This window comes from Camellia sinensis, chromosome 9, assembly GCF_055761805.1.
Source record: "Camellia sinensis isolate YWXY chromosome 9, ASM5576180v1, whole genome shotgun sequence".
Lineage (NCBI taxonomy): Eukaryota > Viridiplantae > Streptophyta > Magnoliopsida > Ericales > Theaceae > Camellia > Camellia sinensis.
The window spans coordinates 56160498-56232586 of NC_138969.1; the positions used below are offsets into that span (position 1 = coordinate 56160498).

General features: G+C 37.0%; 1 protein-coding gene and 2 long non-coding RNA genes across 3 annotated transcripts; all 3 read right to left on the reverse strand.

The window, feature by feature from the left end:
- Positions 1-15442: 15442 nt before the first annotated feature.
- LOC114301878 (uncharacterized) lies at positions 15443-19343 on the reverse strand. Its single transcript, XM_082886831.1, has 6 exons — positions 18774-19343; positions 18537-18629; positions 18335-18436; positions 17682-18232; positions 17453-17541; positions 15443-15886 (listed from the first exon to the last, which is right to left on the reverse strand). The coding sequence occupies exons 2-5, from the start codon at positions 18594-18596 to the stop codon at positions 17535-17537; spliced, it is 720 nt and encodes a 239-aa protein (XP_082742957.1). The 5' UTR covers positions 18597-18629; positions 18774-19343; the 3' UTR covers positions 15443-15886; positions 17453-17534.
- A 473-nt stretch (positions 19344-19816) lies between these two features.
- On the reverse strand, positions 19817-24903 carry LOC114312913 (uncharacterized). The gene is made up of 3 exons (XR_014339697.1): positions 22848-24903; positions 20414-20482; positions 19817-19993 (listed from the first exon to the last, which is right to left on the reverse strand). It is a non-coding gene; the product is annotated as an uncharacterized LOC114312913 (long non-coding RNA).
- An 11114-nt stretch (positions 24904-36017) lies between these two features.
- LOC145799092 (uncharacterized) lies at positions 36018-36844 on the reverse strand. The gene is made up of 3 exons (XR_014341094.1): positions 36784-36844; positions 36370-36431; positions 36018-36241 (listed from the first exon to the last, which is right to left on the reverse strand). It is a non-coding gene; the product is annotated as an uncharacterized LOC145799092 (long non-coding RNA).
- Between the last annotated feature and the right edge of the window lie 35245 nt (positions 36845-72089).

Sequence of the window (72089 nt, forward strand, 5' to 3'; positions counted from 1 at the left end):
TGTGAGAGAGAGAGAGAGAGAGAGAGCGAGCGCGAGAGAGCTTGGTCTTGTTCTGATGGCCACTGATTTCTTCGTCTTCTTTTACTTCTTTGGCGTACACCTCCCTCTGAAATAGATAATATTTGTTGAAACTATATTATCTGTTCTTAATTTTGTCCAAATGCTCTTTATCGTCTTCTTCAGCTGATGAGTTTTTTAACACTAATTTCTCACAAAAATGGAGCAAATTCACATAGATGAGTTGTTTAACACTGGTTTCCCACAAGTGAAGAAAATTCACACAGATAAAAGAATATTTTAACAAATAATTTCAATAGATAGATTTTTTTTTTAAAAAAAAAGATAATTTTGACAAATAAGAATTTTAACAGAAATATTTTTTAAACAAATAATGAGAATTTTGAATAGATAATTTCAATAGATAGATTTTTTTTTGAACAATTTGAACATATAAGTTAAAAAAATTTCAACATAAAATGATATTATTGAAAAGTAAATGTCCTTGAAAGCAAGAAAGGGACTTGTCATCCCACCATTTCACATAACATGTCATTCTCACTAAACACAATTATCTTACACCTTACATAATCTTTAGATTAGATTTATCAACAATTTTCTCTTCATATTATAAGTCATTCCTATTTATCGAATATGATCGTCAATTAATTTTTAATAATTATCAAACAAACAATAATTGTTGTTTAATGACATAGTTCATTTGTCAAATATATATATATATATATATATATAAATACTTCATTCATCTCAAAAGGAAGATGCTAGAGACTCCAAAATTTCTACTAAATGTCTTATCAAATGTCCCACACTTATGTAGGACCCACCCATGTGAGACATTTTGTAAAAAATTTGGTAGAAATTTTGGTATCCCTAGCATTACTCGTCTCAAAATATTAGTCTCTTATTCTATTTTTCATTATTCCAAAATATTAGTCTCTTTTCAAAAATTAAGGACTAAAATAAAATGAATTTCTTATTTTGCCCTTCTTTTAAATTTATTAATATTACTTTTTAAGTGTAATAATTATACTGCTAAATGATAGTTTTGGAAAGTTATATGGTTGAAGTGTAATAATTTTACTATAAAAAAAATTATAAAAAAAAAAATGGATCTCCTAAAAGGAATTAATATTTTGAGACGGGAACAGTATTTTTTTTCTTCAAACAATATGATGGCCCCGTTTGGTAGAGTTGTGGGAAAGTGATTATAACTTATAGCCTAACAGCTTATAGCTTATAGCTGTGAAAGCTGTGAATATAAGCTGATTTTTTACTTATAAATTAAGCTTCTCCTTCCCCACTTAAAGAATAAGTTGATTTTTTACTTACAAAAAGGTATAAGCTGTATTGTTAAGCTGAACTAAACACATCAAAATAGCTTAAATTAAGCTAAAAGTTGAAATAAGCTGAAAATAAACCTTACCAAATAGGGCCAATAACTTACAAGAAACTTAAATCAAAGACATTCAAGGGAGAAAATATATATATATATATATATATATAAATATATATATAAGTTTAAAAAGGCTCGTGTAAAGCACGTGCTATTATTATAGTATGTTTCAAATTCATATTTTGATAATTTTTTAAAAATTAAAATATTGTTCTATGAAATTGAATAGAATAAATCATTAAATACATGATAGAATTATGTAGTATGATATTTATTATTTTTTGATTTATTATACACTTAATGATGTATACTTCAATTCTATTACCATATCATTTTGGATGAATTTATGAGTCTTTAACATTTCTTCCGAATTTATAAAAATAAAATAAAATAAAATTATGGTGTGCAATTTTTCTCAATAGATAAATATAAAACAAATACTAAGATAATTCTCACATCTAAAAAAAACTACTAAGATAATTTACTGAACTAATAAAGAAGTACAAGAAAATACATATATAATATGTATACAAATAACTAATTTTATTAATACATAAATCATACTCGCATAACAAATAGCCAATTTTATTAATAAATAAATCATCTAACAATTTTTAATGATATGAAAAATATTTTTTTGTTAATGTGACAACCCTCACCTCTAATTACTGCTAAACTGTGACTGAACATGATAAGTAATTGATTAGGATGAAATCATAAACTGATTGCATGAATGTGTTATGTTAAATGCATTTCTATCTGTTTGCCATTGATTTATCTGTTCATGTTTTAATTTCGAACTACAAATTGAAGGCCTTATCGACGGTCGAATCAGAAATTGATTGGTGTTATATGTTAATTAGAATTTATGTGATTTTATGGTAGATTTAATTAAAATTTGATTTAGTATGATCAAATTAGATAAAATAATGTTAAATTAATTGAACCTAAGTAATTACATTTGTGCCATTGAAGTGGGCCACTTTGCTAAACCTTGTTTGGAGCTTATTTCTACCTCATTTGCTTATCTTCTTGAGACCAAGCCGAGAATGAGAGGGAGATTGGGAGAAAATTGAATTCATTTAGAATTCTTGCTTGAACTTAGAAGGAGTTGTAGAAGTTTTACAAAATTAGGCTCCTACACCTTAAAATTCAAGACCTAAGGTAAGAATTCAACCTCCTAATTGTGAATTCACGTTAGTTCTTGCATGGTTTTATGGGAATATTGAAGATTAGAGTCAAGAATTGGTTTAAATTGTTGAATGGAAGCTTAAATCATGCATGCATGTGCATATCATGAAGTTTAAGGTTGTTTCCCATGAGATTCTTGCATGCAAGTCCACATTGTGGTTTTAGTCCATGAATTCACATGATTTTGAGCCTAAACTTGCATTTGAGCTTGTGTTTGAAGCTTTGATCTCAATTGAACACATGCATGTTACATTTGCATCATGCTCTTAAGTTATTGCTAGTTTTGTGTTCAACTGACCTACCTTTGGGCTTTGATTTTGCAAATTGATCTTTGAAACATGTTATATTATGGGTTTTAAAGTGTTTTCTAGAAAATGAGCCCAAAAGGTTGAGTTTTGAGGTGTTGAATGCTTGGTTTGAGCTTTGAAGGCAAATCTGGAAATTCCAGAATTTGGCTTCCTCGCTCGAGCGAAGGATTCCACGCTCAAGCGACCATCGTTTGTTCAGAGCTCCGCTTGAGCGAAGGAATGATGGCTTGAGTGTAAATTGCAAGCTCTCAGGTTTTGGGTGCACACAGACGCACGCTCGAGCGGAGAGACCTACGCTCGAGCGAAGAGCTGTGTCTCACGCTCGAGCGAGCATCGAGCGGGCATCGAGCGTAAATTTTCAACATCCAGCACTTTTGCATTTTTACAGACCGCTCGAGCGAAGTAGTTCATGCTCGAGCGACCCCACTGTTTTGGCAAGCTCACTCGAGCGAATAAAGCTACGCTCGAGCGAGACCCCTGTTTCAGCAAAAATTTGAAAAGTGTTTTAAAGTGCATTATTGCATCCTCATTTCATCCTAGGCATTCCTAGGCCTAGTTTAAGACATCTTAATGAGGATATTGATGTAGAACCACACCGAGTCAAGATAGGGACTAAGTTATTGTTTCCCAAGTGTGTAACTTAGTGTGTGTTCATTCTGTAACTGTGTAGGGTTGGCATCCGAGGACGCTCTCTAGCCTATCTGTAGCCCAGCACTCTGTGAGTAACAATGTTGTAAAGATACATTCAAATATGATTATTTCTGAACGATTGACTGTACCGTTTTCTGAAATGATATTTCTTACGAAATGAATGATTGTCCTATTGTGAACTGTATTTGTGGCATCCTTAGCAAATTACTGTTACTGTACTGTTACTGTTACAAAGATCTCTGTCGGTTCCCATGTTTGGAACCACTACTGTTTACTGATAGGATGGCCATCAATTGACTGTTCGGTCTGTTAAGACCTACTGTACTGTGTTGCTATTGGATGTACCACATATGACCATTATGGTTTCTAAATGATTGATATGGCATGAAATATGAGCCACTAATTGAATGACTGCTTTACTGATATAAGTGACTGTTTTAAATACTGAAAGGACATTCATTCTTAACCTCTTTACGCATATGTTATTCACTGGGCTTTAGCTCACTGTTTATATTTATATGTAGGTGTCCAGACACCGGATCAGAGCTAGGAGCGTTGGATTAAACTCCCTTTTTGTCAAGCCAACCATCATGCCTCATTTCGAGGTTCCAAGTGTGTTCAAGCATAGGCTTTTGGGGTGTCTCAGTTCACCCTTCTATCTCTGTTTTGTAATACTGAATAAGACTTGTACTGTATAGTTATGCGAAGGGATTAGGTCCCTAGCCTGGATGCATATGTATATGTTTTGCCCATCAATGTGAATATGCTCAGGAAAAGTCTTTTTGCATATAGATTGTCACAGCTCATTGGACATTTTTTATTTACTGTTTTGGCTTCCGCCAGCCCCTATACTCTGTATTACTGTTATTACTATTAAGTAGGCTTCGGTAATCATGGATTACTGGCCAGTTACGGTGCTAAACCCATAGGGGCGGGTTTGGGTCGTGACAGTTAACCATTTTGTTAATAAATAAATTATTAAGTTAATTAACAGTTTTTAATAATTTTGATAATTTATTATTGCATAGGATAATAGTTTTTTTTCCCTAAGTATTGTGTTAAATTAAAATTAATAACAAATTTTTTTTTTTATCAGCAAAAAAACATAACTATATTGATAGTAAAACGAAATTACATCAATAAAAGGTTGTTATGCAAAAGCATCATAGCAATGCAAAATGATCCAAACTAGGTTGGCACTAATAAGTAAGCCCAATCATTTGCTAGCATGACAACAAGTTGGTGAGAAACCAACCAAACAAGACCACACAAAGCAAAGAAAACACCACATGGGCAACACAGAATCAAGTACAAAATCAAGCATAACAAGCGCAAATTAAGCACAGAGCCAAGCACCACCAACAACAGCAGCAAACAAAGAATCATTCTACACCACCAGCAGCAGCAAGAACAGAATCACGAAAACACCAGCTCTGCTAGCATAGAGACAAGAAAACACCATCACCACCAGCAGCAAACACATAATCATTTAACACCACCAGCAACAGCAAGCACTGAGTCAACCTACTCCTCTACTACAGAACTTAATTTGTTGCAAGTTAAACAAGAAGTCATTGATAGAGAAAGGTAGACTAGGAGTTGAGGCTCTAGCCCACAAGGCCACCCTAGTTTTAATTTGATCACACAAACCAGAAAGATCTGGTTGAAAGCCTGAAAACACCACTTCATTTCTATGCTTCCAAATGGACCAAAAAGTAGCAAATGGTACTACTTTCCAAACTTTTCTCTCAAATATGTTACCAGTATAACCAGCCCACAACTGTAACATTTCTTCCACTGATGCAGGCATAACCCATTGTGCCCCCCCCAATTAAAGCAAAATATTAGCCCAAACCCTCCAGACAAAAGGGCACCACAGCAGAACATGATTAATCGACTCTGCTTCAGCTTTGCAAAACACACATTGGATGTTAGCAAGACCAAGGATGACACCAATCCAATACAAGAAAGTAGAAGTTTTTAACCTTTGCCTCCAAGCTAGCCACACAAAAGATTTAACTCTAGGAGTGGATACATTCTGCCAAATCATCTTAGAGATAACACCGTAGCCATTAGGGTGCAAACTATTTTCACACCACCTATAAGCTGATGCAGTACTGAAACACCCATAATTTTCAACCCTCTAACTAAAAATTTATAACAAATGATAGTTGTAATTTTTAATATTACAAGACTGATTCATATTATGGGTATATTTATAATTTGTTAAAAAATAAAAAAAATGTATCTTTCATAGTTGATTAAAAATGTTTGCGTAATTGCAAAAAAACCTGTTTTATAATTGACCAAAAATGTTTGCGTAATTTTGGAAAAACCTGTTTCATAATTGATTAAGAATATTTGCATAATTATGGAAAAAAAAAACTTGTTGCATAATTGACCAAGAATGTTTGCGTAATTACCAAAAAAAAAAAAAAAAAAAAAATCTTTACTCGACATATAGGCCACCATTAGTACATTATTCAAAATGAAAGGGGAAAATCGAAAAAAAAAAAAAAGATGGATCTCAAGCAGTTAAGCGGTTCTTATATATATAGATATATTTGTTTTCAATCCATGTCAGATGACTGACAAGAGACTTAAATCAAACTTGAAATTCAAGTAATTTTACATGATTTTATTATTCATAATATAATTTTTTTTTTTTTTTTTTTTTTGTATCAAGTTCAACCATACATCTCATTTTAATTATGTAATTTTTCAACATAATCTTCACTTTAATACAAAACATTACATCCAAATCATAATCATTTCATTTTTTCTCTCATAAAAATTAAAAATGCCAAAAAGCTATCTTAAACAAGACTTTTGAGTTTCAGGCTAGAATAGTTAAAAAGTCAAAAAGTTAACTCACATCCCAAATGAAGGGTCAATGGGTTTGTTCAGAGATTAGATGTGAATTATCTATTTGTCTCTCAAAAATGATCATGTGACTTGCACATGATTATTTTCCATCTAAACTTTAACCACTGTTATTGATACAAATTATAAAATATAGGATTAAATATGTTACAATTAAAATGACAAAGACCAAACTGGCACAAGAATCAAACTTGAGGAATCACTGGTATAATTTGTCCTATATATACTTCATATATCTAGTGATGTTAGGCAACCTGTTTCTGTTCCAAAACTCTTGCAAATTGATAAGAGAAAAAGAAAGAAGAAGGTTCAGCTACAGGGGTTCACTAACTTTGCTAGACTTCATGGGAAGAAAGTTGTAGCAGTCAGCAAGCACACTTCTAGGTCTGTCATCTTTAGACCAGCAGTAGTTGCGATAGCACCTTTAGATCTGTCTGAGGGTATCACTAGTCCGAACAATTTTCTCCTCAATGAAGCTAAAGCCACTTTACAATTAGGTAAATCTCTTGGCATTAATTTCAACGGGAAAGAAGAAGATATGCTGAACAAGATTATTGAGCTTGAGCTAAAGGACAAAAAGATATCCAAATAGGAGGGTTTGGTCTAAGAAGGATGTTGGATGGCAACAAGCAAACATAGCTAGAGCATTCAGTGGGTTATAAGCTTTTGTTAGCTAGTTTTTGGGTGGTGGCATCAAGTGTTAGTTATAGCGATCCCGGGTTTACCCTTGTTGTACAGTGATCCGAACATGTGTCCGTGGATGTTGGTAGTTGTTTATTATCTTGTTTGCATCCTTTTTACTTTGTATTTGAGTTATAGGATGTGTTGGGCAGGTTTGTTACAGGTTGGTTGAGTTTAGAAACCAAAACTAGTTGCCCAGATTTTGACCTGTCCGCTCGAGCGGGGGTGTTGGCGCTCGAGCGGGAATTGCACCCATCTAGTATTTTCTGTGCAGTGTTGGACGCTCGAGCGTGGTATTGGCTGCTCGAGCGGGGTTGTGTGAGTGCCGCTCGAGCGGGGAGTTGGAAGCTCGAGCGGAGACCTGGTTCTGTAAAAGTTCTGGGAGTGTGTATCCGCCGCTCGAGCGGGATTGTTGGCGCTCGAGCGGGAGTCTGTGAGTGACGCTCGAGCGGGGTGTTTGACGCTCGAGCGGGTCGACTGGGTTTAAGTTCCGTGTTTTGACTTTTCAAATCACTTTTTCACTTTCTCTTCTCTCTCCTACTTTTCCAAAAACACCATTGTTGAGCCTCTCACTCTAGAACTCTACCTTCTCTCTAGGTTTTGATCTAGTAGGAGTGATTTGCTCACCTTTGGCCTTTACAAAAAAGTTGTTGATCGTCGAGGGTTACTTTTTAATCTGAAAATTTCGAGATTTGGAGCACGTTGGGTTTTGTCTTCTTCTCCCTTGGAGCTCCGAATTTGAGGTAGGGATATCCTACTCCTCTCTATGGATTTTGTCTTTAAATTTTGGTATTTTGAGATGTTGGGGTTGGTTTGGTAATCTTGTGAAAATTTGGGGCTTTTGTGTTATTTTACAAATGTTGGGGTTTTATTTATAATAAACCTAGATGTATTTGTGGTATAGAGAAATGGAATAAATGTTGAATCATTGATGAAAATGGGACCTATGGGTTGAAATGGTAATTATGGAAAATGACCTAATTACATTGTTGATTAATTGAGATAATTAATTGTGAGAAATGAGGAAATGAAATGGAATTGTTGAGATTGGAAATGTATGGGGTTACAGGGTGTAGTTGAATTGTTATCACACACCGAATTGAAATGTTGATTGAATATCCATTTGTGCATTTATTTTCTGTTTAGAAATAATTGCTTTGGGCTATCGGTGGAGGATAGTCGTGATTGTTGTAGACAATGCATGATGATTAGGCAAACGGAAACTAATCAATGGAATGTGTCATGGAATTTGACGGTTGATAGAATACATTAACTGTATGTATTGAGTGATTGTATATAGAACCAATGTGTTTGTATACGTTATGTGTAGAGGAGGAGATGAGGGATGTACTCCGCGGTTTAGGGAAAGATGGGGGATGTACCTCTAAACCGGATAGTGTTGGGAGAAGATAGGGGATGAACTCCGTGGATACAGCTCATATAGAGAAGTGAAGATAGAGCTCATATGCTTATCTTTGTGAAGTGTGGATACAGCTTATATGCTTATCTGTGAATATGGGATATTGTTGTTATACATATCTGTTGAAATGATGATAGAGCTAACATGCTTATCTGTTGAAAAAGAGAAAATAAAAGGTAACTTGGACTCATAAGTCCTATGACATAAATATGTGATTTATGTGAATGTATCAGTGTTGGCCATCTATCAATTGCCAATCTTTTAGTCATTGTTCATGGTTGGTTTAGTATATTTCTACTGGGCTGTGGCTCACCCTATATGAGAATATCATTTTCAGGTACAGGTAGCATGCCACCTCCAAGGACATAGCTTGGGAGGCTAGAGGCGGACATACTTTTGTCGTTTTGTTTATTTTGATGTATTACATGTAAATTCAAGCCAAGGGCTTAATGTGTAAATGAGTTAGCACTCTTTTGTTGTAACCAAGTGTTAACTTGGAAAGCTGTAAGCCCATAGAGCATTTGCTTTTGTTGTTAACATGTAATACTTTTATAATGAAACTCTGATATATGGAAGAATGTGGTTATTTCTTATGTCAATGAATGTCTCATTTGATGGGTTTAATGTTATTATTTTGAGGGCGTTACATTAGTGGTCTTATGAGCTAGTGTTGGTTTCTCACCAATACTATGCTTGGTTTCCTTTCTTTTCTGTTTTTCTTTCTCATCCTTATTGATGTAATCTCATATGTTTTGTATGATTTCTTCATCAATAAAGATTTTCTTTATTAATCAAAAAATAAAATAAAAATAAATAAAGTGATGTCTAACGAAACTAATTTTTTTACACAATTGATCTTTATTGTTGGGCATACTAAATGAGTCAGAGATGTGATTCACAAAATAAAATATAAATAATAGTAATATAGAGTGGAGTCATTTTTTCGAATTTTCTATTATTCCATAATTTTTTTGACGTCATAACAATTCCTAACATGGTTTTGGGCCATTTGTAATATTCTTTTCTTTTTAGGTTATTTTCCCGGAAAGTGTCTGGATATATCTGAAGGAAACCCACTGATAAGTACCCATCACATGTGGGGATTGTACTTCTTTTGCGGTATCAATCAAGTTGAAATTGTTTGAGGTTAGTTATGATATTTTTTATATTTTTCTTTTTTATTGATGTAATTTATGCATGTATTGTACCTTTTTTCATCAATAATGTTTTTATTTTTGTTGATAAAAAAAAAAAAAAAAAAAAAAAAAAAAAAAAAAAAAAGAACCCATCACATGTATATCTTGTTGTAAGGGAAACCTTGTACCAAACGTGAAAGACACTTACAATAATGGCCCCGCCCTAAGAAACGATCGAAAAAATGACCACCACATGTATATCTTGTTGCAAGGGAATCCTTGTACCAAACATGAAAAACACTTACAATAATGCTACCAACCGTAAGAAACGATCGAACAAACATTTGATGTTGATCGGCTGGAGCCTACCATGAAAGACTAAACAAATATAGTGAGAAAATAACGACTCTCATGTGAGTCTCTTCTAATAAAAATTACAAAATAAGCCAAAACAACGTTAATCGTTTGAAAATGTTAATTTAAATATATATATATATATATAATTTGATCAAATAAATAAAAATAAAAGTTACTTATTATTTTTATATAATATTTTATTTTTTAAAACAAAAATAATTTTTACAATTTTAAAATAATTTTAATGTTTATTTTAAGGGTGTATACAATGCAATTGGTACGATTTAAAAGTAAAATAATAAATTAAATCATGAACGACAGATTGACAAATAATGAAACCGCAGTTTGAATGGTTTAAACAGTTTCAATTTGTTAGTTGATTGAAGAATAATCTTAAACAATTATGAAACATTTGCATAATATTTTTCACATATATATATATAATACTAACTAATTTTACATAATATTTTTCATAAATCACTAATTTATAATAAATTTCACATTTTAAATCTCCCTCACATTGATTTTATTTTGATACTTTATTACAAGTAAAAAAATGTATTACTATAGTGAAGCAGAGTGATTTCAAAGGTGCATTTTAAATTTCAAACCACGGATCAAATTAATTTGCGGCTAGCTGGTGGATCGATGCGGGTTGAACACTATCTTAATTTATTTTCATCAAAATAATATCTATTTTTTTAATAAAAAAATAAAAAAATATATATATATGTTGAAAACTTAACTAAATATACTATTAATTTTAATTATGAACCTTACTACAAGACCAACCTATCTAGATAAATGAATCAATATTCCAATCCAATCTAGCTAGATAAATTCTGCCCGTTTAAACTTTTTCAAAAACCCACTTGTTCAATGAAATTGGCTTTATATTTTAATTTTAAATCCTCATCTCGACCATGCTAAATTAGAGGTTTTTTGTGATTTGGTATCCTAATTAACAAATTTTATTTTTTATTTTTTCAATAATGAGTTTGATTTAGCATGGTCTTATATAGGATTCTCTTTTTATTTTGATTTGGCAAATTCATCTTGACAAACTGAGTCTTTAATTTATTTATTTTTAATTTTAATCTTGACAAATTGTTTTTTGATTTATTTTAATTTGGCATGATTAATCTTTAAAAGGTTTATAATCAAAACTAATGGTTACAAATCGTATTCAGTTGAGTTTTATTTTTGATACAAATCATATTTGATTGAGTTTTTATTTTTGTTTTTCAAAAATAGATATTACTTTAATCAAAATAAATACTAAAAAGATTTAATTTTGTGTTAAAAATAAAAATATATAGAATGATGAGTATTTTTATTTTTATTTGTTTTACCAAACTCACTTTATTTTTAAATATAATTTATAGGCCAGTTTGGCTTATTTTATAATTTTTATCAAAAGTACGTAGCGAATGTGAGAATAGTTGTTCCTCTCACTATTGTTTAGTTTTAGGGGCAGTTTGGGAAGATTGATTTTTTAGCTCTTTTTAGTTTTTTGGGTTTTTTAGGTTATATCACCTCTTTACTTTTTTACACCTAAACTTTTTAAAAAAATAAAAAAAAATTAATATTTTACTATCTTTCCAAAGCATTACTTAGTAGGTCCTAACTAATCAACGTGTCAAGCCAAATAGCCATTCGTTCATTTCTTCGATTGTTGCTTAGGAGTCCGTATCATTATTAGTCCTGTTTGGTAGAGTTTATTTCTAACTTATTTCAGCTTTTAGTTTAATTTAAACTATTTTGATGTGTTTGGTTCAGCTTAACAATACAGCTTATAACTTTTTGTTAATCAAAAATCAACTTATTCTTTGAGCGGGGGAGGAGAAACTTAATTTATAAGTCAAAAATCAACTTATTTTCATAGCTATAAGCTATAAGCTGTTAACTTATAAACTATAATCACTTTCTCATAACTCTACTAAACGGGACTATTGTACGATTTATAAGTTGCTTTGACTTATTTTTATCAAAAGTGGTTGGCGTGAGAATAGCTGTCCTTCTCACTATTTATTTGTTTTTATGATGGGCCGCAGCTAATCAACATGTCAAATCAAATAGGCATTCGGTCAGTTCTTCGATCGTTTTTTAGAGGTCGGTGACATTATTGAAACACTAGGGATTGTTTAGGGTGTCATAAATAAGTGTACTTTTTATCTTTTTGAACTAAAAAATTGAGAAAAAAAATATTGATATTTGGGTTAACTTTTTATCTTTTTACAAAAAAAAGTGTAATAAAAAACTGTACAAATAAAGTGTATAGTGGAAGAAAATTAATTGATTGTAGGGCTCTCCTGCAGCTGCGCAGCATGTCTCCATAGAAATAATTGCCTCCTTCAGGGCAAATAACTTTTGGATAGTGATGGTCTGTTCGTGGGGCCATCATGGGTCCCATTTTAATAATTTGAACCGTTTGATATATACAACTCGTCGAGTATTATATATCTGTAAAAGATCACATTAATCAGATATCGATAGTTATATGATCGATTTAGTTTTGTTCAACAATTAACTATCACACCATCCGTTTTGTTTATACAAAACTGATTTGATCATATAGTTAACGATATCCGATCAACGTGATTTTTTACAAACGTATATTACTCGACGAGTTCTACATATTGAACGGTTCAGATTATTAAAATGGAACCCATGGTGGCCCCTATAGACCGACCATCACTGTCCAAAAGTTATTTATCCCAAAGGAGGCAATTTTTTTTTTTGCCCCAAGAGAAGTGTATGATGGCCTGCTTAACGGCTGTGAGTTGTCAGTGGATTTATATTATAAAAACATGTAAAATATATTTTTAATATTTTTTATTTGTGAATAATAATATCTTTTATGGTGAGCCGCAGCTAATCAACATGTCAAATCAAATAGGCATTCGGTCATTTCTTCGATCGTTTTTTAGAGGTCGGTGGCATTATTGAAACACTAGGGATTGTTTAGGGTGTCCTAAATAAGTGTGTTTTTTTATCTTTTTGAACTAAAAAATTGAGGAAAAAAATATTGATATTTGGATTAACTTTTTATCTTTTTACAAAAAAATATGTAATAAAAAATTATATAAATAAAGTGTATAGTGGAAGAAAATTAATTGATTGTACGGCTCTCCTGCAGCTGCCTACATGTTTCCATAGAAATAATTACCTCCTTCGTGGCAAATAACTTTTGGATAGTGATGGTCGGTTCGTGGGGGCCATCATGAGTCCCATTTTAATAATCTGAACCGTACAATATGTACAACTTGTCGAGTATTATATGCTTGTAAAAAATCACATTAATCAGATATCGATAGTTATATGATCGGATTAGTTTTGTTCAACAGTTAACTATCACACCATCCGTTTTTTTTATACAAAGTTGATTTGATCATATAGTTAACGATATCCGATCAACGTGATTTTTTACAAACATATATTACTCGACGAGTTCTACATATTAAACGGTTCAGATTATTAAAATGGAACCCATGGTAGCCCCTATAGGCCGACCATCACTATCCAAAAGTTATTTGTCCCAAAGGAGGCAATTTTTTTTTTTGCCCCAAGAGAAGTGTACGATGGCCTGCTTAACAGCTGTGAGTTGTCAGTGAATTTATATTATAAAAATATATAAAATATATTTTTAATATTTTTTATTTGTGAATAATAATACATTTTTATATATTTTTTGACTTTTTGAATTATATTTGACTTGTCAAATTTGACCTTATTATTTATATTAGGAGGAATTGGGGTTTTTTATATTTATCAAAAAATAATATACATACATAATTTAAGACAAAAATAATATGATAATAGTATTATTGTAGTTATGATTTAAAGTGATAGGTATGTTGATTTTCAACGAGTGACTACAAATAAAACATATCATTCTATATCAATTTGTTTATACAAATTATATTTATATAGTATTATTCATAAATGTCTACCTTATCGAAAAGATTAGGATTGATTGAGATTTAAAAGGGAATCCTTCTGCCACAGCACCAAAACGTGCGAAACATTCGTATTAAAAATCTTGCTGACTCCATCTTCGTTTGGAATAACTTGAATTTTTGGTTAATTTAGTTTGATTTAAAAAATAAAAAATAAAAAATGTTGAAGATAAATTTTTGACTTTTTTTATTTGGATCTCATGATTGTCAGAGAAAAAATAAAATAATTATGATTTAGATGTCACATTTTATCTTATTGGCTAAATTAGCCTATTTTATCTTTTGGATGTTCTAAATAAGTGCACTTTTTAACTTTTTATAAAAAAAAATTCGTAAAAAAGTAGAGAAAGTAGATAGAAAAGTAAATAGAAGATATTGATAGATATTGATTGATGTGACCTAAATAAGTGTATGTATGCCAAAAAAAATGCACTTTTTTAGTGCATGCCAAACAAGCAATAATTTAACCTTAACTTTCTTGTCAAATAACCCCTCAATAAGATTATAACTAGTATTGACTCATATGATGCATGAGAGTTATAAAATTCAATTACTATGCTAAAAATTATTTTTAATTCGTAAAATTCGTAAGTTAAGCATTTTTTCTGAAAGCAATTTATCATATCATCACATTGTTGCTTATATTTATATGTACACTACAAGAAAATACACTTTTGGCGACTAAAACATTCGTCGCCAAAAGTGCATATTTTAGTCGCCGAAAGTATTTCCCGACTAAATAATTTGGTCGTTGGATTTGTCGGCCATACATAGTCGCCGAAAGAATTAGCGACTAAAATTCATTTAGTCGCTATAAGTATCACAAAATACCGACTAACATGTTAGTAGCCAAAAAGACAGGTATTGGCGACGAAATAATTCTTAGTCGCCGATAGAATACATTGCCGACTAAAACTTTAGTCGCCGAAACCTTTCATTAAATATTTTAACTCAACTATTAGCTACTAATGTTTTTGTCGCTAAAAAATGAAATATCTACGGCGGCAATATTATTAGTCGCTAATAGTGAAGCTTCAGCTACTAATGTTTAGTCGCCCATGATTTTTTTTATGTTTTCGCGACTAAAATTTAGTCGCCTAAACTTTCTTGGGGTTTTAGCTACTAAAATAAGTTGTCGCCATAGCTGTTTTGGAGTTGTTTTGGCTACCAAAAATTTTGTCGCCAAAAGTCTTTTCAGCTTTAGCCACTATACATTTAGTCACCATAACTATTTTATTCGTTTTAGCTACTAAAATTTTAGTCGCCAAAAGATTTTTCTTTTTAACTACAAATTGATTTCTCACCAAATGCATCATTTTATATTTTTGTTTTGTTTGTTTAATTTTACTAAATTTTGTCCAAACCTGTATGTATCCATCGCAACCTGTATGTATCACCTACATGGTTCACTTAGAACCATAAAACAAAAATGAACACCTGCTATATATATTCCAATTACAAATAATAATGTAAACTTATATACGAACGAACTATATATATTCCAATTACAAATAATAACATCATACATTCCAAATACGTTACCAAAATTATGTCCTCTATACACAACATTTTTACTATACTATGCATTGTAATGACCATTTGACAAGGTACAAATTACTATGGTAATATGTACCACGACAAAAGGTAATACAAGCTCCAAAAATATTATGTACCCCACCATAAATTATATGTACGATGCATCCAAATTCCACGGTTCATTAATTAATACAAGCTCCAAAAATACTTTGTACCCTGTCAAAAATTATATGTTCGATGCATCCATAGTCCACAGCAAAAAGTATAGGACGACAAAAAACTTCCCAACTTTCCCAGCTTGTGTATCTTCCGAGAAAAAATTAGAAGATCCACATGTCAATGCCAAAAGCCATCTACACAACAAAAATTACATCCATTAGTTCCATTGTAAACAAAAAGTTATATTGATCTACAAAACACAAATTGCAAGGATGTCAATTGTAATTGAAATTGTATGTAAATATAATTTGAATTTAGGTATTTCAATATACTTTTTGTACACGTTAACTTTTATTTAAAGTGCAAACAAATTTGTAAGTCAACCCCAACTCAAGTTTACTCTAATGTGTAAACATACATATATTTTATTCATAACTGTACGTATATAGAGATTGTTATAGAACATATATATATATTGCTAAGCTTTAATATATTTGTATAAGCTTTAGGCATTTTTCACGCCAACTCCCAACGTACACGTGCTAATTACGTCCCGTCCGTCCCCACACGTCCTATTTGACACGAGGAAACTACCCGTACCATCCCCGCAGTGCTTCGGGGGCTGCTCTCAAGTTTTGGCCCTCGAACGCCTTTTTTCGGCTAAGTTTATTGCTTTTTTCACGCCAACTCCCAACCTACGCGTGCTAATTACGTCCCGTCTGTCCCCACAGGTCCTACTTGACACGAGGAAGCTACCCGTGCCATCCCCGTAGTGCTTTGGGGGCTGCTCTCAAATTTCGGCCCTCGAACCCCTTTTTTCGACTAAGTTTATGGCGTTTCTCACTCTAACTCCCAACGTACACGTGCTAATTACGTTCCGTCTGTCCCCACAGGTCCTATTTGACACGAGGAAGCTACCCGTGCCATCCCCGTACTGCTTTGGGGGCTGCTCTCAAATTTCGGCCCTCGAAGCCCTTTTTTCGACTCAGTTTATGGCGTTTTTCACGCTAACTCCCAACGTACACGTGCTAATTACGTCCCGTCTGTCCCCACAGGTCCTATTTGACATGAGGAAGCTACCCGTGCCATCCCCATAGTGCTTTCGGGGCTGCTCTCAAATTTCGGCCCTTTAAGCCCTTTTTTCGGCTAAGTTTATGGCATTTTTCACGCTAACTCCCAATGTACACGTGCTAATTACGTCCCGTCTGTCCTCACAAGTTCTATTTGACATGAGGAAGCTACTCGTGCCATCCCCGCAGTGCGTCGGGGGCTGCTCTCAATTTTCGGCCCTCGAAGCCCTTTTCTTGGCTAAGTTTATGGCGTTTTTCGGGTATGCTCCCAACGTACACGTGCTAATTACGTCCCGTCTGTCTCGTCTGTCCCCACTGCCATCCCCGGAGTGTGTTTGGTGTACATAAAGATGCACTATGGAGAAGAATTATTTGCAACAAATATATATTGGATGTGACTAGGTGGCATTGTGTCCATTGGAAACCAGAGTAATATCCTAAGAACTGCTTTTCAAAAATCCAAACAAATTTTAATTTTGTTTTACACATTATTCAGTTCAAATTAGTGTTGGTTTTATTTTTACAAATTTATTATTAAGAATCACATATTCATTCTTCACAGTTAGCGTTTTGAAATCAAAGCTCCTTTGCAGTATTTATATGGCACTCATTATATTGTAGTAAATCAAAATTCATTCTAATTTCTCTTTAGTCTTAAATCTCAAATCACATTCAATTGGAGTTGGTTACCTTATAGAAATCAGCGTACGGTCGTTTCTGTAATGTATCAAAACACCAGGTCCGCTGCTGCAATGTCTACTCACATGATGCCTCATAACCTATTCGAAGCACATCACAAAGAAAATATTTGCATACCAACTTTAGAAGACAATTCTATGAAAATATGATCCATATTTTTTGTACAACTTGCAGTGCCAAGAAAATTATGTTTACGAAATAGTAAGAAAATTATGTTTACCGAATAGTAGGATGACCGTTTGAACCTGGCAAGAGGGTTGTGAGCCGTGACACCACGTCGTTTAGATGATTGAGTTGTAGTTGTTGTGCCTCCCGTGCTTTTTTTTCTTCATCAACTTGTTTGATTAGCTGCTCTCTTTCCCTCGTAATTTCCTCCCGATCTCTTTCGCGCGCCTCTTTCTCCTTCAATAGCTCCTCCCTATCTCTTTGTCGCTCCTCTTTCTCCTTCAATAGCTCCTCCCGATCTCTTTGCCGCTCCTCTTTCTCCTTCAATAGCTCCTCCCGATCCCTTTGCCGCTCCTCTTTCTCCTTCAGCAACTCCTCGTGATCACTTTGACGCTGCTCACGAAGAACCTCCAGTTCCGCTCTCATTAACTCCATATGTTTATCACGTGCTCGTGCCGCACTAGAAGTTGTGGAAGAGGGTTGTGGGCCTACCCCACATCCACGCAAGTAATTTTTTTTTTCCCCGAGCACTTGCCTTGATATTTCTTCGTGGGTCAATTGCAACCCCGCATCGGTGGCTGTCGCTTGTAGATTCACCATATCATCCTGTAATGCCAACAAAACAATAAAGTGAAGATGGGAGAAGGAATTTAAAAAAACTTTATTAATTGATATGCATCACACTTTGTTTCAACATTCAATACTCACATGTAGCTCACCACATTTGGGGTCAATCCAATCTCCCGTCTTCTTAGACTTGTGTGCTTTCTTATAAAATTCGGGGAAATCTATATCCCCATCCTCATTTGCCTGTTATGTTCGGGAAAAATCCATTGACGAATTAGTACATGGTAATATTCACAATCAAGAAGAATTAATCATCCATTACATGTCTAAATTAACTTCTCACCATTAGCGACATTGCTATAGGAAATGATCGCGATCCACTTGTATGATTATAGGGGAGCATACCCCTATTTGCTTTACCAGCCGTAGACCGTTTCTACAAAAATATTAAAAGAAAAAAAAAGAAAAGAACATGCTTTACTAAGTTTCAGTGAAGAAGTTGTACATCTATTAGTGAAGAAGTTTTACATATTAACACATAAATTAATTTCAATAATGGCCTTTCTAATTTATTTGTTACCAGGTGAGATTCGTCTTTCCAAGCAACATCAATCAAATATTTCCAGTCCTCCAAGCTCACTCCACTAGGCGGACGACTATAGGGGTCATCAACACCCTTTTCCTCAAGTTCGAGGAACTCTTGCTTTAGATTGTACCTCCAATCCTTGTATAGCAAATATGCCTTCCTATCGAGGATCTGTTGAGCTTGTTCATCGTTATCAAAATCATCGCCGATAACAAACTTGTCCTACAAACATAGATACAGAATTAGTTGAACAATTAATTTAACGAAGTACAAATTATATAATAAAGACATTATGGCAAGATGAATGTCATACTAGCACCGCTTGGATGACCGCATCTTTCGTACTTTGATCAATTTTTATCCATGACTTCACGCTCTGAAGAGGGCACAATCGTCTAATTTGAAGCCCCAACTCATTCGTCGCTGGGGTTGCATTCCCTCCTGTGATTGCGTTCAACACCCGATTGACGTAGACATGTAATTTCTCCCCCTTTTTCCTAGCAATTTTTTTCTGCACGCCTTTGCCTAATGTAGGTCCTCGAACACGAGTTGACCTCGTTTGCCCTACTACAAAAGGGGAACGTTGTCAACATTACAAACATTGCTAATGGAGTACAAAAAGAAAATGCTGCACGTAAAGTCCTGTCACTTTTTTTGCTGCCTACTGTTGCTGCCAGCTACTGTTTGTGGATATAAAATCGGACGTTAATTATGACTACTGTTGCTGGCAGCTACTGTTTGGCTGCATACAATCTTGGAAAATTATGCGACAACTTGGATAAAGTGTTGGTAAATTATGCATAAAGTCTTCGTAAATTGTTATGCCGACCGTTGCTACCAACTTGGAAGGTTGTGTACCTAATATTTTATTTCTTGTGTAAGTGTCCTTGTTATGTGTATATTAATGTTTAGTTTTTTTTTCCTTTGTTTTTATTTGCCTTTATGGGGTTTTCATTGCCTTACTTGATGACTTATGCACCCCCCCCCCCAAAAAAAAAACCAAATTATTTTTAAACAACTAAATAGTATGCTCTTACCCACTCCACCTGGTTGCGTCTCCTCCACCACAGTTTGTGTATCATCTGGTGGTTGCGTCTCATCAGAGAACATCATCGGGGTGCCACTCTCCTGTGGACATGCTTCAGATGTTGATAGTACGTTGCCACTTGTTGCTCTCTTCCGTCGGCCTGTCTTGACTCCCGGAACCATTGTACCTACATTACGTAACAAACATACATGAGTAATAAACATCGCATAAATTAGTAGTGTAATTGCTGCAATAATGACACAAGACTGTCTACTCAATAATAAAATGCTCGTTAAGCAATGGTAAACTAAGAGAACATGATGGTGATACACATTAATCTAGCAATGTCCTTCCTACTCAAACCCATTTATTCTGAAATTTTTAAAAATAGATTTGTAATTTTTTTTATTAGGTTCCCATAGCTATACATGTAATTTTGTTTTTTTGTATATTTGCTTATTGTTTAAAAATAATTTTATTAACCCAGCAATTACATAAGTTAATAAATATATATTTTTTACTATCTTATAATTTCATATTAGTGGAAATCTGAAGGAACAAAATAATATCAACTCAATCGGAGAGAAAGGATATTATGTCAAGTTACCCGAGGAAGCTGCCCGGCAAGAACACCGAAAAAGCCTGTTGTCCCTACCACCGTAAAGAGAAAAGATGCCTGCATGACTGAATGAAATCAAATTCATGGAGAATATAATATTTACGAATTACGATGGTTTACATCTTGCAAAAATAAGAAAAGAAAATCAAATGGAAGGCACAGGTGTCATCACATTCTACTCTTGATTCCCCAAAAGTACAGAATGAAATTTATGCAATGGAATGTATGCTCTTTTATTGTTATAGGTTAAACAAAACATTTAGTGTAGGGCAACTTACATCATTTCTAACACTTGGGATTGCAAGGTTCTCCGCGTTTTAAAATGGGAGTGGTTTTAGATAAGGGGAAAAAAATCAAATTGTAGATTCAGAACATGAGAAAATAATTCAATTTTTTTTTTTTAAAAAAAAATGCAATCTTCAAATATATTGTCATCCTAATCCAGTGAAATGCCCTAATTTTGAATTCAAGAAAAGAAGGGTTTCAGAAATTTTTTTTTTTTTGGGGGGGGGGGGATCATATTGTAGCTTCAAAATATGAGAAAAAAATTCGGAGAAAACATAAAATAAAAATATATATATATATATATATATATATATATATATATATATAAACTAACTATAGAACATTACAAAACCAGATTTTTCCTCAACCAACAATGTTGGTTTTGAAACCAAAACTCTTTGTTTTGGAAGCCCATTAAGGAAATTGATAGCCTTAGTCAATTGGTATTGCACTAAACATTTAACATGTATCGCATGTTGATGCAAAAATATGGATGTGGTTGATTTGAGATTGGATGCAAATATCTATGAAGACAAATTATGGATCAATTAAATTTTGTTATTATGACATGGATGTGGGTGTGTTTGATTTGAGATTGGATGTTAAAGCTAAATTTAGCTTAACATGTACGCAATATAATGTGCTGATTTGGGAGGGTGGTCGGTTATAATTAAGATTAGATTTGGGAGGGTGGTCGGTTATACTTTGGTGTTTGCTTAGAGTTTAAACATGGATTCTTCAAGTTTCCATAGCACTTGGCATTTTCAATGCATAGAAACATATCTATATTACATTTCCCAAATAGATCATGGAAATTCACTCAAAGCGACGTATTAAAGAAGATACAATGAAGTGAAATTCTACTTGACATAGGTTTAATGGTCGAAAGTTTTCAAGTATTCTTGGTTTCTATGGAATTATCATGATGGAGTGATAGGTTATATATATTTAACAATTAATCATTAGCTTGTATTTAGCTACTTGTTTTTAATGCAGTATTTTGTTCATAATTATAGTCTTATTTCTATGGCAAACGAAAAAAAAAAAAGGCATTCGCAGTTATAAACTCTAGCTAATTAAGTAATAAGAAACAATCTTGAGGGCAGAATGGATAACAGAGGCTGGAAACCAGTTGTACGAAGAAAAGGACCGGTAAGGTATTCAGGGGATCGTAGGGGAGGGGGTCTATTTACAATTTTTGTAGACAACATCCGTGAGTCCATGAACCCCAAAGGTCTATTTGGCTTATTCTCCAAGTTTGGTGTTGTTAAGGACATGTTTATACCAGTGAAAATGAGGAAGCTAACAGGTTTGAGATTCGGTTTTGTTCGGTACGATTGTCCAGTAGCTGCTGAGGTAGCAGTGCAAAGAGCAGATGGGTTATGGTGTGATGACAAAGAGATAAAGGTCAAACGAGTAAAGTTTACCAAAGAGGAGAGAAGTATTACAAGGGGGGATAAAGTGAGCCATCAACCAGGAGGAAATCCTCAAGGAATGCTGAAGGACAGTGAGACTGTCAATATAGGCGTCCAAAAGGTTGGCATACTGAGATGGCGAGATTATGGAGGGAGTAAGTCCTATGTCGAGGTCGTTACAAATGGCAGCAGCTATGGGAAGGAGGAAGCAATTGTTCAGGTTAGAGAAGTAGGAAATAGGTGGCTGTATAAAAGCCTAGTTGTCAAACTCCACAAATTTTTCTCATTCCCAGCTTTGAAGGAGGAATGCAAGAAGAGAGGCTTGATGAAGGTGCAAGTCAGAGCAAAGGAATGAAGGATAGCAGTGTTATCATTTGAATCAGTTCAGGAATTGAAGAGTAGTAAGGAGAAGTGAAGAGGTGCACAGTGAAGAGATAAGTAATATATAGACCTAAACCTTCAACTGATGGTTTTGAAGTGCACATTTTGTTCATATAATGAAATTAAAATGAACCAAGCAATACATACCAAAACAAATGTACATTATTTATGTACATTTACGCACAGCAGTAAACAAATGAACATTATTTATGAAGAATGGATCACAGAAAAGTAACAGCAGTGCCAGATTTGCTGCACAGCCCCTAGTAACAGTTGAGTAAAATTAATCATGAATTCATGGCAACTTACTTCTTTTACTTTTGAAAAGACACGAAACTCACATTTTGCCAGTTCTTCTTCAACAATGAAACCAGAAAATTAACACTGAATTGCACAGTTGGAAAACAGCAACTCCCATGCAGAGAACCTTCTTCAGTTGGAATTTGACTGTCACTTTTGTCTCATTAACTTTAGACGCGACAGGTTCTTGATGCGTGACAAGGGTAGGAAACTTCCCTGTATTGGAAGAAATGGAACTCGTCAGATACGATCAATGGTAACTAACAAACTGAGACATAATAAGGAAGAACAAACATGAGCAACATACTCCCCAAAATACAACATTCCATAAATGACATCCCAAAACATGCAACTATACAATCACAATACACCCCAAAATCAGGTCATACACCTTTCATTGAGCCTAAATCTGCTCCAGCAGCATTCATGGAGTGTTGTCTTCCTAGTTTTTTTAATGGTTTGTGATCATGTCAAATATGAACAAAAGCAAGAACAAACATGAGCAACATACTCCCCTTACAAATGATCTCATCCACCATATTGGTTTAAAGTGGGTAACGGGCAGAACACTTTTCTTTGTCTTCATAATTGGCATCCTCTTGGTCCTTTGAAGGAAAGATTTGCAGATTGAGTTATTTATGATGTAGGCTCTCTAGCTTAGGCTAAGGTTGCTTCCATTATAGATGATGGGAGATGGAGATGGCCTGTGTGCCAGACCTGGGAATTAGATGACATTAAGGCTAATGTTCAGGGAAACCCAACTAATATGGAGGATAAAGCTATTTGGCTGGCATCCTCTGATGGGTGCTTCTCTATTCAATCTGCTTCGAATTTGTGGAGAACCCAGCACCCTAAGGTGCAGTGGGCTAAACTTCTTTGGCTCAAGCAATCACTTTCCCAGCCAGCATAGCAGATCCTCAAACATGGAGAGTTCAACTACAATCAAAGCAAAAGTGGGTATGCTCCCACGCTATCAATAAGGGTTCGATTCCCCTCCTGTTTACCTGGTTCAAACTTGGCGGTGGCCTACACCTAGCACAAATTCTCAGTCATTAGCCTTGACATTTATATGAAGTTGTGACTGCAGCCCCGCGCAATTTTGGGACACATAAATCTAATTATCATCCTGGAGAGAAGCATCTGCTGCTAGAGATGCTAGAGCAGAGACTACTACTCAAAATAAACAGAGGGCTGCAGTAGGACCTTCCACAACTTAAAGCATAGGTCAAATGCATATTTTAACATAACCTACCATAAAAATCTTGCCAGACAAAGCTGGCAGACACAATAATGCAGCTGAATAGGGGATCCATAAAGACCACAGAAATACCATCCCAGTTAATACAACTTGACACACAGATCGTGATAAGGCAACAGTAAGTAACTCGACAAACCGCTGCAACATGAAGACGACGACATGACTGACTTTCAGACACCCACACTGAGCAATTGCTGGACTGGACGACAACTCTGGACCTTCCCGACTGAGAGTAATAGCTGCAGCCGTGAGAGTTTGTGTGCATGTGATGTTCTGAACTGTATTAGAGCACCACACATAATTATGCAGCACCATTGACAGACCACTGGTTCTTCACATGAAGGCTGCATTTTCAGCTTTATGTACAGTTCTGGTTTCCTAAGCTATCCTTTGAAGGCTTGTTGACTAGAGCACCACACAGAATTTTACATAATAGTAATTATTAGTATAATTATTATTATACTAATATCAAAGGGAAAACCTCTCTCTCACTATTTGCATATGATGTCAGTAGATCCTCACACTTAAACCAATTCATTAGAAAATTCATAGATGGGAACAAATGTGATGTTTGCAAAAACACATTTACTACTTGGTGGGCAACTTAAAAGAAATGGAAGTTTGTAACCCTGCAAACGCAATTATCACAGATTAAACAAGCATGAAGCAATTAGTCTTAAGAACACATGATTTACTATAACTTGTGATTTACCATTGAGATAGTATATGGTTCGTAATTTCCATTATGGCTAGTATGTAGTAACAATATAAAGAACTTACATTCTATATAAGGGACCTAGCACCTAAGCATATCAGTGAAGCATGAAGCAGCCAAAGTGGACAAAGACAGCGGCGAACTGTCAAACTCAGCAAACAGAGACAGAGCAGATGTGCAAACCAGCACAAATTGTGGGAAAAGCAGCCAAACAGCACAGGTGTCCGACTGGAAAAACTGAACTGAGTATGAATTTGATCCTCAATTTGCTCTAACAGTTCATACAAAGTGTAGAGGAAATTAAAATTAGAAGGTTCAAATTACATGAAATTCAAGAGTAGGCATGAAATTCAAATTACAATTTCTTCAATATTCTTAATTGCCCTCATGACATCAACAAAACAAGCCAAACAAAGAAACAAACTGAGTTAAAATTCTAGGTCCGTATCTGCATCAAAATCACTTTCCATCTCATGTTCTTCGTCATCACCCGAGATTGTTAGGTCATCGTCGTCATCGCAGATGAAATCATTGTCCATAACACCCTCCGGTTGTACACGCTTATTGGACTGAGAAACTTCCATTGAAATAATTTGCGGTTCAATGTCATCCCGACGTAAAACAACAACATCATCAATAGGCTCAGTTGGTACAACAGTACTATTTTCATCATCTTGCAACACTTCATCAAATTCTGGCACATCCAACTCTGGCACATCCCAAATTCGTCGATGTTGAAACTTTTCTACGACTCGCCAATTCGGCCCTAACTTCGTATCAGGAACGTAGAAAACTTGTTGAACTTGGCCTGGGAACACAAAGGAGTCATCTTTATACCATCGACTTCTTACATCAACAGTTGTCACATGTGGTTCGACACGCAAAGTTCGAGTACTACCAGTGTTATACCATTCACATTGGAACAAAACAACCCGGTGTCCAAACAAATATGTCAGTTCCCACACTTTACAAAGGTAGCCGTAGAACTTGATCAACTGGCCTTCGTGGTCGCCTTCCACTACCAACCCACTATTTTGACATTTACGACGGTTATCACGGTCGATAGTATGGAATCGGACGCCATTACAAATGCATCCCGAATATGTATTGACTAATGCATTAGGTCCATTGGCTAATGCCCACATCTCATCGGTTGCTTCGGGTGAGTTTTCATTTCGTAACTGGTTCATCTACAGAAGAAAGTATGTCATGTCAATTCAAAGTTAGAATAATTCAACGTTAGGTCCACACTTTAGAGTAACACGTTACATAATCTTACGCGAGCTTTGAACCATTTAGGAAATTCTTTGCATTGTCGCGTTGCAATGTTGCATGAACTTCCATATTTTTGTTGCAACACGAGCTTGTGTTCCCTAGTTAATACGAAGTACATGATAAGTAATTACAATAATGAAGACTTTAAAAAATAAAAACCATGAAGGAAAGGTATGTTGCATATATGATGAAGAAGCATACTCTAGATATTCATCCACTTCCAAACTATTGTGTAGGACAAACCAATGAGCCAATTCACGGTCAGCTACGGACACATCAACAGCCCTGGGGAGTTGACCAAAAGGACGAAGAATTTGAGTGAAGATCGCCAACCCCGGGCCATTGGCACCCCCATCGTAGTTCCTTTCTTCCCGGTTGAACACCGTTTCAACTCCATGCAAATACATTGAACAAAACATCGTACACTCTTTGGATATGTAGGCCTCCGCAATGGATCCTTCTGGACGAGCTTTATTGCCCACAAATCCTTTAAGAAGTCCAAGCATCCTACACATAAACATCGGCGTGATCGTCAGTATGTTCATATTGAACTATAATTACAAGAAAAAATTACTGACTCGTTGTTATACCTCTCAATAGGATACATCCATCGAAATTGGACAGGCCCTCCAAGCCTAGCCTCGTAAGGCAAATGAATTGCCAAGTGGACCATCACATCAAAAAAAGCTGGAGGAAAAATCTTTTCAAGCTTACAAAGTATAAGTACGATTTGTTCTTGCAATTTCTCCAAATCAGTCACCCTCAAAGTCTTCGAGCACAACTGTTTAAAAAAAGTTCCAAACTCGAACAATGTGGTCCCAATCTCGGTAGGAAGGTATCCTCGCATCCCAGTGGGAAGAAGTCGTTGTAGAAGGACATGACAGTCATGACTCTTGAGGCCAACTAACTTACAACCATTCGCGGTGACACAATTGGATACATTTGCCGTATAGCCATCAGGAAACTTAATTGATTTCAAGAAATCATAAAACCCTAATCGTTCTGCCGGGGACAATGTGTACGATGCCGGAGGCTTTAGGAAAGAGCCATTCGCATGCCTTATCAAGTGTAAGTCCTTTCGTATTCGCATGTCCTCTAGATCCAAACGTGCTTTGTCGGTGTCCTTGTTCTTGCCATCAATGCTCAATAGTGTCCCAAGCAGATTGTCACATATATTCTTCTCTATGTGCATGACATCAAGGTTATGTCGAAGCTTAAGTGTTTTCCAATAGGGTAGGTCGAAAAGAATGCTTTTTTTTGTCCAGTTCGGAGTTGGATTTTCAGTCCTTTGTCTTTTTTGGTTGGTTGGATGCTTTCCATATGGCCTGTACGTACCCAAATTAACTTGCTCCAGTATTTGTTCTCCCGATAACTCGACAGGTTTGGACCGATTCTCAATGTCACCGTTGAATAGCTTACTTCTACGCCAATTATGGTTCTCAGGTAAGTACCGCCGAGCACCCATAAACCCTATCTTATTGCGCAAACGCTGAGATGATGCATCCACGTTACAATTAGGGCAGGCCAAGTAACCTTTTGTACTCCAACCAGACAACGAACCATATGCAGGGAAATCATTGATGGTCCACATGACTGCTGCATGCATTGTAAATATTTGGCCGGTAGAGGCATCATATGTGTCCACACCATGCTGCCACAGATTAGTTAACTCTTCTACTAATGGTTGCAAGTAAACATCGATGTCCCTGCCGGGTGCGGATCGTCCGGGAATAAGCAATGACATCATGAGAAATGGATCTTTCATACACTTCCATGGGGGTAGATTGTAAGGCATTAAGATTACGGGCCACATGCTGTACGATGTACTCATATGTCCGAATGGATTGAAACCATCCGTCGCAAGCCCTAGCCGTACATTCCGAGGATCCGCAGAGAACGTAGGATGCAACCTATCAAAGTCCTTCCATGCCTCACCATCAGCTGGATGTCGCAGTACTCCATCATCCACACGCTTATCTTTGTGCCATCTCATATCTACAGCTGTTTTTTTCGACATGTAAAATCTCTTCAACCTCGGTGTCAAAGGAAAGTACCTCAGTATTTTCTGTGGAATTTTTGTACCCGTCTTGTCGTTCAACTTGTATCTAGACTCCGTACATGTAGAACAATTCTCCAATGTGGCGTTGTCCTTCCAAAATAAAGTACAATCATTCTTGCATGCATGAATGGGCTCATATCCCAAACCCAACTCACGTAAGAACTTTTTCGCTTCATAAAGGGTCCATGGAACATTTTCATGACACTTTGGGAGAATGTCTTTGAAAACTTGCATAACCATATCGAAAGATTTGTTGCTCCATTTATTGTACACCTTCACGTGAAGCATCTTAATTACGAAGGACAAGATGGAAAACTTTTCACACTCTGGATATACTTTACGTTGAGCATCATCGAACAACTTCATGAACTTAAACAAATTGTGCCTCTCCGAACTAGTACGTTCTCCGTCGATAGGATCATCCATGAGACCACTCATGTAAATCTCTTGTAACATGGTTGGAAGTTCATCCACATTTTCGTGATTGGTTGTCATTCCAGCTCGGTCGGTTTGAGTGTCATCGTTTCGCATAGTAGGATGACCACGAAATAGGGGGACACGTTCCCCGTGGTGGACCCAAGTGCGATAAGAACATGCGATTCCTCTTCGAAGCAAGTGCAACCGTACAACATGTCGAGGTAATTTCGTGCCGTTCAAGCAATCAACACAAGGACAACGGATTTCATCCTGCGGCCCTAAATTCTTCGTAGCGAACTCCAAAAATGACTGAACACCTTGTACATACTCTTTGCTTTTTAGCCTATCTGTTATCATCATCCAACTGTTGTCCATTCTTGGAACAGTACACATCAAGCGAAGATGAACCTGGGAATCGACAGGGAATTGGAAAAATACTCTGTAATGGAAGAGAGCTTAAGTAAGTTTAGCAAATTGATTAGCATTGCTTTTTGAAGTGAAGAAAATAGTAATAACAGATCGGTCTCATGGATGATCATAAGAAATCATTAATCTTTTTCAAATTTTCTGCTCACTTTAGCTTTTTAAAATCTGTGGCTCCTTTTCTCTGGAAGCTTGTCAAATGTAACCTTTTATCCCTTTCAGACAAACCAAATGTACACAACTTTAATCTGAACCATCAAGATTTTTCTTTAAAGAAACAATAATGCACTAATGTCAAGTACGTTTGAGGTGTATCTTGCAAAAAGAAGGCTTGAACCCTTGATACATTTAGATAGGAACACCAACAATGGCCACTGTCACTCTCTTCTCATTATAAAATGGGTTTATTTATTATGGCATAGCTCATATTCTCAATTTAGATTGCCACAAAAAAATTACAAAAAGAGAAAAAACAACATATTTCATCAATCTCATAAACACTTTGTCTTTAACTTTGAAAACTCTTTGTCACATTTTTTCAAAACATTTTGACTTTGATTTTGATATGAAACAATATGTCAACAACTAGAGTTTAGCATTTTTCACTCTAATTTTGACATTAAACAATATCACAAGAGCACTCAAGAAGTAGAGATGGCCCAAGCCTATTGAGGGCCTAGACAAATGAAATGTAGTTAGAATATGGTTTGGTGCCTTACATTGGCCATTGCCATTCTATTATTGTTCCCATTCTATAGTAAGATAGTGCAACTTCTTGTGCAACTTAGATTGTGAAGTTAGGTGCTTCCAGAATCAACGGTATGGTTGAAAGGGTACAGATATCTCGGGAGATCCGAGAGATTTTTTGTCATCTGTTTTCAACAAATTATGAGTGAAAGGACGACCATGTTCTGTAATCGTCATATTGACCAGATTATCGTCGATTGTTTCTATGGAGTTCCAAAGGTTTGTAGTGCAAAAATGTGAGAGTAATTAGGATATTGAGTAATCACACTTTGTAATCCTAATTTCTTATGTGACGGCCACATATTTCTAAACTAAAATTGACTTTTAAAGAAATAATTTTCAACTATAGAAATGGACGACAGTGTAAACCTCAAGTTTTTCGTAGTGTGTTTCTTGATTGGTCATCAACACGCCGTGATGGGGTATGTGTTCATAATGTATATGTTTCTCCGTTGCGGTCATCAAAGGTAGTTCCATATTTTTTGAACTATCTTTGTCTTACTCTTCTTGAAATGTGTAGAGAGAAGTACTGAAATATCTGAGTTTTAAGTCAGACAATAATCTAAGGGTCATGAAGAGTATAGACTACAAAAACAAACGAATGTGGATGTGTCTAATTGTTTGAAGAGGAGAATGCAAATAGTTTATAATGTTAAACTTGCAATTCTTTAAGGTCCAAGAAATATATATCGAATTGAGGTGTTCCAAATAACAACTACCTAACCCATTGAGATGCGGAGCTGGAGTATATCACTTGTCTTTCGTCTGTTGAATAAAGTGGTCAGGGGCTTATTCTGAAGTGTTTTGGTGGATAGGAATTGGGATAGATGATCTCATACTATGATCATCAGGCTTATTCTCAACTGATTTGGAGGTTACGATTCGAGTTAGGGGAGAGCAAGGTTGAATTTGGTTTGGTTTTGAAGTAAACTAACATCGAATAATTAGCTATGGTTTTATGAAATTTGGAATGAAACTGAATCTTGAAAATATTGAAAGTTTTCAACCAAACTATGAAAATGAGATTAAATTCTGTAATTTGGAACTACGATTTCTATAAATATATTTACATAAATGGAACTAAAATTCAAATAAAAATCATAACTATAAAGTCATGGACCTAACTGTCAATAATTAGGATTGAATCGAACCGATTTGTGGTTTTTAAAAAAAAAACAATTTCTTTTACTTAATTCGAATTTGAGTCACACCATCGGAACGTTTGAAACATGTTTGATACAAAAAACAGAGGCACATTTATAATGATAAGACTAACTCAGGAAAAGCATCCAAAATCAACAAGTGTTCAAAAAACAGATGCACATTTCGAACATTTTCGATACAAAAAAAAGAGGCACATTTCGAACATTTTCGATACAAAAAACAGAGGCACAGTTATAATGATAAGAGTAAATCAGGAAAAGCATCCAAAATCAACAAGTGTGTTAAAAAAACAGAGGCACATTTCGAACCGATTTGGAACATTTCTCCAAAACGGAGGCACATTTAAACAATACAAAAAGAATCCAAATCCAAAATCAAAATGGACAATCTGCAATGTCAACCACACCCATTCACGAAGTCAGAAAAGCCCTAAAAATTTGTGTACGAAATAAATGGAAAATGAAAGGACAAAAACATGTCAAACCCTAAAAGTAATCGTCAGAGAAGGGGATGGGAGAGACATCGACAACCAGATAGAACCAGCTCGACAGAGAGGGAGAGAGACGACAGAAACATACCTGCGATGGTGATGATCGCCGATTTGCAGTGGTGCTGGTGGCGAGCGCCGGTGGCCTGCGATGGTGATGCTCGCAGGTGGTGAGCGACGGGTTTGGTAGGGACGGGTTTGGTATGTTGATGTCGGTGTGTGAGAGGGAGACAAAAGAGAACAAAACACTGTGTGCAATATATATGTACTGGGCGCGAAAATTATTTATTTTCCCTCTAAAAAAAAATTCGAACTTTTAGCGACTAAACGACAATTTGTCGCCAAAATGCATGTTTGGCGACAAGAAATTGGTCGGCTAAAGATTACTTTTTGGCTACTAAATTCAAATATTCGTCGCCAATACTGAATATACAACGACTAATACAGATTTGGTCGTCAAAAAGTGATAACAAAAATACCCTTTTTTTGGCGACAAAAATGCTTAGTCGCCAAATTAAACCATACGGCGACAAAATAAAATATTGGTAGCCTAAGTGGGTAACAACAGCGACTAAATGGAAAGTTGGTCGCCAATGATACTATATGGCGACGAAAATACGTTAGTCGGCAAAAGATTTCAATGAATGCCGACCGAAGCCGATATTTGGTCGATGAATGTGGTATTTTTGGCGACTAAAATTGGTTTGGTCGCCAATTTTAGTCGCCAAACATGCATTTTGTTGTAGTGGTAGAAGGTTTTTATTGAAATCTTCAAAATAATATTCAAATATTCAATTGCCCTTCTCATAGTCATTTTCAATTATTTGCATAAAATTTGTTATAATTTTTTTTATTTACTCCTTTAATTATATAATTTAAAACCTCGCACTTCTTGCCATTTTGTATTTTCTTACTCATTGTACTTATATATTGGTAGTGTTATTGAATTTGTAGACCTAGTTCATGGCTGTGCAAAAACAAAAAAAGGGATAAACCATGATTTCATTACAATATATATATATATATATATATATTTAACGGCAAAAAACAGGACCTTTATTGATGATAATTAACATAAATACATACAGCATTACACCAAAGAAAGGAGAAGGAAGTGTAAAAAATATCAAAACATAACCACACGATCTCAACTGGGTTGGCACCGCAAGAAATGCTCAATCATTTCTTAGCACACCTCAAGATTGATGAAAAACGAATCATAAACAACAGAACAAGACACCAAACTACCCAACAAGAACATGATAGTAGCAGGAATAATAAAATAAGTACAGCCCAATAGATTTCTTTACAATATATAATAGTTTGTTAATTTTATGTATTCAAATTCAAAGAAGTTACAACATGCAAAGAGAGGTGTAAAGAGAGATTTGTTGGGATATGCAACTTGTCCAAATTAGGGAGCATCATGTTTGAGAATATTTGTACGCCACAAGAATTAACACTTTTGCCGACCAAAAAATTGGTCGCTAAAAGCCCATTTTTGGTCGGCAAAAGTTATCCACGACCAATTTTTTTGGTCGCTACTTTGGTCGCCAATTGAGGGTCGGCAAAAGTAATTCGCGACCAAAATTTTGGTTGGTCGGGAAAAGTCGGATTTGCCGACTAAATTTTTGGTCGCTAAATATATCATTACCGCGACTAATTCATTTAGTCGCTAAAACACTTTGGTCGCGAAAAGTGATATTTTCCCGACTAAATATCTTAGTCGCCAATTGACACATTTCGCGACCAAAAAGTTTGGTCGCCAATTATCACATTCAACGACCAAAAAGTTTGGTCGCCAATTGTGACATTCCACGACCAAAAAATTTTTGTCGCCAATTGTGACATTCCGCGACCAAAAAATTTGGTCACCAATTGCCACATTCCGCGACCAAATTGTTTGGTCGCCAATTGTCACATTCCGCGACCAAACATGTTTTGCGCAACTAAAACTTTAGTCGGCAATAGACCTATTCGCGACCAAATCCTTTGGTTGCCAAAATTAATAATTTTAACGGCTAATTATTTAGTCGCCAAATGTGCTTGGTGATACACCGACTACTTTATTTAGTCGGCAAAAGTATAACTTACTGAGGCACGAGTGCCCTTACTAGTTTTGGGGCTTTGATTAGCAAAAGCTATTGGGAATTTGGGACAAAAGTACAACATTTCACACTCTCAGTTGCCATGGAATGCAAAAGATCAGAACATTTCCCTATCAATCACAAACATTTCCCCACAACTTTATTTCTTTACAATTGTGTCAAGTACAAAGAGAGACAGACACAGAGAGAGAACAGAATCAACTTAACCTTCCCCACCAAAAAAATAGCAAGACTATCTGCAAGATAACAAGGTAAAAGCTACATATTAAACTTTACATTCCCAATATTTCCATTCATGCAGCAGTGGCATGAAAGTTACCCTTAGATGGCTTTGCACATTCGCTTGCTTCTTAAACCATTCTCCAATTCTCCTACTTAATGTATTGGGAAAGCCACTTAAAGCCATCGCCATATCCCATCTTGCGCACGATACTGCACATGAAGACCTCAATAGGACGGACATTTGAGTCAACGAGGTCAACATTACCCTTACCGGTAGTAACACCAGTCAAACCCAAGCAATATCTCAACTCATCCTCTGAGGCAGTATAGGGTATGTCAATCTTGTTCCCAAGTATGAGAAACGGGACATTTGCAAGTGAATCGTCTGAGAGGAGGGCATCCAGCTCCTTTTTAGCCTCTGCAAATCTCTCTTTGTCGTATGCGTCAACAAGGTAAACTACAGAATCCACTTGCATGATGATCAAAAATTATATACTATTTGTGAGCAAGGCACGAAAAAGACAAGGCATGAAAAGGACAAGGCACAAAAATTATATACTATTCCATCCCATTGAGGTTCATTAATAAGCAAAGCAGATGAAACAGATGCAGCAAGATTGACCAGGGACCTTGGTTTAAACACCTAAGAATGGAAATGCATTGTGAGATGAATAATGAATCAACAAAGTGGTCCGTTGTCACAAACCAATCCATGTCATGTTAAAAGGGAGACTATATACAGGAAATGTGGCAATCTAAAATACGACGGTATAATGATTGCTCCACATCCTCATCATCATCTTCTCATCATTGTTTTTATTATAATACACATCATCAAAATCTGTTTTGGTTTTCCATTAAACAAGAATGATACCATTAGAATGGGTCTTGTTGGCTTCTCATAACTTATAAAATCATCACTGCTGCTGGTCCACCATTCTGCAGAGCATGCTCAGCATCAACACATATCTCTACAAGTCTCATAGGTCGATCGATGCAGCTTTCAAAGTTTCTGGGTGAGGAATTAGTTCTTGACCTGGAAACAGTATTTACTTTAGCTGAAGGGGGCTTCCTCGGAGATGCATCTGAACCTAAGCTGCCAGCATGTAACAACTGGGTAAGGGCTCAAAAGAATTCAAAGGATCTGAAGACAAAGACATTTACATATACACAAAGATACAAATATTAGAGTTCACTTCTTCAACAATTAGAGGGGAAAAAAAGGAAGGGGAAAGGTTGTTATCAGCAACTAGTATGCTTGCTTCCAATGCAAATTAAAGCAGTTCAGTACATTTTAAGTCAAAACACTGGAACCAACCAACAAGATTGTATTTCTCCCTCCAAGAAATTATGCATTTCTTTGAACAACATGTAACAATATATTGCATTCAATTACTAAATTTCCATTACCCATCAATAAAAGCTGAGCGACCATCAAATAATTCAAACACATTCCCAGCAGAAAGAGAAGCCCTTTGGCGATTAGCTTCACGCAGAAGTAAAGATGGTTCAAGAGGTAATGGTTTCCTCTGAATACCAAAGTGCTTAACCCTTGGTGTTGTTTGAAGAATCATCTGCATGGATTCAAGGAATACATAAACAATAACATTTTTCAATGAGAATGAAATTAGGATAAGTAACAACTATAATTACGATAATTTTGAGAAGGATTACTTAAACCGCATTATTGACATGTTAACTAAGGTGAGGAAGGGCATGTTGTGTCTCAGAAAAAGTGCCCACAAAGACATAGTCTATTTTAGTGAAACATTTAATCCTAACCCTCAACTTGAGCCACATTACCATAACAATTCAATGCAAGGACACAAGCACTGCTCAGGTAAGTAGTACAAATTTCCAAAAACTGATTTTTTTTTTTTTGAACAAGGTTTTTTTTTTTTTTTTGACAACCTGGTCCTTACAATCCTCCAGCTCTAGATATCATCTAAGATCCATATTGGTGACTAATGTATGTAATTGAACTGCGACAACAATAAATTTGACTATCCCACAGTTGTTCAGTTATTTCTTCCAATAATCCAGAGTAAAGATGTTGATGATGAAGTTCCTCAGCGCACAGGAGGCATTGTTGAAAAAACTAATTTTTACAAAGAAAGTAAAAAACCAGATCATGTTTTCTAGAGTAGCTTTCAGTTTTGGCCCAATTAAAATTGGCCGCTTTGTTAGGATGTCACTGAGGCCATCATACTGAGCCATCAAATGATTTTTGAGTTATGAATAAAATTTTCTTTCATCCTAAAATGAAATTAACTTTATTTGACTTCAGTTAAGACTCATTCTAAACAACCAGCAAACCAGTTGAATCACTTATAACAAAAGAAGCAGAGTATCAATTGAAGTATCCTCGAAATAACTAGTACAAGGTTGGTTTATTTAATTTATATCAGTGCTCAAATTTACAAGCCTTTTCCTAGTTACATGTCAATAATACCAAATTAAAAACCTCACCTTTTCCTTCTCAAACACCTCAGATGAAGCATCAGGTGGAACTAAAGGCTAAACTGCGGGCTTAGGCCAAGGTAGCATGCTGAGTGAAGCACTGCACAAAAGAAAAATATATTAGAGAGAGAGAGTTGGAGGACCACAGTGCAACATCAAAGGAACTCTTTGGCAATGCTGACTACTACTTTCAAATAGGATTGGTATGCTAAAAAGTTGTGTTTCTACCTGTTGACAGGACTTCTTTCTATATCTGATCCATAACCAATTAAATATGCAAGCCTCATGAACTGCAACATGGGGAATTACATTGCAATAAGTAATTATTTTGGTATTAAATTTGTAGAAACAAGTGAACAAATGCATGGCTATTTTTTTTTTTTTAATAAAAAAAATGCTTGTTAATTGTCACAGGGAAACCATTGAGAAATAAAAATAGAATGAAACATATCATTGCATCTATATGTCAGCAAAAAACATGCCTGGACAACTATTTTTTCCCTCAAACTCCATTCTCGGTTGAAATAACAAATGTTGATTACTTCCACTCACCAAGTTACATAGTATAGTATGCAAACACTGCACTATATCACACTAAGTATATGGAGTTTGGAAGTCACTTGCAATGCGTGTAAACTTTACCTTAATCCGGCATAGTGAATAAAGATCACCTTGAAGGCAATAAAACTCTGTTTCTATATCAAGTGCCACTTGCCCATCACTATAATGAGAAGCAATTGTATTGATTAAAGCCAAGCAAGCAGTTATCACCCAAACTTCACGGATACAGACGGGTAACATACTCTGAAAAGAACACCAAGAAAAGAGAGGTAAAAAGGATAAGAATAAATAATGTTTCAATAATAGCTTAAAAAAAGTACTATTATTACTGTGAGTGAACATTGAACAACATGTCAAATACCTCATGCAGTGCCAATGCCTTTGAAAAGCCGATAATAAGTGAATAGCCCCTTGATGCAACCTCAAAGGGACGATTCAACTTGAATAACAGCTGCAAAATTGAGATGTATAATTGCAACAAAGTTAAAACACAATTGCAGAAAACCAAGTACCCTTGAAATGTGGCGAGACAAAATATTTAAAGTTTTGACAAATATAACAAGCATTGTAGAAAACTTAAGAAAGTATGGCTCCAATGAGGCAATTAGTATAGATATTACAAATGAAGTTTAACGATAAAATGTAGAATTAAGTTAACTGTGATATACTGAGCACGTACTAAAGCAAGTTCAAGCAGTGCATCCCAATTTCCAATATGCAAGAAGAATAATATAAGTGTTACTGATAAATGAAAGACTCAACGCTACGAAAAATTTTACATGCCATAAATTGAACATGATTGAGGAAAACAAATAATGCAATAACTTCTGGTATGAAATAAAAAACATAATTTTCCATTATGTATAATTTCTCCTGTTATTATCTAAAACCAACCTAAGTTAATCCTACTTCTTTGTCTTGCACACCTTTGCTTGGCAGGCAAAAAAATACTGTCTAAATTCAAATTCTCTAAATGAATCATCTTCAGTAATCAGTGTTAATGGTTTGTTCCCAGGGTTTAGCACTGGAGCTTGATCATCTCTACGGTCCATTCCTCCAAAGTCCCAATGTTTCCCTCACATAACTGCATTACATGAAAAAAGTAAACACATACAGAAATTGACAGATATTTTTTAAATTGGCAACACTAATGAAACACATAAATTGACAGCTATTTTTAATATTGTCATCACTAATGAAACACAAAGAATGAATTAATTTTGTGAATCAAGAGAAGACAACAATGACCGAGAAAACACAATACAAATATAGCTGGAGAAAGATGTTTGATGAGTACTTATAACTTATAAGAACATAGAGATTCAAATTTCGCATATTAAGGCCACTGAGGGACTTCAAGTCTTTGAGATAGAGTGCTAAACAACAATCTACATACCCTAAGGAAATTGACAGTTGTTTAGTAGGAGAAACAATCAAGAAGATGAAAATAAGGCCCCAACATGGTCTATTTTTAACATGGAAAAATTATATAATACGGTCTTAAAGAGTGAATAAAGAAAAATTCTTGGGGGGGACAATAGACAAAAACTGAGCATGCTCATTCAACAAAGCCTTATTCAACTACAAGGAATTCACTACACAAAGCCATTTTGTGATTCACTGCCATCCTATAGTATGTCTTAAACCAATTTCTAATGATACTGCCTTGAAAAAAGATGTGTACTAAAATAATAAGCATAAACCGGGGAAATTGAATTCCCAACTATGCTGGACTGGCATCAGGTGTCGTGTCCCTACATACCTGTATCCAATTGAACTTTTCCTGTTATTATGACAAAAATTATAGACTGTTGGTCATATAAATGAGCTGTGATTTGTCCTTTTCGTGCCTTGACAGAGAAAAAAACTAACAGCAATAACAATAACAGGATGGAAAAACATTATTGTCCTTTTTTTCTTTTGGGTGTAGGTGGGTGGGTGGGCAGTAGGGACATGGGAGGGGGATGGACCAAATTGCATCATAAATAAATAAAAAAATGTCGTTAGTTCATAACACTTTCAAAAATGTAGCTACTTACCTCATTACCATGCAAATCAACCAGTGTTTTCAACTCAGCTCTATTGAAAAGTGCTACATGTACATGTCCTAGAAGAAAATATAATAGCTAAAAATCACAGAGAATAAGGGTAGCCAAGAAGACTAATTAGAAAGACCAACCAATGAATTTGCTTAACTAATGCAATGCAATAGTGCTGAGCAAACACAAGTACCTTCCTTATTGGATATGCTACAGGAAAACAAATCCAAACAAGAACGCAGACAAATGGGGCTACAATTGCACCAATAGCCAACCCATATCTAGAACAAACAGATTGTGGTATAATCTGTTCATACAGACTAGTAGTAATTAGCGCATGCAAATTCACCATGCTGATTTAACCAGGAAAATTGAAACATCATGATACGAAAAATAAATTTGAGTTTTCTAAAAGCACTTCTTCAAAAAATGTATCCATGCTACAAGAACATAACTCAAGTTTTCTAATAAGCACTTTTTCTAATGGGCAGACACATTCGCACCTCAATTGCCCATGTCGCAAATTGCAGGGATAAGAAATCAGTTTTACGTGGGTAAAATCGGGCACGAATACCTTAATAAACCATAAATTGCACTGCAAATTCAAGCAGCTGTCCACCTGCTCCAAATTTTATAGCTCTCTTCTAAAGAAATGTTACCTAAGATAAATCCCTCACCTCTCCAAACAGAAGTATCAATGTAACTGAAATCAGGATGGCACCCCAAGCAGTGATCAGACTATACAGAAATATGGGAAGTGCCTGAGGAAAAGAACATCTAAAAACATCAAGTACTTCATGTTGCATGTTACTAAAATAGCTTGGTTCAACATGTCATAATATATGTACCTCCATGGTAGCAGCATTGCATATAACCACAATAATTACGAATCTGACACAGTTCACCCAGAAATCCAAAGTAGGTTTCCTCAATGAAAACTTGAACATACAAACCTTATAGTAGTGTAGATAATAGAATACCAAAACTGACAACACATACAAAAACACCGAGTACCCTAGATTTATCCCTCCTGTGATCTTGAACATACAAACCTTATAATGCTTAATGGACCAACCGTTGGCATTGCCTCCCAAGCTCTCCTTCTAAGATTCATACTCCGACATGGAATAAAAAACTAGAACTTTCCCATTTCTGTGAGTAGCCTGTGCAACAATAAATACCAGTTATTATAAACTTCACTTTCAGTTCCACTAGACAGTAATGGAAGTAAGATTGGACAGGGATTAGCATTCTTATTCCTTCCAAGATTCATACTCCAAATTGTCAAAGTCCCTTTGGTTTGAGAATCAAAAGCTGGGTTGTCAATAAGAGCATTGACAAAAACCCGTAGATGGTTCTTCATTGCGTGGGCTTTGAGATTAGCATTCTTATTCTTTTTATTAACAATAATCATTACATAGTTTGTAATCTGGTTGGTAACATAATCAACATGAGTCCCACCCTTAATTGTCGCAATCGAATTTACAAAGTTGACCTGGAAAGTCATCAACCCATCAAAATTTAACATTAAGTTTCATCAATACAGCAGCTGAGAAAAAACCATTTACCTATAACCAACTATTTAGGATGCAACTAAAAACTATAAGAATAACTATGAGACAAATAAATATATAACTAAAAACTATAAGAATCACAGACAGACAAATAAACTATAAGAATTTTCTCATTTAAAATAGACAATTTTTCACTAGTATTTTCCAGTAATCATTGAAATTTACTTGAATTCTAATGCCTTTCTTTTGGAAATCTTCCAATGATTTGGACTTTTGGGAAACCTATTCCTATTGCTGTTTTCTTATTTTGTTTTAGGATATCTGGTTTCCCCACTTCATCGACATCATTACACACACAATGCAATTCAACTTGCCATGAACTTTAAAATGGAAAAGAAAGGTGATAAAGGAGTAACTAGTGACGTTGTTAACTTAATTGGCAGCAAGAGAAATAGAAGATGAGATCATTAAGTAAAGATCAAAAGAGACAAAGGTAAAGGCTCAAACCTTCATAGGTCATTCGTCCAGATGATTTCTTATTCTTCTTTCCAACATCTTCATCCAAGACTATAGATTTTGAATCACTAAGAGCTGATGTAGAACATCCAGAAACAGGGTTGATAATCCTGGAAATCTACTTCCAACGAAGGAAATCCATTTTCAAATAAAAATATCTGAACCAAATGACTAGATGAGATAGCTTATGATTCAAAAAAGTCAATGCTGCAATATTGCAGCATTGACTTAATAAATAAAATGTTGAAGAGAAGAGTAAACCACAAGAGTGCTCCAACACAAACCCAAAACATGTAGTCATCTGTGAAGAAGCCTCTAGACTTGAGAAGGAATTTCCCAATTGTAGGTGCATGAATTCAGAGGTCTAGATTGGGCTGCAATAAGAAAAATGTTCAGAATTTTGAGAATGTAAAGATACTACGCAAACAGTAAAAGAGAACTTAGAAATAGAAATCAGAAGTGCATATAAAGATTCAACAATGTGGTATAAAGATTGGTAAATTAAAAGCTCATTCTAATTCAAGATAGGCTCAAAAGTGAAAATAGAAATCAGGCAACTTACTTTGGGCAACTATAAATCCTCCAAGCAGAATATTCATTATCAATGTGCAGGTTCCTAAACTGCATACAACAACCAGCTTTCTTCCCACTGCAGCAACAAAGTGAAAGAGAGAGAGAGACATTTGATTTATACTGAACAATGCCAATAACTGCTGGAAAAACCTGAATCAAATTTTAGCCCCAGAAGATTCCCCAGCAGATTGCATACTAGGAATAGGTTTATTATTGCCTTAACCCCCTAATCCCATTCCATCAAATAAACATGGCATTAATTATGTTAAGTAATCAATGGATATGTGGAACAATAATACTAAATAATACATAAATGCAGTACACCCAGGAATTGTGAAGACTGGCATCATCAGAAACCACAAAGGATTTGTCACGGGCATGTATTATTTCCATCATTAAAACTCTGAATTTTTTTAAGGAGATGAAAGATGAAAATAAAATTCTGATCTTTTTGCTCCATTTTTCTTGCAGATTCTGTGTTTTTCCTCACATCACTATTCACTTCACTCTTAAAAACAAGAAAAACATAAAGATACAAATTATTATTGATACAATGTAAGATTAAGGAAATACGAGTAGAAATTATTGTACACAGATGTGCCTATACATACATAATATATAAATTGGGGAAAGTTGAGTTTTGACGAAATTGCTAACCGGGAAGAGAAACAAAAAAGGAAATCAATACAAAATGAAAATAAGTCTTGAAATTCAATAAAAAAATTCAAACTTACGCATATATGCTCAGTGTGATTGGACAAACTGAACTATGCAACAAACCCTATCTCCTAGATCCTCACCCCACCTCCATAATCCCACTTATAATATAAAAACCTGTGTGTATATCCCAGATCAAACAGAAGAAAACCCAAAAAGGTATACATTAAACACTAATTTTTTAAAAAAAGAATAAAAATACTAGTTTCACTAGAATTTAAGCCTTTTCCTTATTAAAATCAAACTTAACCAAACACCAACAAATTGAAAAAGCTATCTCTTAACCTCTGTTTTAAATTAAACAAACCAATCTGTGAGAATCGATAGACTAATCTAAAAGATAAAAACAGAGCAACATTATTTCAAACGAGATTAAAAAAAACCATCTTAAACCCTATTTTTAATTAACCTAATCAATCGAATAATGTAAAAGATAAAAACTGAGGCTATCTCTTCAACCCAATTTTCAATTAACCAAACTACTTCGAGATAACCATCGACCAATCTACAAGATCAAAACTTCAACTTAGTAAAATACATTACTAACCCATATATCATATTTTCAGCTTAATATTTTTCGCTTTGCAGCAACTTCAACTTAGCACTCTCTACAAACAATTTATGTAGTATGGTGTCTCATGCTTATGACATAGCAAAGCATAGGTTATTGAAACAAATGGATGAAACTAATGTTTCAAAGAGTAAATCCAACCTCAATACTCTTAGAAATTTGGGGAATATGACACTTGATTCCAATGCTTTTTATTTCTTTCCTTCTTTTCCTATAGTTTAACTATAAAGGCAAACTTGATTTTAAACCAAAAAAATAAAAATAAAAATAAAAGAGTAATAGTTTCCTTAGCCATTTTGATTAATGCAAGAAGTAAGACTAAGCAAAAGCAATTATGGAAAAATTCAAGTGGAACTAAATGCTGATGCCTCATCAAGTGGAACCAAGTCATTCACATTTTTATAAGCATGTTTCTTCAAATTTTCCACCAAACCCTGCTAATGAAACAGGGAAATTAATCACATTTGAATCAGGACATTGATGACAGAAACAACAATGTAATTTACTTATTTTAAAAGGCCATAACTGAGCAAATACTCCTAATGAACTAGTGATGGAGCAAGAACTTTTTGTTCTTTTCTTTCTTGTTTTCTTTTAATTACTTTTTATTTTTTTTATTTTGATTGTTAAAGGTTTATTATGCTCTGCAATTTCCAAAGACAAAACTTGGTGATTTAGTCTACAGAGCATAGCCTTGGTTAATTGGTTCCTAGGACAGATTAAGACCATGTTTAGATCTTGGATTTGGGTAGGCAAAGGAAATGGAAAGGAAAATATTAATGAATTATAAGCTAATTTTGTTTCACATTGTCCACTACTTTTCTTTTCCCTCCTCAAATCCCTATCCAAATTCATGACTCAAGCACAACATAAGTGGAGTGTTGCTGATTAAAAATTGACATCATCAGTGCAATCATTGCTTTGTACTCACACAACTATATTTTTCCTGAGTATATTGCATAAGTGGAGTGTTGGGATGTGTTTTAAAATTGACCTAGCATGCTGCCTCAAATCAATGAATGTCATGAGTGTTTCATAGGTCAAAATGCAATTGCATTAACATGGGGTCCTAAATTTTCTGATGTTGAACAGTGCAAGCCTAGGTAACATGATGCAATTTTGTGAGATCTAGAATCTTAGCTAAAGGTTTGATTTTAAAATAATAATAATAATAATAATAATTAACAGCGATTTTAACTTGAAATCTAAAAACAGAGTAAAATTAGCATGAATTCCACTCACTGTGCCCACTGATGTTTAATGGGAAAATGTTTGGTGTAGAAGCATTTTGTGGTATTTTACATGTTCATGCACAGTTCAACTAACCATAACAAGAAAAACCATAAAACAAGATCTATTAGTGTATATTTTGGAGAAACTAGAGTTAAGCTGCAATTTAAATAAATTTCAGGTTAGGAAAGCGCACCATCTGAAATACACAATCACAAAAGAACTGGGCCAGCAAGGAACCTGCAAGAGCAAACTGTAAGAGAAAACAGTAGAAGTGCTACAGTCACTCAACCCACAAACTCACCCTCTCACACAATATAATGAGGTGGACTCACATCACTCAAGCTTTGACACCAAATTTTTAGCACTAGCCACAACCAGGCTATCAAGTAGGTCCTTGAATCGATCAATAATAGTCTCCTCTCCCCCTTCCATTTCAACAATGTCCGACCACTTAGTCATTCACAGGTTGAACGCTGAAGTGCAGGAGTGGATATTTCCTCTCGCGCAAGTTCAATGGGTACCAAATCCTCCCTCGAAACCCCCAACATATTTGCAAACAATTGGTGTTAAGCCTAGCCCGCAGGTCCTCAATAGCCTGAGACTGAGAAATTACCACATCCGAACCCCGATTTAAAACCCTACCTCTAGTTGAACCTCGCTCATCAGGACCAAGAGCATCCATCGCAACAATTTCTAATCGAAGGCCCTCCATAGAAGCAGCGAAAGACCTCGAACTAGGGCTAAAACTCCCTTCACCCCCCATCGTCAATCTGTTAACACTAATCGAGGGAACCTCCTCAGAGGAAATTTTCGATTCCCCTTGCTCTAAGCTCAAACCCCGATTCAGTTTGCCCCAAACCAAATAACGCTGGTGATTTCGAATCCCAAACTACATCCTTAGCCCTAGACGAAACCCCTTTGGTAAACTGTGGAGACTCCACATATATCAATGACCTATTGAAACTGTAGAATTTTAGGAATTCCAGAGAATGGAAGAGCTTCTCTTACTAACCCATGGCGTTCTTTGTTCTTCCTTTATGATTAGAACCGTTGGCTATAGATTGATCTTGAGAGTCAGGGCTTTTGATTTTTTTTATTTGTTGATCTTGGGAGCCAGGGCTTTCAATTCCCACCTCCACGTTTCAAATTTCCCTTCCAAACTTTTGGCGACCAAAGACCATATTAGTCGCAGAAAAAGGTACCTTCGCCAACAAATTTTTTTAGTCGCCAAATCTCAATCAACGGCGACTAAAATATTAGTCGCTAAATGTACTAATTTGGCGACTAATTTTTTTTGGTTGTTGAAAATAAGTTTTTGGCGACCAATTTTTTGGTCGGCAAAAAATATGTGACCTTCCGCGACCAAATTTGTAGTTGGTCGGCAAAAGCATACCACTGCGACCAATAATATTTGGTCACCAAAATATAACCTTCTGCGACCAATAATATTTGGTCACCGCAAGTAATGATCATTCGCGACTAATTAATATTTGGTCGGCAAATGTCATTTTGTTGCAACCAAAATTTTTTTGGTCGGCAAATGTGTAAATTCTTGTAGTGGTATTGTATTTTTTAAGAATAAATATGAGTCCCATTTCATGGTTTTATTGATATAGTTCATATGCATTGGCAGTAGATCTTTGCGCGTAAAATAAGATCACCCTACTTTCATTCTTTTGGTTTTAAGTTTTCAATTCATATAATTTTTTTTTTAAATTTTATTTTATTTTTTTAGATACACCTAATCTAAATATACTTAAAAAAATTTGTGAAAAATCATGTAAAAATTCAATAACTATGAAAACATATTGACTTTTTGTAAATAAAAAAAAAAGTTTCCCCTTGTATTCTTAGAATTTAGTGAATGTTTTGAATTTTTTTTTTAATACAAATTTTGTACTTTTAAATATATCTAGATCAAATTTTAATACGAACAATAAAATTTTAATTTTCAAAAAATATTTTATCTCAATTTTCATAAAATATTCAAAATTTTCATTACTCCATAATGGTGTATGTTATCTCAATTTACCCCTCAATTAATATGAACAACAATTTCATAAATATTTTTAATCTAAGTAAAATTTTAATTTTTAATTGTAAAAATTATGATATTATATTAAAAAAATCATAAACTACAGTGAAAAAATATCAATTAGTTCGATTTTGTTTTGGAAATTACTATTGAGTTATTTCAAATTTCAATAATAACAACTAAGTCCTATATTCTTTTTTCTTTTATAATTTTTTATAATAAAGTTCAGTTATTCAAAATAGTATATTTTATTTTAATTTTATGTTTCTCATTATCAACTATCTCATGTATTGAGATATATACAAATTTGTCATAGTATTATTTTTCATAGCTATTTGAAATTTTAATAGAATTTAACCCTTTTAAATTGTTTACACTGAAAAAGTTACAATTGCAAATAACAAAAACCATTCTTGTTTTGATTCAATTGTTAATCATGATTTTTTTAATATATTATTAATAAATTTCAAATTAGATTTTTTAATTTTAATTAAGTTAAAATTATTTATAAAATTGTTATTCATATTAAATGAGAAGGATAAAATTGAGAAAAGATGCACCACTAAAATAAGGACTCATTTGGAAACATTTTATAACAAATAAAACTTAGTTATCCATATTGAAATTTGATAGGATTCAATAATAATCTTGAAAGGAAAATAGAACTTATTGATAAAGTTTTATTTTTTTTAATAAAATTTCTTGACTATCCTCCATAGGTCTTACTAAGTGGACTTATTGTCCAATAGGTCCTATGACAATTAATAACATTTTTCATAATACACTATTAAAAAGCATCACTATTTGTTAATTTTCAACAATAGTTTGAAAATTTTGTCATAACAAATTTCACTTATTATAAATTTTTGAAAAAATTATCACAAAAAGAAGTTACTAATTTTCAACTTTCAGTGACAGTTTGAAAAATTCGTCATAGAAAAATGCCAATAATTGTCAGTTTTAGCAACAATTTATGAAATCTGTGGCCAAAAAAGTCACTAATTGTCAATTTTTAGTGACATGTAAAAAATCATCACAAAAATTATTTTTAGTGACGATTGTACGAAAACTTATTTTCAATAGGACTTAATGGGAATTAAGTCTAACTATTATGATTTATTGATAATTTACCTAATTGTTTTAATATTATTCATTATTATGTAAATTTTTAAAAGGTTTTATAAATTGACACCATTAAAATTGTTAAAAAATAAATAAGATGGTATAAAAAAATGATTTGCAAACATAAAGTGTATACAAAAAATTAATTCAAAATGATGTATTAATAATATTTTGAAATAATGAAGACCACGGTGAGCGTTTTGATTGAAAATAAAAGAACAATAAAAAGTCATATCATTATATATAAAATTTTTATTTATATATCATCTATTTATTTATTTAAAGTAGAACTTAGTTAAGAGTTAACCTCCTTTTTAAAGCATGAGATTCTTAAGGCTCCATTTGATTAAAAGGAAATTTAGTAGAAAGTATAAGTGAAAGAAAAGAAATAATAAAGAAAATATATTTTCTTACAAACATCTAATTAACATGAAAATTTTGTAAGAAAAATATAGAAAAGTTTAAAAGTTTAGTTATAGATAACTTACGCATTCAATTTTTCTTGTGTTTTTCTTGTGTTTTTTTACAAGAAATTAAAAATTAGTTACAACGATAATATGAACTGTACAAGAAAATTAGTTTTCTTCTAGTTTTCACCATTTTCCAGCTAAACAAATTCATAAAACTTTTTTTTTTTCTTCTCTTTTTCTCATTTTCTATCTATTTTATTCTAAACAAACAGAGCCAAAGTGTTTAGAATTTGTTTTCTCCTCACATGAAAGTTTATTTTGTCTTTTCTTCTCTGTATTCAATCAATATAATTTAATAAGTTTGGATTACATTTATATGGTAGTATATTATGTGAAAGCTTATTTTAATATATTTTGTAAAGTTAAAAATATAAAATAATGATATCTGTGTGGGTGATTTTCCGACCACACTGCCCGCTTAGTAACCAGCTGGAGAGCACTGGCAGAATAGATGGCACCTGACTGACCTGTAACAGAAATATAAGAATCCCGCGGTGGTTTCGACCACCCGGGGGCACTCCGACGATCAAGTCAGTATATCTCTCAAAGATAAATCAAGTACTAAAACTCACAAGCTTGAGTATCAAAAGCATACCTTAGACCCATGAGGGTGCCTCTCTTTTATAGTCAATACAATCCTAGTCCCAAAAGGAGCCTGGCCCTAATGGACTTAGGATTACTGCTAACCTGGGACTCTCAGTGGGATTAGGATAAACTCTCTAAGAGTCTTATCTTTACCCAAACTGAAGTCTTCTCCCAATCTAGGACTCTTGTCCATATTCAAGTTGAGTTCCCTCTTCATTCTAGGATTCTTGTCCCTTATCCGATTATCTTGGATTCCGATATCTTCGGAGGCAACCTCGGCCTAGCCGAAATGACCTCGGCACAACGACCAAGACACGTGGCACCTTGGCTGACACGTCGGCGTCACCTTGCCACGTGTTGGTACTCAGAAAATATATCCCCACAACTGCCCCCTAGGTTCTATTACCTCGGCATTCTGAGGTGATGGAACCTACACTGTTCGTTCATCTATGCCCCTCTGTCCGAGATCAAACTTGCCGACCTCAAAGTTCCCTGGACTTTGCTGTCCACTTCTGTCAAGTATCAAGATTTATGCCTTCCAAGCTGCTTGAAATCGCACCTCCTAGCCGAGGTTCTGGTTCCATTAATTCGTGAACTCTAAGAGCTTTGCAACTGCTCCACTCACATTCTTCGGTGGGTTCCTGACTTCCAGTCATCTATTTGACTCCGGCGATCTTCATATCGGCGTTCATTTCACTTGGTAGGTTCATAAACTCTTTACTTGCTATTAAGCTCAATCTTTTATAACTCTTCTGATTTACTTTGAATCTGTTTATTTGCCATCTGTTGCCTTCTATTTTTGTCTGTCTTCAAGTTTTTGATTTCTTATTGCTAAAATGCCTGGAATTGTTCTTTGTCATATCCGCTTTCTGTTGCTAGCATCATGTTTGGTTTATTGCTTTCTTGTTCTTCACATACTTACTTAGTGCCTGTGTACTTGGCTTTATTCTTTGAACTTTGTCATCTTGTTGACTATTTTTCTCTTTTTTTCATTTAATCCTCTGACTTTTTTTTTTTTCCTTTCTAGCTCTTTTGCTTAAATCCGTCATTTGTTCCAAGCTTTCAAGCTTCTGCAACTGTCTTTGTTTCTCTCCTCCAGTGAAGCTTTACATCATTCTGTCATTGTCGTCAGACTTTGGCGATTCTCATTCCGGCCTCCCTCTTTCTGGTAAGTCACCGTTCCTCCTGTTTTTATTTCTTGTTGCTTTCCAAGAAGCTCTGCTTCATTGTTAATCACCATTGCTTGTTTTACCCGTTATTTCCAAATCATCTTCTTGGCTACACACTGTTCACATATCTGTTGATTTCTGTCACTGTTCTTGGCTTGACACACCTGTGCAATCCTTTTGTCTTAATTTCCTGATAGCTTCATCACCATTTTTGATTTACGAATTATATTCTTGTTTCTGTTTTCTGTGTCTTTTTCCAGATTCTTGCTTTCAATCTTTGCCTTCAAACTCCGAGGTGCCAATCGCCAAGAAGAGCTTTGATCAAACTCTTCAAGAGGTTGATGCTGAGCTTGTGGCTGAGAAGGCTGTTGAGAAGTTCTTTCCAACTGTCTTCTGGGGGTGAGACACAACCTATCGCTGATGCCGAGTAGTTTGCTTCCTTCTTGAAATTGATGCCAAGATAGCGGTAGAGAAGCTCCTCCAACTGACTGCCGAGGCTGAACCATTGTCGTCCGTCGAAACAGATTAGTCCGGCGTTATTGCTTTCAGTCCCTAGTTCTTTAAGGTCTTCATTTTTGTACTTGCCAACCTTCTCAGCTCTTAACAAGCTAGTTGGTCATCCCGGTTGATCATATCTCGGAAACATCTTTCAGTGTTTATCTTGGCTATACCAAACTTGTAAATTGCTACAAATTTCAACAAGTGGTAGACTTCATAATCTTTGGTTAACTCGTTTTGTAATTTGCTCAAAAGTTTCAACAAATGTTAACATTCCTTGCTCCTTAATTATCATTCCTTCCCCCTACACCTTCTCCATGCCCCCTAATGTAAACGTAAGTTGTACTTAGGATCACTTTAGGGAAGTGGGTTTCGTGCTGTAGACCTGATGTGTTCTTCTTTCGCCGATGTATTACAACTTCTGGTATTTAATTCACCCCCTTTAGACCCTCTTTCTTTTGGCCTTTGCAAACTATCCTCACTGTTTCTTGAAGCATTTATTCCTTTTCACAATTCTGGTCACCACTTCTGGCGTGCATTTAGTGGTTCTAATCAAAACGACGTTTGACTCTGGAGAATCTTTTGCCGACATTTAACTTTGTGCACTCTTTAGCTTGTAAATTCTCTCAGAATTTCAACAAGTGTTAAACATCATTTCGATTTAACTTCGGTTAAGTATCATCTCAGTTTAACTTCAGTTAAACATCACCTCAGTTTAACTTCGGTTAAACATCATCTCGGCTTAACTTCGGTTAAGCATCATCTCAGTTTTTGAAGTTTTTCTTTTTTTTTGTCGCTTGTACTCTTGTACCTTTTTGTTCTTTAGATAATGTAAGCTCTGCATATGGCCGATGTGCCTCCTTGTTCTTCAATGTCTAATTCAACTTTCCTTCTCTGAATGAAGCGCTCTTCGTCGCCCTCCCGGACGAGGATTTTCTTCAGTGTCTCTTCACTCTTTTTGGCTGGCTCCTTGCCGACATCATCTAGGACCTCCATGTCCTCGTCTTCAATCTCTGCCTTCCCTGGTTCCCGAATGTTGCAGGTAGTTTTCATTGCTGCCATGGAGCAATTCTTCGCCTGCAGTTGATCCCCTCTGACTCTTTCAATCCCATGTTCTGTGGAGAACCGTAATAGTTGATGCAACGTTGAGGGAACTGCCCCCATTGCATGCAACCATCGCCTTCCCAAGATGATGTTATAAGGTGAAGGTGTGTCAATCACGATGAATTCTGTTTTGATCTTCTTCTAACTGCTCTTGCAATATTCTATACTTAGAATATTGTGCATGCCTTTCATACTTTGCCTCCTTTGTGCAATCTTCTCGGGGTTACATACCTCGGGTATAATAGCTACAAAACTTTTACTTCGGCAAGATACTGACCTGCAAACTTTTCATAAATTCTAACAAGTGTGAAACATATACTACTCAATGTTAACTTTGCAAACTTTTTCTCAAGTTTCAACAAGTGTTTAAACGGTGATCTCGGTCTAGCCTACTTGTAAATTGCTACAAATTTCAACAAGGATTAACATAACAAGTGTTAAACAATAATCTATTTGTAAATTGCTACGAATTTCAACAAGTGTTTAAACAATATACTTAGCTTTTACCTCAACCTGTAAATTGCTGCAAATTTCAACAGATGATCACATGTCGGCTTAACATTATCTTGTAAATTGCTACAAATTTCAACAAGTGTTAAGCATCTTCTCTGGTTTAACCAACCTGTAGATTGCTACAAGTGTGCAGACTATAACCTCGGCTTCACTTCGACTTGTAAATTGCTACAAATTTCAACAAGTGGAGACAAGGAATCATCTCGGCTTAATTTCAATTAAGCATCATCTCGGCTTAACTTTGGTTAAGCATCGTCTCGGCTTAACTTCGGTTAAGCATTATCTCGGTTTAACTTCGGTTAAACATCATCTTCGGCTTAACTTCGGTTAAGCATTATCTCGGCTTAACTTCGGTTAAGCATCGTCTCGGTTTAACTTCGGTTAAACATCATCTGGGCTTAACTTCGGTTAAGCATTATCTCGGCTTAACTTCTGTTAAGCATCATATTGGTTTAACCAACTTGTAAATTGCTACAAATTTCAACAAGTGGTAAACGCATTCTTCTTTTCTCTGCCCCCCAGTGTGAACTTAAAATTCACTTGGGTTCTCATCATACATGTAGCTTCGACCTTGTCGCCGAGGTTTAATTCAAGCCGAGGTTGCCGGCCTTGGTTTCTCTATTGATCTTACTTGGCTCCAACCTGAGTTTGATTTTCGGCCTCGCATCGGCGAGCCGTTTCTCTTTTCTTGTTCCGACGCCTTTGTTCCCGACATGTCCTCCTCGGCCCTAACATACTTCTCAATTCTGACCAACTTTAGTCTGATCTTGTGTGTTTCCTTTTTATCTTCTGGGATCTGAGATCTGCTCATTGTGCTCTTCTCTTCTCGGAGTCAGGTGCCGAGATCTTATCTTCTGGAATCTTGGATCTGCTCACTCAGGTTGAGCTCTTCTTTTCTCGGACCTACTCATCTAGGCTGAGATCATGTCTTCTGGGATCCGGGATCTGGAATTCGGGGTCTGCTCACTTAGGTTGAGCTCTCGTCTTCTCGGGCCTACTTGTCTAGGCTCAGATCATGTCTTCTCGGATTCGGGATCCAGGATCTGAAATTCGGGATCTGCTCACTCAGGATGAGTTCTTCTATACTTGAATGTTATCTCCTTGGAAGCGCTCATGCCCCCTATCTTTGCATCCCTTCTGGAAGGGTCTTCGTTCCTCCGCAGGTATCTATCCTTCCATACCTGGAGGTCTTCTTCGTTGCTTCGATCTGTTGTCTTTGGTGCGTCACCTTCCTGGCCGGCTTCTTTCACTCCGTGACTCTGGTCACGAGTTTCTGTGTTGCGGTTGTCCCCTTCAACGTCGAGATCGATAGGTCTCCGACTCCCAGCAGGAGCGTTGTCTCTAGTCTGATCTTTCTATCCGTCATTGGCCATCTATTCTTCTTTCTTTCCCACAGACGGCGCCAAATTGTGTGGGTGATTTTCCGACCACACTGCCCGCTTAGTAACCAGCTGGAGAGCACTGGCAGAATAGATGGCACCTGACTGACCTGTAACAGAAATATAAGAATCCCGCGGTGGTTTCGACCACCCAGGGGCACTCCGACGATCAAGTCAGTATATCTCTCAAAGATAAATCAAGTACTAAAACTCACAAGCTTGAGTATCAAAAGCATACCTTAGACCCATGGGGGTGCCTCTCTTTTATAGCCAATACAATCCTAGTCCCAAAAGGAGCCTGGCCCTAATGGACTTAGGATTACTGCTAACCTGGGACTCTCAGTGGGATTAGGATAAACTTTCTAAGAGTCTTATCTTTACCCAAACTGAAGTCTTCTCCCAATCTAGGACTCTTGTCCATATTCAAGTTGAGTTCCCTCTTCATTCTAGGATTCTTGTCCCTTATCCGATTATCTTGGATTCCGATATCTTCGGAGGCAACCTTGGCCTAGCCGAAATGACCTCGGCACAACGACCAAGACACGTGGCACCTTGGCTGACACGTCAGCGTCACCTTGCCACGTGTTGGTACTCAGAAAATATATCCCCACAATATCGATGACTACTAATTAAATGACACTCTGAAACAAATTTATAACTCCGCCACTGCTCACATGAATACAAACAGTGTGTGTTTATGTCGTTTGGATATAGGTTATTTTAGTAATTTTTTGATTTTTTGATTAAAATATGAGGTAAAAATATTAGTATGTTTGGAATGACTTTTTAAATTTTTATGAAAAAATGCACAAAAAATAGAGATAAAATAAAATTTTTGACTTTTTAATATAAAATTTTCTTTGTTGTCTTGTGAATTGTGGTACAATCTGTTTTTTTGTGTGTGTTTTGTTGCGTCTGTTTTCTCTCTCTGATTCCTTCTTTTTTCATTATCTGGCAAGATTTTTCAATTTTTTATTATTTATTTTTTTGTGAACGACAAGATTTTTCAACCTTGTTGTCTTGATTCGTTGTTGTTGTTGGGTTATTCACCAAAAAAATTTTAAATATAAATAAAAAATAGTTCTTTGCAGTAGCAACACACTCAATTGTCCCACTTTTTTTTATTTTTTATTGTTATTTTTATTTGTGTTTTAGTGTGAAATAAAAGATCTTCGCCCATCTTCACAACTAAAAGGGATGGAACATCCTTGAAAAAAACATGCTGGGACTAATCTACTCAACCCATTAGTAGTCTAGTTTATACATGCATGTAATTGAATTATCATAGTAGAGTCCTCATTATGTGTATAGTTTTAATAATTGAATGAGAAAATGAAATGTACAACAAGGGTTGGAATTTCTTGATAATGAAATAACCTACTTTGGGTAAGTTTTATGGTAGTGGATTATTAGTAATAGCCCCAAGAGGATTAGGATTTTTGGACGAGATTAAAAAAGCAACGGAAAATTGACCTGCAAAGCGTGAAAGAAAAAATACTATGGCTCATCAGGTAAGGATGGATCTAAGGGGGGTGTGGGCGGGTGCTGCACTCCAAAATTTTTTAGAACTATGTATATTATATTAGTAATTAGTAAAATAATTTCAAACTGAAATAATTCGCACCTCTAAAATTTCAGTAGTTCGCACCTTCCAAATTAGTTACATTACAAAATTTTAAGAACAATTTTCAAATTGAGTTTTATCAAATATTGATTTATTCTATTTGTTATCTATATTATTTGTTATATTTCTATATTGTTAAAATTACTTGTATTCTTTTATCTGTTACTATTTTTATTTTTTTATTCATGTCATTTATGTTTTTTCTTCTTCTTCTTTTATAAATCACATTTTAATTTGTTTATGCATCTTATTCTATATTCATTCTTATTTGTTCATTCTCTAGAAATAGAAATATTGTCTGGACATAAAAATATTGTCTGCTTCAACATACATGACATTCTTAAAATAAGTTCATAAAATTTAATATCGTTTATTGAAACAAATTATCATTAATTATTATACCCATAAAAGCATATATTTTCAATTATAATTTTTTTCAAAACTAAACCATGTAATAAGATGGAAAATGATTTCGTAAAAAGTTACTTGATCATATTTATTGAGAAAGATATTAATTAAAGTTTTTACATCGAGCTTTTCATAAATGTTTTTTTATATATTATAAAAAGCGGTGATTATAACATTTTCAAATAGTTAATTTTAGTAGATAGAGACATAGTAATAGTTAATATTTTGTTAAGTTAATGTAGACAAAAGAAATATGTCTAATTATATTTTTATTCTTAATTATGTTGACAAAGAATGTCCTATTAATAGTAATATTATTCATTTTTTTGTATTGCTATAAATCAAAATTTAAAATTTTAAAATAATTTTTTCGATGAAAAGTAACATGTGTTTTTGCCCATCCAAAGCTTAAATCCTAGATCCGTCCCTCTCACCAAGGTGAGCCATAAGATTGGATAGTGTCGTGAATTTTGAGTATTTTTTGCCATCCCAGGTGTATTTTTTATTTTTATTTATATAGTAAAATTTCTCTATCATAGATGCAGGTAATTTGGGTTTAACAACATAAATTGTAGTGTGGTTAATTTTTTCTCTTTAGTGTGTGCATTATATGCTTCCGTTCACATTTGTGGATCTGAAATAAATCCCAATATGACATAAAAATAAGAAGAAATTTCTTGAGAGAATTACAAATCTTAAAATTGCTGGAGAGAATGTTAACCTCTCTATCAAGTCCTAATAAATCTAGTTATTGTATGTCTTTTATGAAGTAGTAGATGTTGTTGTTTTTAAAAGCACACCCATCATCCCCTTGTGTTCATTGTTGTCAATGAAATCTCTCTTTAGAAATTGTACGGGGAACAAATATTTCGCAGAGCCCGTACTCCTTTTGTCCAAGCTCCTTGTCTATCCGATCTACCTGCGAGCGCAACGGCGGTAAGCTACCTGGCGGTGTGTGGACAGAAAACCTCTCCGACGGTCAAGTTAGCACACACACTCAGGGAGAGAGAGAGAGAGGAAGAGAGAGATATATCACGATGAGTGTTTCTCACCAAATGATGTTCCATCCCTAGCATGGGGGGCGTAGTCATGCTTATATACTTTCTGCGCTCAACTCTGCACCCATTAGTCTCTCGACACGTGGAGCTGCTCTCCCATTTGTCAGCACAAATCCAACGAACACCACCTAATCAAACCGTCAGACAACATTAGCGGGAACTCGGCAGCCCGGCGACATTACCTCGGCCTTCCACGACCGTGCTGCGTAACGTGCCTGAGTGCTCCACTCACCGAGCCCCATAACGGCCGAGCTCGGTAGCATTCCGACAGAGCCGAGCTCAAGACAGGTCGGCCAGCGACCAGAAGATATTTCCCGCTGAGCTACGCGTGCGACCCATGGAACCTGGGTTGGCAGGCGGTCATCTCGGCCAAGTAAGCTCGGTCCAAACATGGGACCTGGACCTCGGGCCTGGGCCTCGACCGAGCAAGATCAACTCTAGGGAAGCCCCAGTTAGCTCGGCCTAAACAGGGGGCCTTAGCCACGACCGAGTGAAAGCCAGTCGGAACAGGCCCAAGTTAGCTAGGTCCAAACGTGCTCGGCTCTATCCAGTCCGACTTCCTCCATAGCCCAAACCCAGATTATAAATCTCCCTCTCAATTGCTACTTAATTCCGTCTGCGCAAGCGTGATTGGGATTACCTGATTCGACCGAGGTAGATTCTCCCTCGGTTCTTAATTCGCAAAACGTTAACCGTGCTAATCCCTAAGCTCGGTTTCTTGATTTGCTCGGTTGACGTCTCAACTCGCCTTCCTGTCTCTTCAATACTGACGCCGTCATCAATGGGGACACGCGTCGATCATTTATTGGCCTCGAGCAACCAACCCAGCCATCTCTTTAGATTCAAATTTAGGTGGTTCTTTTCTTCCATAAACACGCCACATCCCCCTTTATTTTCTTCCTACTGTCTCTCTTTCATTCCAGACGACCTTCAGTGCTCTCCATTGCTTTTTCAAGCTCCATTCTTGCTTTCTACCGTGTTTGTGCTTGAAGACTCGACTTCTGCCCCATTCTTGTAAGTTCTTTGAACCCCTTTATTACTTTTTCATTTGGGATTTCACATTTTTGGGCACGAAAAACCATTGGTTTTAGGATATACCCCCCAAAACCCTCATTTGCGCCTGTTTACTGTTCTTCAACACCAATGATGAACACATGAGGATCTGGGGCGGACTGGGCTCCAGGTCTTCGTTTGATCCCAAAAAACACCAACACCGAGCAAGTTATAGGTTTGCAAAACTCGCGTATGAACCGAGGTAACAAAGTACTAGACCGCTCGACCGGGATAAAATCTGGCCCGCGTGAGTGACCGAGCTTCTGGGTTTACCCTTGTGACTGAGATGGTTAGGCACTCTATCTGACCGAGCTAAAGTCAAGCTCGTTTTGCACGACCGCGCTCCCGTTTACACTTAAACTTCCTTTTACTGCAGAGTCCAAGGGGACCACGCATCAATACTGAGGCTCTCTAAGGCCGAACAGCCATCAACCGAGAAATTTGCCAAACTAACACAGCCGTGCTAAAACCAGCCGGCTACACATGGGGCGCTACCGCTTCCTAGTTGACATGTCGGTCGCACTAGCCGCGTTCCGGGAAGAATACGGTGTCCCCGCCGATGTACATCTAGAGCTCGGTGCCAAGGACACAACCCCTTGGGGAAAACTAGACCAGTGCCCTTTCACCGTGCTTTCCATTATCGAAGGCGACCTTCGCTTCTTGGTCAACCCTTTAATGTGCAAGTTCTTGAGGTGCACTAGGCTAGCACCAACCCAAGTTTCAACCAACACTTATAGGATAATTAACGGGATAGCCGAGCTGAACAACCGGCTAGGCCTGAGCCTAGGACTAACCGAGATACTTCGCCAGTACAGCCTAGGGCATACTGGCGATGGTCTCAACTACTATTTAAAAATCAGACCGAGCAAGGAGAAGATAGTAACCGGCACCCAGATAAAGACATGCACGACGATGACTATTTCTAGGTGTCCGGTAATTATGAAACAGCCGACATGCCGGGCTGGTATATCAGCAAGAACTTCGGTTCAACATGTAAGCCGTGCAAACTGCTCGGTCAAGTTACTTTCCTTCACTATTCTGTACTTAATATATTTTCTTCTTTTCTCATTGCAGCCATTGAAGCTTTGCAAGCCCACTACTACAACCCCAATGAATCAGCCATCAAAACCGTGCTTCAGTACAGTAATCGGGATTGCCACGAACTTCTCGGTTACGTACCGACCTACAGATACTTCGCTCCCCGCCGAAGTAGAGTGACAGACTTCCTCCGAGCGCCGTCCCCACCTCATGACCCAACACTACCGGACGTGTCCCTTATCTGGTTGACCGAAGCAGAGGAGATGGCGAAACGAAGCCGCATCAAAAATCTAATCACTGCCACATCCACCGAGCTACCGAGCATCCCCTCTCGCATAGCCGCATCAAAAATCTAATCGCCGCCACATCAACCGCCGCGGTGCAGACAAGCAAGGAAAGCCGCCACGCTGGTAAAAGGCCTCGCACCGTCGATCCCTTAGCCGAGCTCGTAGCGGAGCTGAACACCAAGCAACCAACGGTCACAACTGACCCAACACCTCCATGGAAGCCCCAACTGAAGCACCAGGAAAAAGAGATCCCGGCCAATGCTTCGATCAAAGGGGACAAAGAGCACCTCCTCGTTTTCGATCTAACCAAAGCCCTACTTCTGTCGAGCGATGTGACCGGCAGCGACCACGTGTCGGACACCCAGCTCGTGAAGTCCTCGGTCAAGTCTATGACCCGGGTAAGAATTTTGCATGCTTTATTCAAATTTTTCTAAGTGTTTGCTCGGTTTCCTTTCTCTAATCAAACTCTCTTCTTGCAGGCCATCCAGAAACAACATCTGGTGATGGAGTGGATTCATAAACTCCGGCAAAAGGCGACAGACACTGCCAGCCAGGTTGAGCACCTTCAGACCAAGCTGGGGTGGTCGAAAGCTTCTTTGGAGATTGCAAACTCAGACCACTCCAAATTGCTCGGCCAACTTGGAGCCGCCGAGCAAGAAAGAGATGCTCTCCGAGACAAGCTGGAAGCGTTGAAACAAGCAAGGAATGATGAGCTGGATGAGGCGAACAACGAAGGTTTCAAGGAGGCCGAGGAAAACTACACCAAGCAAGTTCATGCCACCTAGGACATTTTCTTCAAGGCCGGCTAGAAGGCTGCTTGTGAACAGCTCGACCAAGGATCTGGAACTGATGTGTTTGCCTCTCCCCCAGCTGCCTTCCTACCGACGTACATGGTGCCATACGCCAACTATGTCTTCAGCGCATTGCAGGCTGAGGCCGAGGAAGATGGCACGGAGGAAGCCGAGGAAAATGCCGAGGGAGATAACCGCCCAAAGCAGGCCGGCCAAGTTAAGACTGACGTCCAATAAACCACAACCACGGTCGACCTGACGGCAACTGCAACCGGGGATGGCTTCGCTGACCTATCTCCCTTAGTTTAGTTTTCTTTTTCTTTTTCTTTTTTGTTTTAAAAAATGTAACCGGGCTGCCAATCCCACCGTATGTAATTATGTTTCACATCAATGAAAAGTTCTGATTTCATTAACTATTGTACTGCATGTTGCACTGTGTTTCATCATCTCGACAAAAACCTTTAACAAAACGTCAACTATTTTAGCCGGGGTAAAGCACCTCGGCTAAACCTTTTGAGTTGTGCAAATCATCAACCCCATTAGCCAGGACAAAACATCTCGGCGAAAGCCTTGAGGAAATTATCAACTCATCTAGCCGAGGTAAACCATCTCGGTTGAAATCACAGAGTTGAGCAAATCATCAACTCATTTAACCGGAGTAAAACATCTCGGTTGAAACCACAGTTGAGTAAACCATCAACTCATTTAACTGAAGTAAAACATCTCGGTTGAAATCACAGAGTTGAGCAAATCATCAACTCATTTAACCAGAGTAAAACATCTCGGTTGAAACCACAGTTGAGTAAACCATCAATTCATTTAACCGGAATAAAACATCTCGGTTGAAATCACAGAGTTGAGCAAATCATCAACTCATTTAACCGGAGTAAAGCATCTCGGTTGAAACCACAGTTGAGTAAACCGTCAACTCATTTAATCGGAGTAAAACATCTCGGTTGAAATCACAGAGTTGAGCAAATCATCAATTCATTTAACCAAAGTAAAACATCTCGGTTGAAATCACAGAGTTGAGCAAATCATCAACTCATTTAACCGAAGTAAAACATCTCGGTTGGAATTTCAAAGTTGAGTAAATCATCAACTCGTTCAACCGGAATAAAACATCTCGGTTGAAATTACAAAGCTAAGTAAATCATCAACTCATTAAACCGGAATAAAACATCTCGGTTAACACCTCAAAGTAAGCATTGAAAACAACAGAATGCTTCAGCGAAGATAAGTCACTTCTATTATATTGACAAAAAGAGTATTACATTCAAAAGTGTAAGACAAATAAGTCCTTCCTCAAAAAAATCACATAAAAACTATGAAAACTAAAAATAGTACAATTTGAGGTTAGCCGCATTCCATGGCTGGGGTATGCCCTTTCCTTCCAAATCTTCCAAGTGGTATGTCCCCTTACCCGCCAGACCGGTTATCTTGTAAGGCCCTTCCCAGTTTTCCCCTAGCTTGCCTTCGCCCGGCACCACTGTGTTGCCCATAACCCAGTCGCCCACTTTGAACGGTCTGGGGTGCACGGTTTTGTTGTATTTCCTGGACAATTCTTGTTGGTATGCGGCCACGTGGATCAAAGCTTTTTCTCGGTGCTCTTCAGCTAAGTCCAATTCCAGGGCGACTGCTTCAGAATTCAACTCGGGCTCAAAATTTTCATTGCAGATGGTGGGCATGCTGATTTCCAATGGGATAACCACTTCCATGCCGTACGCCAGGGCAAAAGGAGTTTCCCCAGTAGATCGTCTCAGGGTCGTTCGATATGCCCAAAGGACACTTGGGAGTTCCTCAGCCCATTTTCCTTTGGCTTTCTCAAGTCTTTTCTTCAACCTATCAAGAATGGTCTTGTTTGATGCTTCGGTTTGGCCGTTAGATAGCGGGTAAGCCAGGGTGGAGTTGTAGAATTCAATTTTCAATTCCTCACAAAATTCTCTGAATAAGCGCTCGTCAAATTGGGTGCCATTATCAGAAATCAGAATCTTGGGGATGCCAAACCGCGTTACCACATTCTGCCAGACAAATCGTTTGACGTCTTTCTCCTTGATAGTTACTAAGGGCTCAGCTTCAACCCATTTGGTGAAGTAGTCCGTAGCCGCGATGAAGAACTTCCGATTGCCTGGTGTCGTTGGGAGTGGACCCACTATGTCCAGCCCCCACATCGCAAAAGGCCAAGGGATTGAGAGGGGAAGAAGTTCTCTGGCCGGCTGGTGAATTTGGTGGGCGAACTTCTGGCACTTCTCACATTTGCGAACATATTTCTGAGCGTCTGCTTGCATGCACGGCCACCAATATCCTTGTGAGATAACGGTAGGTCAAAGATCTTCCCCCGATGTGACTGCCGTATATGCCTTCATGAATCTCGTACAGGAAAGCTTCCACGTTGTTTGGGTGTACACACTTAAGGTAAGGACCGGTGAAAGACTTCTTGTATAAAGCGCCAGATGGAGACAGCCAAAACCGCTCTGACTTCACTCGGACTTTATGCGCTTCCTTTTTATCGGCCAGAAGGGTCTGCTCTTTTAGGAAGAGGATAATAGGGTCCATCCAAGAAGGGCCAAGCTCGGTGCAGAGTACTTTTGTCTGCTCGGGTTTCTCAATACTAGGCCTTGGAAGAAACTCAATTAGGAGAGGACTGGGAGATGTTCTGTCAACCATGGAAGCCAGATCGGCTAACTCATCCGCATAGCCGTTTTCTTCCCGTCCAATTTGTTGGACCCTTATCGCCTGGAATCGCTTGATGTGGTCTCTTACCAGAGCTTGGTACTTTGCCATTCTGTCGTCTTTAGCTTCATAGACCCCAGACAATTGGTTGACAACAAGTTGGGAATCGCTGTAAACCATCAGCTCAGATGCACGCAACTGGAGCGCGCTTTTAAGTTCGGCCAGCAGTGCCTCGTACTCAGCCTCATTGTTTGACGCAGGGAATCTGAGTGTGATAGAGTGTTCGATGGTCAGACCATCTGAGGAGATCAAAACTATGCCCAGCCCGGCACCGTGACTATTTAAGGCTCCATCTACAAAAAGTTTTCACATTTCACCGACAAAGAGCTTCCAACACTCTGAGGGGTCCTGGGAGGCTTGAAGGTCGATGGGATCACGGTCGCTCGGCTGTTCTTTATCCCCCCTCGGCGATGCAGCACCGGACCCAACAGGTTGAACTGGTATGCCCAAGTCCGGCGTCACATCGCTGGGCTGCAGTACTATGCCGGCTGGAGGTTCTATGGCGGGGCACGCAAGTTTCGCGTCGCCAATATCGCCCTGCTGTGCAATTTCTGGCGAGCCTGCATTCACCTCCTCGGCTGTCGTGGCAAGATCCACCGGGCATACTAAATGAATTCCAAGTGAGAATTCAGCAACGAAATCGGCCAATGTCTGTGTTTTTATGGCAGTTCAGGGTTGGAACTTGACGTCAAATTGTCCCAATTCGACGGCCCACTTGAGGATTCGACCGAAGAAATCCGCCCACTCGAACAAAGCTTTGAGTGGGAACTCGGTCAAAATGATGATTGTGTGAGCATGAAAATAGTGCGCCAATTTCTTGGAGGCCATCATCAACGCCAAGGCAAGTTTTTCCAGCGGCAAGTATCTCGACTCTGCTGGTAGTAAGGTTTTGCTCACGTAGAAGATGGGGAAATGCTGGATTCCTTCTAACCGGACAAGCACTGCGCTAACTGCATGCTGAGAAATGGCCAGATAAAGGTAGAGTTCTTCGTCGAGCTTTGGTGTCACTAATAATGGAGCAGAAGACAGATACGCCTTTAGCTCGGCCAAAGCCCTGTCACATTCCTCATCCCATGAAAACTTGGATTTCAGGGCTCGAAAGAAAGGGCGGCAGCGATCTAATGACCGACTTATGAATCGATTAAGCGCGGCGGCCATTCTGTCCAGATGCTGCACGTCCTTCGCTGAGTTAGGCTACTTTAATTCTTGAATGGCTTTGATTTGTGTGGGGTCTGCCTCGATGCCTCGTTTTGTGACTAGGAAGCCTAGGAATTTTCCCGATCCCACGCTAAAGGCACACTTGGAAGGATTCAAGCGTAGCTTGCACTGCTTGAGAATGGCAAACATCTTGGTTAGGTCAGACAAGTGGTATGCCTGATGCCTTCTTTTGACCACCATGCCATCGATGTAAGTCTCCATCATCTGGCCTAGCAGAGGAGCGAACATTTTGGTTACCATCCTTTGAAAAGTTACCCCGGCGTTCTTCAAACCAAAAGGCATGACTCGATAGCAGAAGAGTCCCCTTGGAGTGGTGAAAGAGGTTATCTCATGGTCGGGGCTATGCATGGCAATCTGATGATAACCGCGGTAGGCATCCAAGAAACTGAGCCTTTATGTCCGGTCGTGAAATCCACCAGCTGGTCTATTCTGGGCAGAGAAAAGCTGTCTTTAGGGCAAACTCGGTTGACGGTCTTGTAGTTGACGCAAACTCGCCACTTCCCATTTTTCTTGGGTACTACGACCGTGTTTGAAATCCACCGAGGGTAGTGCATTTCCTAATAGCCCGTGCTTCAAGCAAGTTCCTTACCTCCTTCGTGATTACCTCGGCGTGATGAAGAGCCGATCTCCTTGTTCTATGAATGGCTGGCCGTGCATCAGAGAAAACATTGAGTTGGTGGCAAATAAAACTTGGATCGATGCCAGACATGTCGTAGGGTGACCATGCGAAGACTTCAATATTTTCCATCAAGAACTCTACCATCTCGGTCCTTTCTTGAGCGGTCAGGCTTGATCCGAGCAAAAAGAACTTGTTTGGACTTTTCGTGTCGATCCGTACTTCTACCAATTCTTCAACAGCATTGTCCTCGGCCATGGTGCCCACGTCATCAAGGACACTCTGGTCTTCTAGGCCTTCAATCATTTGCACGAAGCCTTTGGCAGCTCGGCTCCCATTCACTGCCACGAAGCATTGCTTCAACATGACTTGATCGCCCTAAATTTCCTCAATTTCCCCCATAGCCGAGGGGAATCTCATAACCTAGCGGTAGGTCGACGCTATAGCTTGCATAGTGTGAAGCCAGCCCCTACCGAGAATCAGATTGTATGTAGACGGCACCTGCAATACCCAGAACTCCACCTGCTTGACCACGGATCCGGCTTTGATCGGTAAAATTATTTTTCCCAAAGGCCACTCCGGTTGTGAGTTGAAACATACCAGTGGCGAAGTTGCCGGAGCCAAGTCTGTATCTCGGAGTTTGAGTTGCTTGAAGGCGTCGTAGTACATAATTTCAACCGAGCTTCCCTGGTCAATCAAGATGCGCTTGACATCGAACTCTTTGACACCGAGGGTGACCACTAGGGCGTCGTTGTGTGGCGTTTGAATGCGCTCTAGGTCCCTTGTAGAGAAGCTACTCACGTCTTTTCCCTCGGTTTTTCCCCTTTTGATTACGGCTGGACTGACAAAACTTCCCTTATGTGTTCTGCCTTTTTGATCATTCCTCAGAGCTCGAATACACGTGCCGGCTCCACTATGCCGTGGATCACATTAGCCACTCCTTAAGGGGGCGCCTCCAAGTCATCCGGTCCATGCGGATCAGCCGGGGCGGGATGTGCGACCTTAACAGCCCCATCAATGTAAAGATCGAAGTATCCGGCTGCGACTACCTCCTCCAAGTGTTGCTTCAGAGGAAAACAGTCCTCTATCTGGTGTCCTCGCTTCCGGTGATATGTGCAGCGATACAGCGGATTGAAGCCCTTTTGCGCGTCGCCTAACTTAGCAGGAAACCGGATGTAATCCTCGTCATGGATTTCAGTAAGTATGCGATAGATTGGAATCTTAAAGACCGTGGCGATGCCCGTCTAAGCTTTTAACCTTCTGTTAGCATCAACTACGTCATCGCGGGAGTATTCAGCTCTGTCATTCCGACGACCCGTTCCCCAGCTTCGATGATTTGACCCACGGTCAGATTCCTTGACGCGATCATTTAGACGGTTAGTCTCCTGACCGACTGCGTGTACCTTGCCAACCGACCTCTTGTCTATTACCACTGGAGTTGTCTTTGTGGTGGACGCCGCTGCATTATCCTTTACTTGGATGTGCTCATTGATACGCTGCATTAGTTGGCCCATGGATGTCGGCTGGTTCATGGAAAGCGAGTCCCGCAGCCTATGTCCGACCGGGAGACCACGCTTATATTGGGTGATTGCCAGGTTGATCGGGCAATTTAAAATCTCATTGAAGGTTTCCCAGTATCTAGAGTTGTATGCCTTGAGTGTGTCGCTCGACTCCATTTTGACACTGAGAAGGTGGTCCACCTCCTTTGGCGTTTTAGTGTTGGTATTGAAACGAGTCACAAAGGTTTCCGCCAACTGCTGCCACCTTTCGATGCTTTCCTCCGGCAGCCTCTCAAACCATTTCAAGCCTAGCTCGCCCAAACTCGATGGGAAGATAAGGCACATAAGAGCGTCATTGCGCCTATGTCCGGCTATGACCTGCCGGAAGTGGCTTACATGCATGTATGGATCGGTCTTTCTGTCGTAAAGCGTAAACTTGGGCTGGTAAAAGCCCGCGGGGAGCGGTGTTGTTTCTATCTCGAGGGAGAAGGGGGTGGCATTCAGCCTCGCCAAATCTGTGTCTAGAAGGAGAGGCACGGCTGGGCAAGGTGGTGGCATTATGACCTCTTCACTGGCGTGACCCTCGTAAGATAGCCGCTAGAGTGCCAGCACCGTTTGAGTCTCTCGCCGGTGAGCCCGTTCCTTCAAGACTACCCAGAAGTCCTCTGAGCGAGCGGAGTAGAAATATCTCGACGTCGTCGTTGGACGTGAGGGTTGATAGGTACTATCTTGTACGCTAGACTTCTCTACAGGCGCGTCGGAATCTCCAACCCTGTAACTGCTGGTGATAGAAAGGGAGAGAGTGTGTCGCTGGCTCTGACTGCCTGAACGGCATGGTTGGGTGCGCTCACTGTGGTCTCCCACTCCAGCAACACCCTTCCCTTTGACATGCCGTTTGAGAGCTTCTATCTCCGCCGCCATTCTCCGGATGACGGCGTCTTGGTCCCTTAACTTGTGCTTCAGATGTCTAGCGTGCGATTCTCTTCCCCGCCGATGTCCGTCTGGGCTCCGTAAGTGACCAAAACTTCTAGCGCACTTATCACGCGTGTCTCTTGAATGCCCTCATGGGAAGTCTCCAGGTCCGCCATGTTTGGAACGGCAGGGAGTTCATCTCTCCGTCTGGCTGACTCCGGAGTAACACCGTCGATGGCGGACAACGGTATTTCGTTGTTGTTCGCCATGGAAGGTGATCAGATGAGTTTGGAAGACAAGGTTTTGTCTATCAAGTTTCCCACAAACGGCGCCAATTGTACGGGGAGCAAATATTCCGCGAAGCCCGTACTTCTTTCATCCAAGCTCCTTGTCTATCCGATCGACCTGCGAGCGCAACGGCAGTGAGCTACCCGGCGATGTATGGCCAGAAAACCCCTCTGACCGTCAAGTTAGCACACACACTCAAGGAGAGAGAGAGGAAGAGAGAGATATATCACAATGAGTGTTTCTCACCAAATGATGTTCCATCCCTAGCATGGGGGGCGCAGTCATGCTTATATACTTTCTGCGCTCAACTCTGTACCCATTAGTCTCTCGACACGTGGAGCTGCTCTCCCATGTGTCAACACAAATCCAGCGAACACCACCTAACCAAACCGTCAGACAACATTAACGGGAACTCAGCAGCCCGGCTGCATTACCTCGGCCTTCCACAACCGTGCTGCGTAACGTGCCTGAGTGCTCCACTCGTCGAGCCCCATAATGGCCGAGCTCGGTAGCATTCTGGCAGAGTCGAGCTGAAGACAGGTCGGCCGGTGAACAGAAGATATTTCCCGCTGAGCTACGCGTGCGACCCATGGAACCCGGGTTGGCAGGCCGTCATCTCAGCCAAGTAAGCTCGGTCCAACCATGGGACCTGGACCTCGTGCCTGGGCCTTAACCGAGCAAGATCAACTCCAGGGAAGCCCCAGTTAGCTCGGCCTAAACAGGGGGCCCAAGCCACGACCGAATGAAACCCACTCAGAATAGGTCCAAATTAGCTTGGCCCAAACGTGCTCGGCCCTATCCAGTCCGACTTCCTCCACGGCCCAAACCCAGATTATAAATCTCCCTCTCAAAAATTATTTAAACAAGGTGTACTTTTATTTATCGCCAATATTTTCTGTGTTGTCTAAGAGGGATCCGAAGTAAATATCTTATTGGGTAGAATGCTTTTTGTTATCCACCCACCTTTAGTACTAAAATGGTTTGTTTACAAGAAGGAATTACTTCTTCCATAACTTCTATTCAAACAGTTTGTGAACTTGCAAACAGATGATTTGACCGACCTTTGCTACCACATTTACATTATGTAATCATGTGTCTATCTAACAAGAAAATAAATGATCACATTATTTTAAAAAGTGATTGAAATATTTAAGCCTACGTAAAAAGTGTCTAGAAGGGAACGAATGAGCTCATTAATTAAAAATTATGATTAAATTGATTATTTATCTAATTTTAGCCTTTGTTTGAATTACTACACCAACAAGCAATCACATGATAACATAAAATAATTTTTTTTAAAAAAAAATTACTTTGGAAAACCGAAAAGCAATAAGTCACAGTCCTAACACCCAAATCAAATATCACTAAGACGATTCAAGAATACAAGACACAAACAAGAAGATTTACAATTGTTTACTTAGGTTGACCCAAATCTGTTGACTTATAGAAGCTCCGTGAGCGTGACCTGATCAAGTTAGCCTTATTGATCTTCTAGACACCACGAAATTTCACGCATCAATCTCCGTTCTCGAATGGCTCTGATTGCCCAATCAGCCTTGGATGTAGAACACAAAAATGTGCAAGATTTGGAGGCTTTTTTCAAAATACTAACTCAAGAAAATTCTTCAAAAAGGTCAAAGTTTATTACTCAAAATTATTCTAAAGTTTTCAGAATTTTGACTATACAAAACAATGTATGAGATATTGAAAAACGAGTTGTAGAGCTCCGTTTATACAAAATTTACTTTTGAAACTAACCAAGTTAGGTTTAGGAAAAATTAGATTAAAGTTTACTAAGTCACACTGAGATTAAAGTTTGTCACACATTTAAAATATCTTAACATTCTATTGCAACCAATTTTATCACAAAAACAGCCAATTAAAATATTCTATTACAGTGGTCATGTGTGCTAGGTCGGAATTGCTATATTTGAAAAGGAAAAAGAAAAAATGTGAGTAAAATATGAATGGATTATATAAGTTTTTTTTTTTTTTTTTTCATTTTCTTTTCTCTTTCTAAATCTTTACATAAATCTATGATTTAAACACAATCTTAAAACCAACTATTCTCACTTCTTCGCACTGGGCCCAAGAGGTTTCTCAAGTGTCATTTTTTTGGGCTAAAACTGATTTGTGACCCAGAGCCTAAAAATCTTTTATTGGGCCATGCACCATCTTCGGAGCTCTTTTTCTCAAGTTTTTATGAATGAATGCTTTGGGCTATGATGATGGACAAAATCCTTGTCTTCTATCTTGGCCCATTAGCAATCCAGTTGAATTGAACCTCAACCTCATAAAAAGAAGGGTTAGTTTGTTTTATTTAATGATAAATTTATTATTACAAAAATATTTTTTTTCAAAAAAATTCAACGACTTTACACTCTCTATATCATATTTTAATATAAACTAACACAAATAAATTAAAAATAAATCAAACTCACAAACAAAAGTTAAAAGGTGAAATTGCAAATAGATGGGACAATCACAAAATAATTATATTACAAATGCGCATTATTATTATTATTATTATTATTATTATTATTATTATTATTATTATTTTATGCAACTCTGACATACGAGAAGAGATGCACTAAATATAAGAATAAATTTGCATTATGCACACAGGAGAGTTGCACCATAACTTTTACCAATGATCCACTTAAATATAATTTTCGCAAGTTAAAATATTTCAATCATTTACTTTATCACTTTGAAAAATTTCTCAATATTATTGTCAATATCAAATAATCATGACATAAACAAAAAAAAAAAAAACATGCATTTCAAAAGGCGGAAATTAGATATCAGTGGTACCATGAAAAATATATTACAACATTATGAAAAAAACTATGTTTAATTATTAATATGTATAAAATTTACCATTTATTTATAATTTTTTTTGCAAAAACACACTGAATTAACATTCCCCCATTAAAAAATCACAATATTTTCATTATTTTATTACTCAAAATTATTAAATAAACAAGTCAAATCGCTAGTAATTATTTCTATAAACAAAGCTCTCTCTCTATTTATCCTTTAATTATGGCTGTGCTGGTTATGGGAAATAGAGATTGTTTGCTACAGTTTTTGAGGGATGATTGGGGTATTTTGGGAAGATAATTTAAACCTGTTTTTTTGATTTTTTGTGAGAGAGACCAAAATATATATGTTATTTTAATTTGGAAGTCTGTGTCAGACTGTTTGGTGCAGTTTCTACTTATAACTTATTAAGCAGAAATAATTTAAATCAACTAAAAAAAATTGATTATTTAAAAATTGAAATAGGGATACTTTTAACTTCTATTTTCTGATTATTAACTTTTAACTTAAAAAGAAACTCTACTAAACGGGCCATAAGCCCCTTCCTGAATCCTCATTTTAGGTAAACAACCCAGATTTGTTCAACAGAGGTATGGTTTTGTATCTTTCTTATACACTCTATTTTCCAATGAATGCAGTTCTGAAATAAATAAATAAATAAAAGTAAAGAGGTTTAGTTGAAGATCACTATCATAATGACAAACCACAAATTTTTTTATTCATATAGAAAAATGTGCAACAATTATAATTACAGAGGTTTCAAATTAATGTACAAACTCAGGAAAGTAGTATAAGTTCTCCATACTTTCATAATCTTCTAATTCCAAATTTTGCAAAGAAATGTTAAATGTGTCTCTATGAAGCTAAAGAACTTAGGCCTGTTTGATTCCAGGAGATAAGTGGTGGGATTGGATATTATATCCTGTGGGGTCCATATATCTCATCTTTGTAATTTTTGTTCAAAGAGAATATAATATCTCATGGGATTGTATATCCCCAAAAAATGGAGGATATACAATACCACCACCCCCCATTATATCATATCCCCATGGTTGAGATATGATTTAAAAAGTCCAATTTAACCTTTTGTCTATCTAACATAATATAATTTAATATATTTTTTGAATTTAATATAATATAATTATTGAATTTAATTTAATACTTGAATTTAATATAATATAATATTATTGAATTTAATTTAATATAAATATTACTTAATATAATATAATATAATATAATATAATATAATTTAATACAAATTTTGAATTTAATATAATATAATATTACGAGGGCAATCTTGGAAATTACTTGTTTATATCCCACAATATATTTTGTAAAACAAATATGGATAATATATATCCAATCTAATATATCAAGTCAACAAACATGAATTGGAGATATATTATCCAATGCCTATATCATATTCATTATATATCCTGACTTAAGGGTTGGTTTGGGATGCTCTAAAAAAGGTGTGTTTTTTGACTTATTGGCATATATGAGTTGGGTTTTGGATGGGTTTGATGTGATGTGTTAGAGATGTGATGTGATTTAAACAAGATGATGTGACTTAAATATGATAGTGACTTTTTAACTTTTTGTATTATTTAGTTTATGCCAAACCAACCCTAAATCTCACATCATATTATATCCTCCATTTTATATCCAGTGAAACAAACAAAGCCTTAGCTTCTTTTCAAGAACTTTGGCACACCGAAGAGCATCGAGTGCCTCGGCTTGCTTTCCTGCCCGTTTCAAGTTTATCGCGTTTACTTTCTCTGCCTTAATCTCTGCCTCCAGTCGCATTCTTTCCTGGCTAGAGTTTTCACTTTTATCGGCAACAGACTTTATTGGCTCCGGTTTCTCAGGGCCTTTCAATACAGTACTATCATCTTCAAATCCTATTTCTTTCAAAGCAAACAAAAGTTGGGGATCAAGAAAATCCTCCACGCCAACATCGTCAATTGGCTTTGCTCCATTGACAGAAGGTTTTGCAGAATCATCCAACTGGGCTTCAAGAGCCTTTGCCAATTGGAACTCAGCCTCTGATTCTTCAATTCGATCTTCTCTTCGGAGTTTCAGTGCGAGCCGTTTGTGGCTGAGGGACTCTTGTTGCAGCTTGAAACGATCACGACCCAAGTGTGGTGTCGGAGTCAAATTTGACGGGATGTGCTCTTATTAACTAAATTGACCTATTTTATTTTTTAATAGATTAATTTAACCCCACCTTTCTTGTCAAACGAACCCTCAATAATAACATTGTAACTAGTATTGACTCATATGATATGCATGAGAGTTATAAAATTCAATTACTATGCTAAAAATTATTTTTAATCCGTAAAATTCGTAAATTAAATTTATTAAGTTAACTCTAAGATTTCACTTTTAAGCATTTTTTTAAACAATTTATCATATCATCTGTAGATCATCTGAACTTCCTCTGCGCGCTTCCTTTTTCGGAGAGAGCCTGAATTGGGTTCTTAGCTACTACAGTTCAGACTCCTGTCATGGTTCTGAATATAATCTCACAAAGTGCAATGTAAGACTGCTAAATCATCAAAGAGTCAAAATCCGGCAAATCGTTTTGAAAAATCGATTTTAATCAAAAAGCGCCAAACATGAATTGCTTTGCCAGATTACAGAGTCGCCACCTAAATTTTTTATTTTGAAAAATTTAGGAAACCCTGACTCGTGCCTCAGGCCACGTGTCCGTCATCACTAAAGTTGCCTCGGCTCGGGAACTTGGGTACGAGAGGAGAAGGTCTTGAAATGAGCACTCCCGCTCGCCCGATCAAAGGATCGGCCTCTACTAAGCATGATATGTTGTTTCATAAATCTCATGTGTTCTTGTTCCGATTATTATTCAAACTTTACTATGTGATGCGCACAACACACAAGTATAGACTAAATCGCTCAAATTGGAACAAAACATCTCATGTTTGTTTTTGAAAATGGTTTGAATTTGCCACCCTCAAGTGGGCTTAAAAATGCGGATTTGCCA

Coding starts and splice junctions, on each gene's coding strand:
- LOC114301878 (XM_082886831.1), bottom strand. CDS start 18,596: ATGCTCCCCTATAATCATACAAGTGGATCGCGATCATTTCCTATAGCA. Junction 18,437..18,536: donor CTATAGCAATGTCGCTAATG/GTGAGAAGTTAA, acceptor CGAACATAACAG/GCAAATGAGGATGGGGATAT. Junction 18,233..18,334: donor CCAAATGTGGTGAGCTACAT/GTGAGTATTGAA, acceptor TTGGCATTACAG/GATGATATGGTGAATCTACA.